At 39.0% G+C, this 72,089-nt stretch overlaps 2 protein-coding genes and 1 long non-coding RNA gene across 3 annotated transcripts; 2 read left to right on the plus strand and 1 right to left on the minus strand.

The window, feature by feature from the left end:
• The first annotated feature begins 12,263 nt into the window (after positions 1-12,263).
• LOC142182706 (uncharacterized) lies at positions 12,264-16,038 on the plus strand. The gene is made up of 4 exons (XR_012711679.1): positions 12,264-12,733; positions 14,526-14,590; positions 14,839-14,982; positions 15,069-16,038. It is a non-coding gene; the product is annotated as an uncharacterized LOC142182706 (long non-coding RNA).
• Positions 16,039-18,590: 2,552 nt separating this feature from the next.
• On the plus strand, positions 18,591-27,181 carry LOC107809106 (gamma-tocopherol methyltransferase, chloroplastic). Its single transcript, XM_075257275.1, has 7 exons — positions 18,591-19,237; positions 24,376-24,545; positions 25,031-25,135; positions 25,227-25,430; positions 25,553-25,655; positions 25,743-25,845; positions 26,781-27,181. Coding segments are annotated over exons 1-7 (1,113 nt in total). The 5' UTR covers positions 18,591-18,810; the 3' UTR covers positions 26,782-27,181.
• An 8,718-nt stretch (positions 27,182-35,899) lies between these two features.
• On the minus strand, positions 35,900-40,962 carry LOC107826678 (protein DETOXIFICATION 18-like). Its single transcript, XM_075257278.1, has 7 exons — positions 40,627-40,962; positions 39,319-39,866; positions 38,437-38,523; positions 38,284-38,340; positions 37,378-37,616; positions 36,941-37,059; positions 35,900-36,370 (listed from the first exon to the last, which is right to left on the minus strand). The coding sequence occupies exons 1-7, from the start codon at positions 40,804-40,806 to the stop codon at positions 36,239-36,241; spliced, it is 1,362 nt and encodes a 453-aa protein (XP_075113379.1). The 5' UTR covers positions 40,807-40,962; the 3' UTR covers positions 35,900-36,238.
• Positions 40,963-72,089: the final 31,127 nt, after the last annotated feature.

A 72,089-nucleotide genomic window follows, 5' to 3' on the forward strand; every position in this document is an offset into this window, starting at 1 on the left:
GTTGAATAGAAGGTAAAAGTCTATGATTAGAAAACGAATGTCTATTATAAACAGTAGACTTATCATCAAATTGAATACAAATCCTACCATCTGGATTTTGAGTAACATGCGAATATTCAGTATTTGACAAGTTATTAGTAATCTGACTTGGGGATATAACTAAATTTAAAGTCCAAGTCGTTGGGAAATTAATTTCTTCGGGTTGTAATCCGCACAGCCATCAAGATCTAGCTGCTTTAGTACCTTTAAAGGTGGGCGGTAGTCCGCACGACCAGTAAAGATTCGAAATATATGAGAATTTTATTATAGCTTTAATGACTGTATGGAAGGATCTATCCTTTTACCCAAGCAAAGGGCCTGTCTTGGTCCGATACATACTCTTATTGAGCCCATGTGTCTAGCGGTTCTAACTGTGAAAGAGATAGCCCTTTTGACAACTTCAGCGGGCTTTAGTGTCACAATTGGCTAGACGGAGCCACTAAGGCAAAACCAATAAGAGTAGTACCAGAGTCGACTGTACCACCATCTTGGAACCAAGCCAAGAAACTATATTAAAATTCTTTTATATTGTCATCTAGATCTAGCTGTTTTAGTACCTTTAAAGGTGGGCGGTAGTCCGCACGACCAGTAAAGATTCAAAATATACAAGAATTTTATATAGCTTTAATGGTTGTATGGAAGAATCTATCCTTTTACCCAAGCAAGGGGCTTGTCTTGGTCCGATACATACTCTTATTGAGCCCATGTGTCTAGCGGTTCTAACTGTGAAAGAGATAGCCCTTTTCACAACTTCAGCGGGCTTTAGTGTCACAGCTGGCTAGACGGAGCCACTAAGGCAAGGCCAATAAGAGTAGTACCAAAGTCGACTGTACCACCATCTTGGAACCAAACTAAGAAACTATATTAAAATTCTTTTATATTTTGAAAGAGTATGGATTCTTCATGGTTAATATGTAAGAGAAGTTAGTTCTTCAACATAGATATGAATCCGTTTAGCCGGACATAGTCACGGCAGGGGACAGATACTATAAAATAAAATAAAATAAACAAATACCTTTAAGGCAGGGACGCAAGGCTTGAAGATGATGAACTGAAGATCTTTATTTACTTCAAGAGAGTAATTAAAATTGAGAGAGATTTATAGTAGAGAAAGGTTTACAGAGAGAGAGAGAGAGAGAGAAGAGTTTAGAGAGAGGGGGGGGGGAATTTTTCTGATGCCTCTCCAAATGAGAGAGGGCCTCTACTTATAGGAAGGAAAAAAAACATAAGGAATCTATGTACAGTACAATGGGTCCCTTATGTGGGTCCCTCATACAGTGTATCTACTATGTATACAATGTATCTACTATGTGTTCAGTGTATCTACTGTTGTTCTAGGTAGCCTTCTAGATGCTCACAGTCCCATTTCGTTCAAATCTTTCATTTGTTGGAGGAAATCTTCCACCCCATATATATATATATATGTGATGACCCAAAAGGTCATCACTTGTTTTAAAATAAAATTCTGTGTTTTGAGGCCTTAAAACCTCTTTTAGCATCACCTCGATTTGTGTGCATAGTCCGAGCATGTAGCCGGAAAGCCTAGATATGAAAATCTGTGAAAAATGATAAATTTTGACTGTAAAATGAGCTAATTTGACTTCGATCAATAGTTTGGCAAAATGGAACCGGAACCGTGATTTGACAGTCCCAAAGGTTCTATAGTAAAATATGGGACTTGGGCGTATGCCCGGAATCGAATTCCGATATCCCAAGCCCGAGAAATGAATTTTTAAAGAAAATTATTTTCTGAATTTTTTTAAGAAAATTTGAAATGAAATCTAATTAGAACATGATGGTATTGGGCCCGTATTTTGGTTCCGTCACCCGGTACAGGTCTTATATATGATTTAAGATATTTCTATAAAATTTGGTGAAAAACGGACGTCGTTTGACGTGATTCGGACCTAAATTGCTAAAGTTGATGTTTTATGAAGTTTGAGAAAAATTCTTTGATTTGGAGGTTTAATTCGATGTTATTGAGGCTATTTTGGCGAGTTGATCGCACGGATAAGTTCGTATGATATTGTTGAGTTAGTACCTATGTTTGGTTAGGAGCTTCGAGGGCTCGGTTGTGTTTCGGATGTGTTTCGGGAAGTTTTAGACTTATGAAATATTGCAGAAAATCTGTTGCAGGTGCTCAGACCTGTTATTATCGCGATCGCGTAGTAACTCTCCGATCACGTAAGGTAAATGGGGACAGGGGTTGATTTGTTCATCGCGAATGCGAGGCCACAATCGCGAACGCAGAGCTCTGGGGGATTGCTCATCGCGAACGCTATCCGTGTGACGCGAACATGAAGTGTTAATTGGAGGGGGTTGGGATTTTGGTCGTTCTTCTACGCGAACGCGTACGTGTGTCCGCGAATGCGAAGGTTAGGGGGTTCAACCCTTCGCGAACACGTGGAAGACCTCGTGATTGCGTAAGTCCACTTACTGGCAGCCCTTCACGATCGCAGCAGTGTTCTCGCGAATGCGAAGAACACTGTCGCCCAACACTTAAAACAGTAGCTAATACGAGATTTGTTCAAAATTTCTTAACTTCTTCATCTCAACTCCAAATTGGGCGATTTTTGAAAGAGGATTTCACCAGAAATTCATAGGTATATAATCTTAGACTCATTTTCTTCATTTTCTATCAACACCCATTAGATTTCTAGTCTTAAATCATGTGATTAAGGATAGAAAATTAGGGATTTGGGTAGAGTTAGAGCTTTTTGATTAATTGTGATAAAGACCTCGTTTTGGGGTCGGATTTGAAAATAAATTATATATTCGAGCTCGTGGGTGAATGGGTGATCGAGTTTTGGTCCGAACCTCGTGTTTTGACCAAGCGGACCCGGGGTCGATTTTTGAATTTTTGGGAAGAATGAGTAGAAAGCTATAATTGAGCATTGGAATTGGATTGTTTAGCATTTATTAATGTTGTTAAGTCAATTATGTATAGATTCGATTGGGTTGGAACCGAATTTGAAAGGAAAAGCGGTGTTTGGGGCTTGAGTTGGCTGTGGAAGATCGAGGTAAGTGTTTGGTCTAACATTAGCTTGAGGGATTAGGAATTGTGTCTTATTTGCTACATGCTAATTGTGGAGTACGACGTATAGGCATGGTGACGAGTATCTATACGTTGGTGTCAGGCATACCCGTGAGTCTTGTATTGTAACTGTTATGATTCCGTTATGGTTTATTGTGCTTCATATGTTATTATCACCACTGTTCCCTTGCCGGGATGTTTGTTTGATATTAATGACCCTTGCCGGGATATTTGTTTTGATAGTATTTGTTCCCTTGTCGGGACGTTTGTTTGATACTATTGTTCCTTTTCCAGGATGTTGTTGGAGTATCATTGTTCCCTTGACGGGAAGTTGCTATATTGCTCTTATTCCCTTGCCGGGATTTCTTGTGATTATTGTTGGCTTGTAACTAGGAGCGGGTGGTACGCCTACCACAAGACTTAATGAAATAGGAGCGGGTGGTACGCCTACCACATGATATAATAAAATGGGAGCGGGTGGTATGCCTACCACAAGATATGATGAAATGGGAGCGGGTGGTACGCCTACCACAAGATATAATGAAATGGGAGCGGGTGGTACGCCTACCACAAGATATGATGAAATGGGAGCGGGTGGTACGCCTACCACTAGATATAATGAAATGTGAGTGGGTGGTACGCCTACCACAAGATTTAACGAAATGGGAGCGGGTGGTATGCCTACCACATGGGATAATTAAATAGGAGCGGGTGGTACGCCTATCACAAGATATGATGAAATGTGATCAGGTTGCATGCCTGCAACAAGATGTGAACCGGAAGTGAAATCTGCCTTTGTTTTCCTTATCCTTGTTAGAAGTTAAATTTTGGTTTCCTTACAATTCTCTTGAGATTCTGCTTTTTCTGTTATTTCCCAGAGCATGTTTCCCCCTTCTCAGATTTAATTGTTTATTCCAGTTTACGTTTTCGCTGTATATATGTAACTGCACAGGTTTACCTGGAGTCAGGTCCTAGCCTCGTCACTACCTCGCCGGGGTTATGCCAGACACTTACCAGCACATGAGGTCGGTTGTGCTGATACTATACTCTGCACTCTATGCAGATACCGGAGCAACACTTGGTCAGTAGCAGTAGGGGAGCCAACCTTCAGTCCACCGAGACTCCAAGGTAGCCCTGCAGGCGTCCGCAGGCCCGACGTCTATTCTATCAGTTTATGATGTTCTGTTATCATTTGTACTCGAGACAGACTATGTTCTTTCTTTTAGATACTTATTTGCAGTAATCATAGATAGTCCGTGAATGTTGTGACACTGGTTTCTGGGTAGAGGCATATGTTGATATCCGTATTATTTTGGTATATTTTGTCTAAGTCTTCCGCTTAGAAAGACGTCTGTATTTATCCCCCAGAGGCTACAAAGTTAGGAAAAACTTCACATTCATTCGCTCCTATCGTGCGGTTTGGTTCCTCAATGCTGATTGAATCTCTACTATGTTCCTTCGCAGATGGCGAGAACACGCACTTCCTCATCCATCGCTCAGCAGCCCGAGCCCCCAGCAGTAGCTCCTACGAGGGGAAGAGGGCGAGGCCGAGGTAGGGGCAGAGCTCAGCCCCGAGCACCAGCCCCAGCGGCGGAGCCTCAGGTTGACTTTGATGATGAGGTTCCAGCCCCAGCAGCTCCGGTGGGATCAGCTCACGTACCAGAGGGGTTTATTGCTACCCCAGTTCTTCAGGACGTTCTGGTCTGATTAGTGGGCCTCATGGAGAGTGTCACCCAGGCAGACTTGCTTCCTGTAGCACTAGCCGTCTCTCAGGCTTGAGGAGGGGCCCAGACTCCTGCTATTCGCACTCCGGAGCAGGTAGATCCTCAGATTCAGACTCCAATGGTTCAGCCAGCTAGAGCAGTACAACCGGGTGTGGTAGTTCAGACCAGTGATGGAGCAGTTATGTCTACCGATGCTTTCTGGAGGCTGGATAGGTTCACCAAGATCTTCACTACTACTTTCAGCGGTGCATCTATTGAGTATCCCCAAGATTATCTAGACAGCTGCCACGAGGTTCTCAGGAACATGGGTATTGTTGAGACCAATGGGGTTGATTTTGCTACATTTTGCTTGTCTGGATCCGCCATGACTTGGTGGAGGGATTTCTGCTTGGCCAGACCAGCCGGATCGCCATCTTTGACTTGGGAGCAATTCACATAGCTATTTCTGGAGAAGTTTCTCCCTATTACTCAGAGAGAGGCCTATCGGAGGCAGTTTGAGCGCCTTTAGTAGGGTTCCATAACTGCTACCCAGTATGAGACCAGGTTCAATGACTTAGCTCGCCATGCTCTTGTCATACTTCCTACCGAGAGAGAGAGGGTGAAGAGGTTTATTGATGGCCTTATTTAGCCGATTCATCTTCAGATGGCTAGGGAGACTGGGAGTGAGATATTTTTCCAGGAGATGGCCAATGTGGTCAGGAGAGTGGAGATGGTTCTGTCACAAGGAGGTGGTCATGGGTTGGACAAGAGGCCCCGTCATTTAGGCACATTCAGTGGTACCTCGTCTGGAGGTAGAGATTCATATGGTAGAGGCCACCCTCCTAGGCCCTTTCAATCATCTCTTTAGGTTTCTCACGGTGCTTCAGATAGCTGTGGTCCTTAGATGCAGTATTATGATCACTAGTCCTACAGTGCACCACCAGCACCTATCAGTGCACCACCGCTTCAGAGTTTCCAAGGTTGTTAGCCCTAGCAGCCGAGGGCTTATTTTACTTGTGGTGACATGAGGCATATTGCTAGGTATTGACCTCGCGCACCAGGTAGATCTCGGCATCAGAGTTCCTGTGCTATGGTTCAGGCACCAGGTGCCCCACAGGCTGCCAGCCAGCTAGAGGTAAGGGTAGAGGTGCTATAGGTGGAGGTAGAGGTTCTAGAGGTGGAGCTCAGACCGCTAGAGGTGGAGGCCAGCCAGCTGTAGTCCATCCTAGAGATGTAGTTAAGGGTGGTAGGGCCCAGCTCTGGTGTTATGCTTTCCCGGCCAGGCTCGAGGCTGAGGCTTCAGATGCAGTTATTACAGGTACTATTCTGGTTTGTGATAGAGATGCTTCAGTGTTATTTGATCCGAGGTCTACGTATTCGTATGTGTCAACTTATTTTGCACCGTATCTGGTCATGCCTAGTCATTCATTGAGTATTCCTATTTATGTGTCTACACCGGTGAGTGATTCTATTATGGTTGATCGAGTCTATCGTTCTTGTGTTGTGGTGATTGGGGGTCTTGAGACTCGTGTAGATTTGTTGCTTCTAGACATGGTTAACTTCGATGTTATATTGGGTATGGACTGGTTATCACCTTACCACGCTATCTTAGACTGTCATGCCAAGACTGTGACCTTAGCTTTACCGGGCATGCCTCGTTTAGAGTGGAGAGGGACTCCTGGTCATTCTAACCGCAGTGTTATCTCTTATGTGAAGGCTCGGCGCATGGTCGAGAAGGTGTGTTTGGCCTATTTGGCTTATGTTTGTGATTCCAATGCTGAGGTCCCGTCTATTGATTCTGTGCTTGTTGTTCGTGAGTTCCCTGAGGTATTCCTTTCAGACCTGCCGGGTATGCCACCCGACATGGATATTGACTTTTGCATTGATTTGGCTCTGGGCACTCAGCCTATTTCTATCCCGCCGTATCGTATGGCCTCGCCTGAGTTGAAAGAGTTGAAGGATCAGTTGCAAGACTTGCTTGAGAAGGGTTTCATTAGACCTAGTGTTTCGCCTTGGGGTGCGCCGATGTTGTTTGTTAAGAAAAAGGATGGTTTGATGAGAATGTGTATTGATTACCGGCAGTTGAACAAAGTTACAATCAAGAATAAATATCCATTGCCGAGGATTGATGATTTGTTTTATCAGCTTCAGGGTGCCAAGGTATTTTCGAAGATTGATTTGAGATCTGGCTACCATCAGTTGAGGATTAGGGCATCCGATGTCCCTAAGACAGCTTTCCGCACTCGGTACGTGCAATATGGATTTTTGGTTATGTCATTTGGGTTGACCAATGCCCCAGCAACTTTTATGGATTTGATGAACTGAGTGTTTAAGGCCTTATATGTATTCGTTCGTGATAGTCTTCATTGATGATATTTTGATATATTCCCGCAGCCGGGAAAAGCACGAGCAACATTTTAGAGTGGTTCTTCAGACTTTGAGGGATAGTCAGTTGTATGCTAAATTTTTGAAGTGTGAGTTCTGGTTGAGTTCAGTTGCATTCCTAGGTCATGTTGTATCAGCAGAGGGTATTCAGGTTGATCCGAAGAAGATTGAGGCAGTCAAGAACTAGCCTATACCAGTATCAGCTATAAAGATTCAGAGTTTCTTGGGATTGGCAGGCTACTATCGTCGGTTCGTGGAGGGTTTTCATCCATTGCAGTTTCGATGACCAGGTTGACCCAGAAGGGTGCCTAGTTCAAATGGTCGGACGAGTGTGAGGCAAGCTTTGAGAAGCTCAAGACAGCTCTGACTATGGCACCGGTGTTGGTTTTGCCCACAGGATCACAGACTTATACAGTTTATTGTGATGCATCTCGTATTGGGCTTGGTGCAGTGTTGATGCAGGATAGCAAGGTCATTGCCTATGCTTCGCGGTAGTTGAAGATTCATGAGAAGAACTATCATGTTCATGATTTGGAGTTGGCAGCCATTGTTCACGCATTAAAGATTTGGAGGCATTATTTGTATGGCGTTGCATGTGAGGTGTTCACGGATCATAAGAGTCTTCAGTATTTGTTCAAGCAAAAGGAGTTGAATTTGAGGCAGAGGAGGTGGTTGGATTTGTTGAAGGATTATGATATCACTATCTTATATCATTTGGCCAATGTGGTGGCCAATACTTTGAGTAGGAAGTCAGCCAGTATGGGTAGTCTTGCTTATATTCCGGTCGGTGAGAGACGGCTTGCTTTAGATGTTCAGGCTTTGGCCAATCGGTTTGTGAGGTTGGATATTTTTGATCCTAGTCATATATTAGCTTGCATGGTCGCTCGTTCTTCTTTATTGGAGTGTATCCGTGATCGACAGTATGATGATCCCCATTTGTGTGTCCTTAGAGATACAGTGCAGCGCGGAGGTGCCAAGCAGGTTACCTTAGATGATGATGGAGTTTTGAGATTGCAGGATCGAGTTTGTGTCCTAATATGGATGAGCTTCAGGAGTTGATCTTAGAGGAAGCCCATAGCTCCCGATACTCTATTCATTCGGGAGTCGCGAAGATGTATCAAAATTTGCGACAACATTATTGGTGGAGTAAAATGAAGAAGGATATCGTTGTATATGTGTCTCGGTGTTTAAATTGTCAACAGGTTAAGTACGAGCATCAAAGGCCTGGTTGTTTATTTTAGAGGATTGAGATTCTCGAGTGGAAGTGGGAGCGGATCACTATAGATTTCGTTATTGGACTCCCGCAGACTCGGGGGAAGTTCGACGCAATATGGGTCATTGTTGATAGGCTGACCAAGTCAGTGCATTTCATTCCTGTGGCAATCTCCTATTCATCCGAGAGGTTAGCTGAGATCTATATCCGGGAGATTGTTTGTCTTCATGGTGTGCCTGTATCTATCATTTCAGACCGAGGTACACAATTTACCTCGCATTTTTAGAGAGCATTTTAGTGAGAGTTGGGCACGCGGGTTGAGTTGAGCACAACATTTCATCCTCAGACGGACGGGCAGTTCGAGCAGACTATTCAGATTTTGGAGGATATGCTCCGAGCTTGCGTCATTGACTTTGGAGGCTCGTGGGATTAGTTTTTGCCCTTAGCAGAGTTTGCCTACAACAACAGCTACCAGTCGAGTATCCAGATGGCTCCTTATGGGGCTTTATATGGTAGGCGGTGTCGATCTCCGGTTGGATGGTTTGAGCCGGGAAAGGCTCGGTTGTTGGGTACGGATCTGGTTCAGGAGGCCTTGGACAAGGTCAGGATTATTCAGGATAGGCTTCATACAGCTCAATCCAGGCAAAAGAGTTATGCAGACCGCAAGGTTCGAGATGAGGCTTTTATGGTTGGTGAGCGGGTATTGCTCCGAGTGTCGCCTATGAAAGGCATGATGAGATTTGGGAAGAAGGGCAAGCTTAGCCCTAGGTTCATTGGTCCGTTTGAGATTCTTGATCGAGTTGGAGAGGTGGCTTATAGACTTGCATTGCCACCGAGCTTATCAGCCGTGCATCCAGTGTTTCATGTGTCCATGCTTCGAAAATATCACGGCGATCCATCTCATGTGTTAGATTTCAGCACTGTCCAGTTGGGCAAGGACTTGTCTTATGAGGAGGAGCCGGTAGCTATTCTGGACCGGCAGGTTCGTCAGTTGAGATCGAAGAGTTTTCCTTATGTTCGTGTTCAGTGGAGGGGTCAGCCTCCTGAGGCATCGACCTGGGAGTCTGAATCTGATATGCGGAGCCGTTATCCTTATCTTTTCCCTAACTCATGTACTTCCTTCTTCTGTTCGTTCGAGGACGAACGATTGTTTTAGAGGTGGAGAATGTGATGATCCAAAAGGTTATCACTTGTTTTAAAACGAAATTCTGTGTTCTGAGGCCTTAAAAACCTCTTTTAGCGTCACTTCGATTTGTGTGCATAGTCCGGGCGTGTAGACGGAAAGCCTAAATATGAAAATCTGTGAAAAATGATAAATTTTGACTATAAAATGAGCTAATTTGACTTCGGTCAATATTTTGGGTAAACGGACACAGACCCGTGATTTGACGATCCTAGAGGGTCTGTAGGAAAATATGGGACTTGGGTGTATGTCCGAATTCGAATTCCGAGGTCCCAAGCCCAAGAAATGAATTTTTAAAAACAATTATTTTCTGAAATTGTTTAAGGAAATTTGAAATGAAATCTTATTATAACATGATGGTATCGGGCCAGTATTTTGGTTCCGGTGCCTGGTACAAGTCTTATATATGATTTAAGATATTTCTGTAAAATTTGGTGAAAATTGGACGTCGTTTGACGTGATTTGGACCTAAATTGCTAAAGTTGATGTTTCATGAAGTTTGAGAAAAATTCTTTGATTTGGAGGTTTAATTCATTGTTATTGAGGTTATTTTGGCGAGTTGATCGCACGGATAAGTTCGTATGATGTTTTTGAGTTAGTACCTATGTTTGGTTAGGAGCTTCGAGGGCTCGGTTGTGTTTCGGATGTGTTTCGGGAAGTTTTAGACTTATGAAAAATTGCAGAAAATCTTATGCATGTGCTCAGGCCTGTTATTCATCGCGATCGCGTAGTAACTCTCGCGATCGCGTAAGGTAAATGGGGACAGGGGTGGATTTGTTCATCGCGAACGCGAGGCCACAATCGCAAACGCGGAGCTCTGGGGGATTGCTAATATCGAACGAACGCGTGGAAGACCTCGCTATCGCGTAAATCCACTTACTGGCAGCCCTTCGCGATCGCGACAGTGTTCTCGCGAACGCGATGAACACTATCGCCCAACACTTAAAACAGTAGCTAATATGGGATTTGTTCAAAAATTCATAACTTCTTCATCTCAACTCCAAATTGGGCGATTTTTGAAAGTGGATTTCACCACAAATTCATAGGCATGTAATCTTAGACTCATTTTCTTTATTTTCCATCAACACCCATTAGATTTCTAGGCTTAAATCATGTGATTAAGGGTAGAAAATTAGGGATTTGGGTAGAGGTAGGGTTTTTTGATTAATTGTGATTTAGACCTCGTTTTGGGGTCGGATTTGAAAAAAAATTATATATTCGGGCTCGTGGGTGAATGGATGATCGGATTTTGGTCCGAACCTCGTGTTTTGACCAAGCGGGCTCAGGGTTGATTTTTGGATTTTTGGGAAGAATGAGTAGAAAGCTATAATTAAGCATTGGAATTGGATTGTTTAGCATTTATTGATGTTGTTAAGTCGATTATGTATAGATTCGATTGGGTTGGAGCCGAATTTGAAAGGAAAAGCGGTGTTTGAGGCTTGAGTTGGCCGTGGAAGATCGAGATAAGTGTTTGGTCTAACCTTAGCTTGAGGGATTAGGAGTTGTGTCTTATTTGCTACATGCTAATTGTGGAGTATGACGTATAGGCATGGTGACGAGTATCTATACGTTGGTGTCAAGCATGCCCGTGAGTCTTGTATTATAACTGTTATGACTCCGTTGTGGTTTACTACACTTCATATGTTATTATCACCACTGTTCCCTTGTTAGGATGCTTGTTTGATATTAATGACCCCTTGCCGGGATGTTTGTCTTGATAATATTTGTTCCCTTGCCGGGACGTTTGTTTGATACTATTATTTCCTTGCCGGGATGTTGTTGGAGTATCATTGTTCCCTTGCCGGGAAGTTGCTATATTGCTCTTGTTCCCTTGCCGGGATTTCTTGTGATTATTGTTGGCTTATAACTGGGTGCGGGTGGTACGCTTACCACGAGATATAATGAAATGGGAGCGGGTGGTACGCCTACCACAAGATATGATGAAATGGGAGCGGGTGGTACGCCTACCACAAGATATGATGAAATGGGAGCGGGTGGTACGCCTACCACAAGATTTAATAAAATGGGAGCGGGTGGTACGCCTACCACAAGAGATAATGAAATGGGAGCAGGTGGTACGCCTACCACAAGATATGATGAAATGGGATCGGGTTGCACGCCTGCAACAAGATGTGAACCGAAACTAAAATCTGCCTTTGTTTTCCTTATCCTTGTTAGAAGTTTGTAGACATGTGATTTTTGACCCTCCCTAAGATTTTTCATATTTTAGCACGTAAATATTTAATTTATGCCTAATATAGCTATTTCAACTATTTATGACTTCTTTACTTTATTTTCGTCATAAAAATGGAAAATTACAAAAAAAATACTTTAGTATGTATCTTTCATAATTCTTTAAGAAATATATAATAAATAAATAATAAATAGTACCTTATTTTTATCTTTATATAATTTTGAAAATACAAAAAATATATAATAGTTTCATGTTAGCTTTTGCATTGTGTAGTATTTTTATCTTACTTTAAAATGAGTCAATTAAGGTGTTGGATCCCAATTTTAAGAGTTTTTGGAGCCCAATTATTGGCCCAATTCGGATTAGTCCATTAAGCCTAGGGACCCTTCTAGACTCTTCTTTGGAACAAAAACAAATAAAAAAAGACCTTGGCAAAATACACAAAATGAAAACCTAGACTCTAGACCTATATAATAAGGGTAAGCCTAAATAAAAAAAAGAGGAAGAAACGCCTAAAAAATCTGCAGAAGAAGCGACTGACTTTCAGAAAGGAAACGACCCCCCCGTGTCCGTCTTCTCCGAACGACCCCCGTTAGTCATCTTCTTCAGCAGCATAAACCAACTACACAACCCCCACCTCCCTGTCTTCGTCATCTTCAGACTGAAGTAATACCATTGAAGACCCGAGAACAGACCCCCCCTCATCTTCTCCACCTTTCAAATCCCTCACACTTAAAAGCGAAACCAGCCATGAAAATAGCTTCAAAACCAGTTGTGTAAGCTCACCATTTTCGCCATCAAAGCAACGCGAAACAACCCAAAACTACTCCAAAATCATGAGCTACCGTCATGGAGTTCGCTGGGTCCGTTTTCTGGTTTAGTTTGAATTTTTCGGCGAGTTTCGATTGCGATTTGGAGTCGGGAAAAACAAAACAGTATTTCGAGGTCGTGTTTGTCATTTTGAGTTCGTCGAGGTTCGAAGGTTCCTGTTCTTCGTCCTTTGTTTCATTTCGTATGTTTCCTATAATTATGGTTCAATGTGAAGATTTGTGTGAATTCTTCTTGCTTGTGATATGTTGAGGAGGAATCTCTACTCTTAATTAAAACTATTTTGATCGTTTGAGCTAATTCACCAACTCGTTTGATGCAAAAATTGAGATAGAACTGTTATATTCATTTGTTGGTGCCCATGTTTAAAACAGGTATTAATTCTTAAAAAGAGTGTTCGACCATTTGTACTTATAGCTTTGTCCCTTTTTCTTATGAACTTGAAGGATCGAAATTGGTGCTAACTTTCAGTAGGCTTGTTTGTGGCGTTTGAATTGTCTAAAAGGATGCCGTTGAGGGGTGTTGTCATTTGGTTCACAATGTTCTCTGGTTATTGTAAAGTGGGTAATTTTGTCAGACGCCTCTTCCTCTTTTGATCCACTGGTTTGCATTTGTTCTTTGAATTTTAACACAAAAGCACATAAGGCTTATGTTATATAAAGGTTCCTCTGTTTGGCGTAAGCACTCAGGAGATGAACTTATCATACTGGCCTCGTAGTTAATTTATCATTTTTTGGATCTCCTAGTCTATTAGAGTTGATGTGAAGCTAGTTTGGACTATCATTGGAGTTGACTTCTCTTTGCTCTTCTAAATCTTAAAGGCTGGAATTTAGTCCTTAATTGAATGAATCGTGTGTCCTTTCAAAGATAATTGAAGTTTTTGCAATAAGCCATCTCACTAACATAAAGAGCTCTTGTCGTCGAATTTGGATGCTTGGCTTGGTTCTATGGTAAAAATGGGTTGAGGTGTGGCATATTAGCCAAATGAATAGTTTATGGCCCTCACGAGCTAGTTAGAAACCTTTTGGTTAGAATAAATCGAGGGGTGTCGTGCCAACCAAAATGACAATTGTATGGCCCTCGTTTAATTAATCTTGTTTATCCTTAGAATGCGAGGCGTGCCATTTAGTTGAATCTCCATGACCCTCGCAAAGTTGTAAGTGCGTAGTTGCTTTAGGCGCGCTATTTAAAATTTACTTTCCTAAACTCGGGTGTGCATTTAGTGACACAAATTCAAATCTCAACAACGTTAGATAAAATGTGTCGTGGACCGCGGGTGCATTTATGTGACGTGGTTCAAGATGTATTTTAGATGACGTTGAATCTTTCCTAAAAAATAATCAAATAAAAGAGGTTATAAAGTTAAAATTGCGCATGGGATAAAACATGTATTAAAATCAAGTAAGGCCAATTATAACAGTTGAGCGACCGTGCTAGAACCACGGAACCCGGGAATGCCTAACACCTTCTCCCGGGTTAACAGAATTCCCTACCTGGATTTCTGGTTCGCGGACTATAATACAGAGTCAATCTTTTCCTCGATTGGGGATTTGAACCGGTGACTTGGGACACCATAAAATTATCCCAAGTGGCGACTCTGAATTTTAATTGAAATAAATCCCGTTTCGATTGTCACTTTAATTGGAAAAAACTCTCTTATACTCCCTTCTCGGAGGGTGTAGTAAAAAAGGAGGTGTGACACCCAATATGGTCTCTCTCTGACTATTCTTTGGTATTTTGTTTTATCTTCTACCCCCGGAGCATGTTTCCCCTTTCCCAGCTTTGATTACTTATTACCTGTTTACATTTACGCCATATAGTATATAACTGCACAGGTTTATCTGGAGTCTGATCCTAGCCTCGTCACTACCTCGCCGGGGTTAGGCCAGGCACTTACCAACATATGGGGTCGGTTGTGCTGATACTACACTCTGCACTCTGTGCAGATATCGGAGAAGAACTTGGTCAGCAGTAGTAGGGGAGCCAGCCTTCAGTCCACCGAGACTCCAAGGTAGCCCTGCAGGCGTCCGTAGGCCTGGCGTCTCTTATATCAGTTTTTGATGTTCTGTTATCATTTGTACTCGAGACAAACTATGTTATTTCTTTCAGACACTTATTTGTAGTAATCATAGATAGTCCGTGAATGTTGTGACACCACTGGGTAGAGGCATATGTTGATTTTCGTATTATTTTGGTTTATTTTGTCTAAGTCTTCTGCTTAAATCTCATATTCTGTTGTATTTAAATGTTTATTATCAGGACTCCCGAGGGTAAAAAATCCGGGTCGTGACAAGTTGGTATAAGAGCTTTAGGTTACATAAGTCTTATAATTCATGGACAAGCTCAGTAGAGTCTGAGGGATCGGTACGGAGACGTCTATATTTATCCCCCAGATGCTACAAAGTTAGGAAAAACTTCACATTCATTCTTTTCTGTCGTGCGGTTTGGTTCCTCAATGCTGATTGAATCTCTACTATATTCCTTCGCAGATGGCGAGAACACGCAATTCCTCATCCATCGCTCAGCAGCCCGAGCCCCCAGTAGCAGCTCCCATGAAGGGCAGAGGGCGAGGCCGTACTAGAGGCCGAGGTAGGGGCATAGCTCAACCCAGAGCAGCAGCCCCAGTGACAGAGCCTCAGGTTGACTTTGATGATGAGGTTCCAGCCCCAGCAGCTCCGGTGGGCCCAACTCAAGTCCCAGAGGGGTTTATTGCTACCCTAGTTCTTCAGGACGCTCTGGTCCGATTAGTGAGCCTCATGGAGAGTGTCACCCGAGCAGGCTTGCTTCCTGTAGCATCGACCGTCTCTCAGTCTGGAGGAGAGGCCCAGACTCCTACTACTCGCACTCCGGAGCAGGTAGCTCCTCAGATTCAGACTCCAACGGTTCAGCCAGTTGGAGCAGTACAGCTGGGTGTGGTAGCTCAGACCGATGATGGAGCAGTTATGTCTACCGATGCTTTCTGGAGGCTGGATAGGTTCACCAAGCTCTTCACTACTACTTTCAGCGGTGCATCTACTGAGGATCCCCAGGATTATCTAGACAACTGCCACGAGGTTCTCAGGAACACGGGTATTGTTGAGACTAGTGGGGTTGATTTTGCTACATTTCGCTATTCTAGATCCGCCAAGACTTGGTGGAGGGATTTCTGCTTGGCCAGACCAGCCGGATCGCCATCATTGACTTGGGAGCAGTTCACACAGCTATTTCTGGAGAATTTTCTCCCCATTACGTAGAGAGAGGCCTATCAGAGGCAGTTTGAGTGCCTTCAGCAGGGTTCCATGACTGTTACCCAGTATGAGACCAGGTTCATCGATTTAGCTCGCCATGCTCTTTTCATACTTCCTACCGAGAGAGAGAGAGAGGGTGAGGAGGTTTATTATAAAACTCTTTCACATTTAAAATCTATAAGTATAGTTCTTTGAAACACTGTAGCTAGATTTGAATAAAATAAAATTCTTTTAAAATAAATGTAATATATAGGGTACACGTCTATGTTTATATAAATAACAAAAAAGAGTTTACAAAACCAAATAAAAGTTTACTTACATGTATAATAAAGTAAACATACATGCCGAAGAAAGAAATATCACAAAATCAGTCAATATTAAAAAAAAAGTTGTTTCTTTTTTCTTCTAGAAGAATATTTGTTTGAAGAGTCAATTTGAATAAATGGATATCAAACAAATAATAAAACTTTGGTTATATAATTGCTATCATTAATTTCAATTTAGCACATTCAAGAAATTGAAGGGTATAAGCTGAAACCCCTTCATTTAGCTGTAGTCAAGCAAATATTGCAAGGATATAATATTTTTTTCGTTGAAAAATATTAGTTTTGAATCATTATATTATGTGAAAGGTTTTTTTTTCAAACTCAACAAGAGATAAATTGGTTTCTAATTGATAGTTTCTATAGCGACTTTTAGGTGTAACAAAGAGTATATATAAAGAAAAAATTGGTATGACGTCAAATATTTTTCTTCAAAATGTAAACAAATTATTTCGAAAAAACTCTTTACTTTTTTTAATTCAAAGATAATAAAAAGATAAGATATTTTTGAACATTAGTAGAGAGTTTTAAAATTATTATAATAGAAGTTATATCATGGATAAACTCAAACCCAAAATTTTATGAAATATTTACATAATATCCGGTCATATTTATTGTTTACTTTTTATAGATAATATAAATAGATGATATACCGATAACACACAATTATACACATATTATATTTGGATTATATATAAATTACACGTCATTTAATTTTTTAATTTAAATGGTCGGGTGAGTACCTATTTAGGCTGATTAGATAAAGCCAAAAGAAAAATAAGAAATAATTTCAACCAAAGACTAAAAATATAATTAAAGTTCATATGTAGAATATATTTACTAAAAATCATCCTTTTATAGTGAAATAAATTAATTTTTTATAACAAAAGAAATAATGACATAAAAAATAAGATAAAAGAAAATAAATATTGAAAAAAATGTTAGAAAGATCTAAAAACGAGAAATAAAAGATGACAACAAATTTTTTCTTATGTTTCATCTTTTTTGAGTATAAAAAATTTGAAAGTTAATCTCATCGATTTCAAATATTTTTTTCTCAAGTCAAATAAATAGATTATAAGAAAAGGATATCTTAGAATATTTTTTTAATTTACATTATGTGTCGTTTTTAAAAAATCACTATTACTAACAAACTGATATGACATTCGAATTTGAATTAGAATGCAATTTGAGTAGTTTGCATTGAGATTAAGCCAATTATGGTGTCGAAAAATAAACTACTTGACAATTTTATGATAATATATGCAATATTTTATAATAATAATCAACTAATTTAACATTTAATAATTCAAAGAACAAATTTTTTGTATATATAGGGTATTAAAAATTTAAATTCTGGGGCTAGAGATATCGATAAACTTAAAGTTGAGTCATACTGAAATAAATTCAGCCAAAGAATCATTTAAATTTTTAGATAGCCGATTAAAGTGAATTTATATTAAGGATAATATCTTCACTTGCATCATTAGAAAGATAATCATTATTATAATATATATAAAGTTTTAGAAATTGAAATTTCAAAATAGAAAATTTTTTTGAAAGATAAAATCATACCAAATAAGAGTTCAAGTCGTAGTATAAGAGTCACGTCATAATCAAAGAATCGTTTATATCGTGTCAACCTTTGTGCTTTGCTATAAATTAAATATGAGTTATTATTTCACTATGTGGCTATTTTTAGCCAATGACACTTATGAGAATAGTATAAAAATAAAATTATCACTACGAGAATTGAGAAAATGTTAGTCTTTTTTCATGTAGTGTTTCTTAATTAATATCTGACGATTATCTATAATTATTTAGAAGGTCTAAATGTTAAGGCTATTTACATATAATTCAAATAACTGATATATTTAACATGGTTAATGTCAAATATCAAAATGGAGTAAAAACAATTCACTAGCTCAAGAATTTTTTATATTTTTAGATAGCCAACTAAAATGAGTTTTGAATTAAGAATAATATTTTTAATTACATTATTATAAAAATAATTATTATTGAAAAATAATATTTTAGAAACTAAAATTTTAAGAAAGAAATATTTTTTAAGAGATATCAACACACTAAATAAGAGTTCAAGTAGTAGTAAAAGAGTTAAGTATTATCCAAAAAGTCATTCATTGTCTCAACATTTGATTATTTTGCAATAAATATGAGTTATTATTTGCTTCCTGAATATTTTTAGGATCCAATGATACTTGCAAGAATGGTATCAAAAAGGAAAAATAGAAAAAATGGTTAATTTTTTTTCATGTAGTTAATATCCAATGATTATCTATATTTACTGAGAAAGTGTAAATTTTAAAATTATTTACTTACAATCCTTATAACTTAAATATTTGACATAATTAATGTCCGCGCATCCGCACAGGTACTAATACTAGTCATGATAACAAATGGATTTCTTATTAAATTAAGAAAACCAAGAAAAATACCAAACGTTCCAACTTCCACGTTGAGGATATTTTGGCACGTGACTGTTGTCAGTTTCCAAATCACAAAAAACAATCGTCTCCCATTTCCATTGGGTAGCCATTTCTTCTCGAAACTCCAATCTTCTTGTTGTAAATAAAAAATAATCGTAATTCTTTGCCAATTGCCATTGTTTTTCTCCTTCATTCATTCAATCATCGAGTCACTGCTGTACTTTTTATATATATATGTACAGTAAGATGGGCAGCACGTGCTATTCTGCTTATTCCATCCAATCACTTAACCCCACGTGTCCCTCTTCCCTTATCTTCACTCTCCATAAACCCCAGTTGCAACAGACTCACAATATCAAAGAAACAACAAGAAGAAGAAGTGTTAGAAGTTGTAATAGTAATACTAGAACAAGAAGAAGAATGACAGGTGTTGCTGCAATGAATGCTGTGTCAACACCAGAAGTTGATGTACAGAATCAACAGGAGTTGAAAAAAGGAATAGCAGAATTATATGATGAGTCATCAGGGATTTGGGAAGATATATGGGGTGACCATATGCATCATGGATTTTATGAACCTCAATCATCTGTTTCACTTTCTGATCATCGTGCTGCTCAGATCCGTATGATTGAAGAGGCTCTACGTTTTGCTTCTGTTTCTGGTAAATGGGCTTCTTTTTCTTTGATAGTTTTGCGCAGCACGCCTTCGACTTGAATTGAACTATATATATTTAGTTGTGAAGTTTTGAAGAATATAATATTATTGTTAATCTGAATATAGTTGTTGTTTTGTACTTAAATCTTGAAATGTGTCTCTAGTTTTAGACCCTTTTACTGTTATTGATTTAAAAGGTTGGATTTTTTGGAAGAAAGGAAAGGCCTTTGACTTTGTGTCCAAGAAATTGGGAAACAGAAGTTTTGAAGACAAAAGGGGTGAAGGATACTGTTAGTTACCTTAAAAAGAGGGTGAATGGGAAATGGAGAGAAATGAAAATTTTGAGTAAAATTTTAAGTTTCCCTTTCTTTTTAATGAGACATTGTCCCTCATTGGTAGAGGAAAAGGAGTTTGGTGAGTTTATATACAAATGCACTTTATGTAGCTCTTAAAGAGTTAGGAAGAAGTCAAGCCTCGCGCCGTCGTCGCTCGGCTTCGGCTTCGGATTTGGTCAAATGGTCGATTAATTGATTAATTTTTTGGACCAAATTTATTTGTTAATAGTAGATATTAACGTAATATTATCCGTGTTTGTAACGGATATGTTCCAATCCGTGTATTGTACCACCAGTTGCAATAGCAGCCGCATAGTGCTCCTCCCACCATGGCTAAGTGCTTGCTCCATAACAAGCTAGTGCATGCTCCATCATGGAAGGGGGCGGGTCTCACAACTGACTGCTATAAATATGAGCAGCAGCAGTTGGAGAATGACACACAAAAAAAAAATAGAATTGAGAGCTATTGATCTTCTCTTCACCGAAAACTCAACGTTGGCTATAATTTGCATTCCTTCTTCTCAGAATTTCCATTCGACTTTTGAGTTCTCCTCCCTTGTTCTGCATTGTTTTAAACTACAAACAAAGCAACCGTAAGTGTGATTTGCTGCCGAACTTTGTGTTCGCTGAAACACTGGGGTTTGAAGTACCGCTACACCAGTGTGTAATTCGTTCTATCCTGGGAGGAAATAATCCATAACCTTGGGTACTAGGAGGGGATTAAATTCCTTAAGGAAACACTGTGGATTCAGTGAGCTCGAATTAATTTCTGTTTCATTTATATCATTTATATTTACGTTTATAAGCTAACGTTCTAATTTCCAGAATCATTATTTACAAATATAGGTTTACCAACAGATACTATATGTATTTAGATTATGGGGAAGAGGCTTAACTTTTTTTCTTGTTTCAGTTCTGAATATATTGATAGTAACAGCTAAATGTGATGTCCTGTTATAACCTACAAACATTGACTGTGTTGTTTGTTAAGGAAATACCTATTTGGATTTTGTTTTATGTCTCTAGGGGCCAGATATTCGATTTTGGGTTGTGCAATATTGAGTAAGTTTACTTGTCACTTTTGAAAAGATGAGCTCTACATTTTTGCTATTTGTGCTATCTTACATGACGCAAGAATCTGACAATTGCTGTATGTCACGACCCTAACCCCGAATCCGGTCGTGATGGCGCCTCTCGTAAAGACAAGGCCAGCCAATTTAACACAATTCACCATTTTAAGCAGTTAAATAATATAAAGATACTTTAAACATGATTTAATAGCAATATTTAGCGGAAATAAAGATAACAAAATGGAAACCCAACCCGACACAGCCCTAACCGGGGTGTCACAAGTCATGAGTAACTAAGGATCCTAATACAAGTCTACTAAATACGATATCTGGTACAACTGTTTGAAGAACATAGAAATAATGAGATAAGAGAGACACGGGGGCTGCGGACGCCAACAGCTACCTCGTAGTCTCCGAAACACCGCCTGGACTGGAAGGATCAGCACTCAGGAGGGGGACCTATTACGCCTGAATCTGCACGCACGGTGCAGGGAGTAATGTGAGTACTCCGACCTAGTGAGTAATAAATATAAATAATGACTGGAAGTAAGAAAACACGTAAAACACAAGGCATTCTATACCGAAGCAGTAAAATCACTTAAAATCAGTAAATCAGTGAAGAATCAAGTAAAATCCCTTTTTCAGCAGGTAAAACAAGTAATTAACAGGTAAATAACAAGAAAAAGTTCGCCCCTCGGGCACAGTATCAACAAAACCGCCCCTCGGGCAACATCTCAGAACAGTACCAGCCCCTCGGGCTCAATCTCAGAACAGTGCTAGCCCCTCTGGCTCAATCTCAGAACAGTGCCAGCCCCTCGGACTAAATCGCACATCACAATGGGTACCCGCGCTCACTGGGGGTGTACAGACTCTGGGAGGGCCACCTTACGGCCCAAGCGCAATATCAAGCCATCTCGTGGCATCAAATCTAGGCCCTCGGCCTCATGTCAATCAAGCCACCTCGTGGCGTATATATGTATCTCGGGCCCTCAGCCTCATATTAGTATCAATGTATCCTCACATCTGGCTCTCGGCCGTACTCAGTCCGAAAATCATCACAATCTGCTCGGGCATTAGTAGAACAATATTTCTCGGCCCAAAACATCATTTAAAATATCATTTAAGTCTCAAAATTGAGTAAAAATGGCTGAGTAGTAAAACAGTGGAAAATAGCATGACTGAGTTCAAGTAATAAGTCAAAACAGTGAGGAAATAGTGATAAAAATCCCCGAAGGGTTCGAATAGTTGGCACGAAACCCAAATATGGCAATCAACCCAAATCATGATGATAGCAAATAAGTTTCAGTCAAATACGCAGTAAAATCATCAATCGGGACGGACCAAGTCACAATCCCCAATAGTGCACGACCCCACGCTCGTCATCAAGTGTGTGTCTCACCTCAATATAGCACTACGATGTGCAATCTGAGGTTTCAAACCCTCAAAGCATCATTTACAATCATTACTCACCTCGAACCGGCTAAATCTCTAGCTCGCGACGCCTTTGCCTCTCGAATCGGCCTCCACGCGCGTCGAATCTATCCAAAATCAGAACGAATGCGTCACAATATGCTAAGGGAACAAAGCCCAAGCGAAAACAATCGAAAATTACGAAAAATTCTGAAATTAGCAAAACCCGAGCCTCGGGTCCACTTCTCGAAACTCAGAAATTTTTACATCATTAAATTCCATATCACCTCACGAGTTCATACATATCAAAAGTTCTCAAATCCGATCTCAAATGGTCCTTCAAATCCTAATTCAAAAGTCCAAAATCCCAAGCCCTAGTTCTTCCATTTTTAGCTTAAGTTCCATGCTTTTCTAGGTAGATTTCACAATAGAATCGAGTTTTAGGTCCGAAATTCTTACCTCCAAACGTTTCCCCTTGAATCCCTCTTTAATCTCCTTCAAAAAGCTCTCAAAATGCTCAACTATGGAGGAAATGTGTCCCAAAATCGCGGATGAAATGACTTAAAACATTCTGCCCAGGTCTGTCTCCCCCTTCTTCGCGATCGCGGTCAACACCTCGCGATTGCGATGCACAAATTTGCATTGACCAGACTTTCCTCTACGTGAAGCGATACACCAGTCGCGAACGCGATGCTTTCTCCTCCTACACCTTCGCGAACGCGACACCCCTTATGCGAACGCGATAAACAAAAGACCTTGGACCTATCTGACTCAAATCCTTCTTCGCGATCGCGTACACCCACTCGCGAACGCGATGCATTGAACCCCAGCTCATCTCGCGATCGCGAAGGCTAAATCCTGACCTTCCTCACTTCCTTCTTCGCGAACGCGAGGCTCCTCACACGAACGCGAAGAGATAATCTCTGCAACACCTGATCAGATTTTTCTGCAACTACCCAACTCCAAAAATGACCCGAATGACCATCCGAAACTCACCCGAGGCCCCCGGGACCTCAACATAAGGCACCAACACATCCTAAAGCCTTATTCAAAATTGCTCCAGTCATCAAAACACCTCAAACAACATCAAATCACTCAAAACACATCGAATTCAAGCCTAAGTTTCTAAAAATCTTCCGAAATACGCTTTTGATCAAAAACCCAACCAAACCACGTCCGAATGACCTGAAATTTTGCACACACATCCCAAATGACACAACGAAGCTACTGCAACTCTCGGAATTCCATTCTGACCCTTATATCAAAATCTCGCCTATCAACCGGAAATCGCCAAAATATCAATTTCGCCAATTCAAGCCTAATTCTACCCCGGACCTCCAAAACCCATTTCGATCACACTCCTAAGTCATAAATCACCTCCCGAAGCTAACCGAACCATCGGAACTCGCATCCGAGTCCTCTAACACAATAGTCAACATCCGGTTGACTTTTCCAACTTAAACCTTCTTAAAAGAGACTAAGTGTCTCATACTTCACCAAACTCATTCCGGACTCGATCCGACCAACCTGATACCACAAAACACAGATAACGAAGCATAAAGAAGCAGAAATGGGGGAAACGGAACGGTAACTCATGAGACGACTGGCCGAGTCGTCACGCTGTATGACCTGTATACAAGGGTTTGTTTAATAGCTCATTCTTATGTCAGCTGGATCCAATTTTGTTATTGTACGATGAGGAAATGGAGAGTGCTTATTGTATTTTTTTTATCCCATATATTGAACCTTCCGGAGAATGTGATCATTTTTAATCATATGAAAGGAAGTTGTCTCGATATACCTACAATCTCTTGCAATCAATGCAGATTTAGAGAAAGGGTATACAGAAATACTTGATTTATATAGGCAATACTGATTTGTTTGGAATTTATCTTATTCATGTTAATCTACGTGTACTTTAGATCCTATACTTTTTAGGAGTCCTTAAGCCCTAGTAGAGATTCTTATGGTTGTAGGAAATATAGAGAACTTCTAGTAAATATTATTTTATTTTTATTCTGTAAAATGTCGGAAGCAAGATAAATTTATATGGGGGACATGGTTAGTGAAGATTTACATAGCCGACCCAACTTATTTAAGATTGAGGTATAGTAGTTGTTGTTGTTGTTGTTGCTGCATGGTAGGACATCATTTAATAAGTGATGTCTCCCTGCAATCTGCTCTCCTCTTATTTCCTACTCCAGAATCCTGAGGTATCTACATGAGTGATGAGACTATAATATTAAGCTTCCTTTTTTGTAGTTATGAATTCTGGAAATAGATCCCACTTTTCTTCTTGTATACCTTAATTTCCTAACATGAATTTTCAGATGATCCGGCAAAGAAACCAAGGTCCATAGTTGATGTTGGATGTGGGATAGGAGGCAGTTCTAGGTACCTTGCAAAGAAATATGGCGCTACAGCTCAAGGCATCACGTTGAGTCCTGTACAAGCCGAGAGGGCTCAAGCTCTTGCTGCTGCTCAAGGATTAGGCGATAAGGTATCTGCCTTTTGAGCTAGATTTTGCTTTAAAACACTACGTATGAGGAGCTTTCTTACTTTCTTATAAGAAGTTTAAATCACTTCAACTTTTCATGAACAAGTTAAAAAGAAATGCTATTTGACTGAGTCATAGAGCTGAGGATAGTTTATATTGTTTAATGACCGACTTCTTAAAGTTACTTACATTGTGCAAAACTTGTGCTTGTTTATGTTTAGTGAATTATTATACTAACATATTTAGGCTGTATGATCATTTCTTCAATTAGCTGTTATACACTTAACTTTGCATTAGTTATTCAGAATCCTTATACCTTCATATAACTGGACTGATTCCTAAAGGAAGCTAATAAAGAGGAAAGTAAATCGGTATCCCCTCAATATCATTTTGATGTCAAATGTACCTTCCTCCTGTGCCCAATCCTACACCTCAAAATGTATTGATATTTGCACTCTCTTTTTACTAACTGAAATGCAAATGAGCAGGCTTCTTTTCAAGTTGCAGACGCCTTGAATCAGCCATTTCCAGATGGGCAATTTGACTTGGTTTGGTCCATGGAGAGTGGAGAACACATGCCGGACAAACAAAAGGTTCATCATATCTGAACATGAACATGTGAACTTTTCACTGGCTAATTGTTGCTATAGAGTTTCTTCTAAACTCCTTTTCCTTCATTGTTAGTTTGTTGGCGAATTAGCTCGAGTGGCTGCACCAGGAGGCACAATCATACTTGTGACATGGTGCCACAGGGATCTTTCCCCTTCAGAGGAATCTCTGCTTCCAGAGGAGAAAGAGTTGTTAAATAAGATATGTAAATCCTTCTATCTTCCTGCATGGTGTTCCACTGCTGATTATGTGAAGTTACTTCAATCTAACTCTCTTCGGGTAAATTAATTCTACTAGCTGCTATCCTCTTGATATACTTTTTATTTTCTATTTCATAAGTTTATATCATGATCCGGTCCAAGTATTCTCAAGACATTATTATCTTGTGGCTACTATGGCAGGATATCAAGGCAGCAGATTGGTCTGAGAATGTCGCTCCATTTTGGCCAGCAGTTATAAAATCTGCACTGACATGGAAGGGCTTCACATCAATCCTACGCAGTGGTGAGCTGTGTTGTGCCAAAATAGATGTACTTCTGCAACATTTTGGTACCCCTTTTTCTGTATTGACTCATTACATCACCTCATCAGGATGGAAGACAATCAAAGCTGCACTTGCAATGCCACTGATGATTGAAGGATACAAGAAGGGTCTGATCAAATTTGCCATCATCACATGTCGTAAACCTGAATAGTAAGTGAGATCCCAAATACTCTGAATTCATAGCATCCTTTTTATTTTTATTTTATATAAGGCTCGAATTCATAGCAAATAATCTGAATTCCTATCTTGCGGTTTTCAGTTAGCTAGCACAAATTTATTTTCAGTTGGAAAGAGATCTGTGCTCTGGCCAATGACAACAATTATGATAACAAAAAAGATCCATTTGACGTGTTAGATATCAATGCCTGATTACCTAAGTATTGCCACCAACCTTCTTGTGATCTAAATTGATGCATTATATTCAGAAAGACCTATTCAAGGAAAATATTTATCATGTACAGAAGATGTCAATTGGTGATAACTTATTACTTCTCCTTCCTCTCTTAATATTCAAAAGTACAAATGACGGAAGGTAGAGCCAGGTGACTATTTCTTCTGAACGATCAAAAAGCTGATTTTGATTAGTACATGTATTCGTTGAATCATCTCCCGCCACTTGCTTCTTTTCATCAAGAAGATGTTTTCTTCTTTGAGATATCGGAGTCATGTTGGATGCTAACTTCATTTAGAGTGTCATGATCAAGTAATAAGTTCATTGAGATATCTAGAAACAAAAAGGCTTTCTCAAACAAATAAAGCAATTCCATTTTCAGGTAGGATGTTGATTCAAGGGATCAATCAAGATTGTTTCTTTATCCTCTTTGACTTTGGCTTCAATTGTCCACTTATTACCCAAGTGGACTCTGACCTTTATAGTAGAGAGGATTATGATTAGGATTAACATATATAAGTGTCCTCATACTGTGTAATTGAAACAGATATATGTTGCTTCTCCCCTGATACCCTTTACTCCTCTATCAACATTCGGTGTTTCCTTTTTTAATATTTGTTGCTTGCCTAAATCAGTCTTTGTACTGTGGGTTCTTCTCAAGTCATAATTCTGATTAGTGATTTTTTTACTGCAGATTCTTTGCTGTTAATGAACTTTGATGGATCTTGGAAGAATAATTAAACTATCTGTTAGGCACAGGAAGTGCAACATTTGAGTGAACTACATATTGCAAGATGAAGAAATTACTTTGACTTAGGCTTCAAGATGGACTATATAGCCTAAGCAACTGGAGTAACCAAAGACATTTTCAGGGGACTACACTAGCTCTAATAATCCAGTAACAGATTGGGAGTATGATTACAGTATTTAGTTGGATGACACCTTATCTCTCTAGGACCTATTATATTGTGAAAGTTCAAGACATGTTGAGGATCTAGGTATTCGCGTACCAAAATGTTCCTAACCTGGAATTAGTATTTTGAATAATCCCAAGAATTATTTAATAAAGGAAATTAAAGAAAAAACCAAATAAAATTCTTTAAAAGAAAGAAATTGGCATATGTATCCTTAACCTGCCAAGAGTCATAAGCTGCATTTATCCTAAAAAGTGGAGTCTTGACATATGGAACAACGTTTTGAGGAAAAAAGCACTGCATCGACATTAAGGAAAACTAATGTTAATAGAGGGCAATAAATATATAGCTGTATACGGTCGAAATCAAGCTTGCCTAATTTTGTATGATTGATCAAAATCTTGGTAGATCAAGGCTCGACCTTGGTTATATCGGACCATGGTACGGAGATAGATTGGTAAGCTCTTGGATCAATGCCCGGTCAAGATCGAAACTAGCCGTGATCGAGAACGAAGCAAAAAAGAGATCGAGCAAGATTAAAGGAAGTGTACTAAGTCGAATAATAGAAAGTCGAGATATTTGTGATCGGGAAAGGATCGTGGCAGAAATCCCGGCACGTATAAAGTCAGGACCGATTATTTAGACTATCATGAGATTTGCTTCTGTAATTAGAATTATACTGTAACACCCCGGAAAATTTTTGAAGTACTTAAGTGCTATTAAGAAAGTTGACGTGCGCTAATTATATTATTTTGTCTGCGAACGAGGACTATTAATATGATGGATATCAATTGGATATGATAATAAGTGTACGAGGCATATTATAAGTGATTTGAGGTCTAAGGAGTGGCCTAAGTCCAAGCCAAGTTGAAAATTTCCATTTTAGACGAAAGTTTTAAATGAGCACGCACAAGACCAAACTTTGGACAAGAATATCTGAATAAATATAAGGATTTATATGATGAACAACATATCAAATGAAAGATTTTTGAATCTAGTTTCTAACGCTTCAAACCGTTCGTCATTTGAACACTCCTACAAGAAGTTATGACCAAATTACCAAATGCTGCCGAAAACTGTACTACCGCGCCGCCCCATGCGGCGCCCGGCGCGCCGCGCTTGTAGGGAATCCCAGAATGATCCGAAATTTCATTTCCAAACACATTTTGCACAGCCGCCCCATGCCCCGCGGCGTCCCACGCGCCGCAGATGTACGAAAATGGGTTTTTAAGACCCGAACTCCATTTCATTTAACTCGTTTGGGGTTTGTTTTTTTGGGATATTCTGGTACTTTTAGAGAGAGGGAAGAGAAATTCTAGAGAGAGGACGAAACTCAAGTGCTTTGTTCATCAAAAATCTTGTCCAATCCTTGAAATCCAACAAGAAATCCCTCAAGTTCTTCATCAAAGAGGTAAGGTTCTATACCCTAGTCTTGAATTTCGTTTTTGGGTGATTGTTGAGTAAGAATTCATGTGAAAACTAGAGATAAGTCACTTGTGGTCATTGTTAGCCAATAATATGGGATTATCATCGAATATCCTGACTAGATTACTTGTTTTTGGGGTGAAATCCGAATGTTTGGGCCTAGGGATTTGAAATTTTGATTGGAGGATTTGGAGGTCAAATTGATGTCGGAATTTGGTGAAATTTGTATGGTTGGACTCGTGGTTGGATGGGTGTTCATATTTCGTAACTTTTGTCGAGTTCCGAGGCATAGGCCCCGCTGATGATTTTTGGGTGTAATTTTGGATTTTGTTGGAAAGATGTAGAATTTTATATGGAATTAATTCATATAATTGTATTGACTGAATCAAATTATTGTGGATAGATTTGAGAGGCAAAAGCATCGCGAGCTAGAGATTTCGCCGGTTCGAGGTAAGTAATAATTGTAAATACTGTCCCGAGGGTTTGAAACCCCGAATTTTGCACAACGTAGTGCTATACTGAGATGAGACACACGCTGCGTGATGAGCTTGGGGTTCATTGCTACTGGGGATTGTGACTTGGTGTATCCCAATTGATATTTTCCCTACATTTTTTTACTGAGACTTATGTATTGTCATCATGTCTTGGGCTAGTTGCCATGTTTGGGGCCTTGTGCCGACCTGTAGAACCCTTATGGGATTTTTGACTGGTTTTCCTCACATATTTATTAAAAATCATATCCTCAATCATGTTTCTAATTGTTTTATTACAAATGATATGAACCGGGTTATGAAATGATAATCATAAATGAAAGAAATATGTGGGCTGAGATCGCTACCTTATGTTATTGTGCCCGAGAGGCTGTGATTATAATGACTGAGAGGGGTTGAGGACCCAATAGTGAGGATATTATATATGATATTGGATCGGGCTGCACGCCGCAGCAAATATGTAAATATATATATATATGGATCGGGCTGCACAACTTGATATTGCGCTTGGGCCGTAAGGGTCCCCTCCCGGAGTCTGCACACCCCCAGTGAGCGCCGTCGACGAAATATATGGATCGGGTTGCACACCGCAGCGATGAATGGATCGGGCTGCACACCGCAGTGGTTATTATATGGTACCTATTGAGCGTGAATACTGAGTGTGAGTATTGATTGGTAAGAGTTGAGTCACGAGGGACAGAGAGGCTAGCCCGAGGGGCGATATATATATATATATATATATACATACATGCATATGAGTGATGCTTTGCCTGAGAGGCCTGTTTATGAACTTATTGATTTCACTCCTCTTTAAAGTGAGTTTCTATCGAATATGTTGATTTAGTGACTGTTTTCACTCATTTTTATATTGAGCCTCTGTCGAAATGTTGAACAAATGTTTTAAAACAACTTTTATTTAAACTGGGGTTTATGAGACGTTCAGAATTTTATCACTGATTTGGCATTGATTATTTCCACTGAAAATTTCAAGTTATGAGGTGTTTATGATTGCGATGTTGCCCGAGGGACCGATTATAGTTTTCATCTTTTTATTACAAATGATATTGAACCCCCACTGAAATTGCTGGGAGGTATTTTAAATGATTTTTTTACCAAAAAGCTGAATTTAAAATGAGACGATTGACTCGTATTATGATTTGAAAACCTGTTGTTCTTATTGAGCCTAATGTAAAAATGTGTATTCATTATTTTCTACTGCTCAGTCTTTATTTACTCTTATTACTTACTGGGTTGGAGTACTCACATTACTCCCTCCACCTCGTATGCAGGTATTTCGGAACCCGGTAGCGGGTGTTGATTGCTCAGAGGCAAAGTTATCAGAGTTTAGCGAGGTGGCTGCATGACGTTCGCAACACTGCTTTCTTCCTCTCATTTTCATTATTGTATTTAGTACACTTTTGACTAGTTTTGTTGTATTCAGACCTTGGTAGATGCTCATGACTAGTGACACCCCGATGTTGGGCTTGTATGTTATTTCCGCACTATTCATTGAGACTCATGTTATGAGATATTGTTTTATTAAAGTCTTACAAATAACTCTTAATGATTTAAGGGTTAATATGGGTGTTGTATTGGCTGGCTTTGTCTTCACGAGAGGCTCCATCACGACCAGGCCGGTTGGGGTCGTGACATATACCATAAACAAGATTCTTCTATTATATAAAGAGGGTCCTAATCATTTTATAAATATACACTCCCGCATAATCAAGCAATATATTACATTTTTTCTCTTGCAAGTTCTGGTGTTCAGTTCATACTTTTATATAGCACACGCAGTTGGTTCGAGTGTGATTTAGCTCGAGGGCCACAATTGTTCATCACATTGGTTTGTTTATTTTATTGTTAATCTCTAACGTTAATTCTCATATTTATCAGTTTGTGTCAAGTTAAATCACATATCCTTAAAACCACTTATAAGTTTAATTGTTATTCAATTTCAAGAGTACACAATTTGGCGCCCACCGTGGGGCTAAGAATACTAGTGATTGCCTGGTACAATTTTCATAACACACATTATTTTATGCTTGTTCTTTGAAATGTTTTTGATTCCATGATCAACATGTCAAACTCTCAAGTAGTACCCATACACAGAGACAATGACCTTGGTCTTCATGACGAGAACGACAACATAGACGCCCCGAGAAAACGGAGTACCTCCGATCAACCCCGATGGAATCCCGGCCATGGACCTAATCAACGCTAGCTCCCATATTGCCATTAATAGGAATTCGACCGTCGATCCTGAAAATAGCGTCCGCGGAGATGCTCGAATAGCCGATCATAACACACATGGCTGTGAAGAAAGTGGGATTAGCCTTCGAATGATATTTGAAATATTGCAGACCCAACAAGCCGCAATAGCACAACTCTAAAATCAGAACCGTTCACCAAGCAAGATCGAGCTTGATCCATCACAAGAAATTGTTCATAGAGCCGAATCGATGCTAAAGAGATCGAATGGAGGAGAATCGGAGATCGATCCTGCTATCATAAAAATGATCGAAGAACTGACAAAGCGAATCGAGACAGGGGAAAAAGAGATCGAGGAAAACGATAAGAAGAAGGAAACGTATAACTCCAGGGTCGACCAAATCCCTGGGGCACCACCGGTATTGAAAGGACTTGATTCTAAAAAGTTTGTCGAAAAACCATTTTCCCTGAGTGCGGCTCCGAAGCCAATCCCTAACAAGTTTCGTGTGCCCGAGATTTCGAAGTATAACGGGACGACAGATCCAAATGAACACGTTACCTCATATACGTGCGCCATCAAGGGAAATGACTTGGAAGATGACGAGATTAAATCCGTTTTGCTGAAAAAATTCAGGGAGCCTCTTTCGAAGGGTGCTATGATATGGTACCATAATTTACCACATAATTCTATTGATTCATTTGCTATGCTTGCAGATTCTTTTGTAAAGGCACGCACCAGAGCCATTAAGGTCTCTACCAGAAAGTGGACCTCTTTAAAGTAAGACAGAAAGATGATGAGATGCTCAGGGAATTCGTATCTCAATTTCAAATGGAACAAATGGATTTGCCACTGGTCACCGATGATTGGGCTATTCACACTTTTACTCAAGGTCTCAACGCTCGGAGTTCCATAGCTTCACAGCAGTTGAAGCAAAATTTGATCGAATATCCAGCTGTCACTTGGGCCGATGTACATAATCAATATCAGTCGACGATCAGGGTCGAGGATGATCAATTGGAGGCTCCAACCGGTTTGGTTTATCCTAACAAGCCTATGGACAAAGTTAAAAGGGACTTCGACCGGGAACCATGATCGAACAGAGACCTATATCAGCCATACGGTGGAGATAGAAGAAATAACGGGCTTGTACTCAACCCCGTTCAGAATGATAGAAGGAATGATCGGGGAAAGAGCTCCCGAAGACTCATGAGCAAGAGTGGTTTTGATAGGGATGTCAGGTCCAAAGAAGCACCTTGATTGTCAGAATATAATTTCAACGTAGATGCTTCCGCTATAGTATCAGCCATTGGACGTATCAAAGATACCAGGTGGCCTCGACCTTTAAAAACCGATCAGGCCTAGAGAAATCTAAACTAAATATGCAAGTATCATGGCACTCACGGCCATAAAACAGAAGATTGTAGACAACTAAGGGAGGAAGTAGCCCGATTGTTCAACGAGGGGCACTTTTAGGAATTCTTAAGTGACCGGGCCAAGAACCACTTCAAAAACAGGGATTCGAATAGACAGAACGAGCAGGAAGTGCCACAACACGTGATTCACATGATCGTTGGAGGGGTCGATATTCCTAATGGACCGGTATTTAAACGCACCAAGGTGACGATCACAAGGGAAAAATGAACACGGGACTACTTACCAGAAGAGACTTTGTCTTTCAATGACGAGGATGCAGAAGGGATCGAACAATCTCATAACGACGCACTGGTAATATCTGTCCTTATGAATAAAATTCAAGTTAAACGTATTTTAATTGATCCAGGTAGCTCAGCCAATATTATTCGATCGAGGGTCGTAGAATAACTCGACCTGCAAGATCAAATTGTGCCTGCACCCCGAATACTTAACGGCTTCAACATGGCAAGCGAAACCACCAAAGGTGAGATTATTTTGCCAGTGAACGTGGCCGGGACCATCCAGGAAACAAAGTTCCATGTAATTGAGGGTGACATGCGGTACAATGCCATGCTCGGAAGGCCTTGAATCCATAACATGAGGGCAGTACCCTCAACCCTTCACCCAGTTCTAAAGTTCCCGACATCTAAATGAGTCAAAATAGTGTACGGGGAGCAGCCTGTCGTCAAGGAGATGTTTGCAATCGATGAAGTCATACTGGTGTCGCACTTTCTTCAGCAAAGGGATCAGATTCAAGGGGAAAACATGAGGCTAAATAGCAACCATAGACACCAGTCTCGACCTAACCGGAGGTGAGGGGGACCGACAAAGACGAAGACTATAGGATACCTCGATCTTTTATAGTTCCCGATGACTCCGACGCCACAAAATCAAGGGTCGAAGAGCTAGAACAAGCCACACTGGCCGAACATCAGCCTGAACGAAAGGTATACCTGGGCAGGGGCTAACCCCCGAGCTCAGGAAAAAACTTATTCATTTCCTCACAACTAACATGAATTGCTTTGCTTGGTCCCACCTCGATATGATAGGGATCCTACTGGAAATAACCACTCATAAGCTGAGTCTGAATCCTAAACATGCCGAATCAAGGATGAGGTAACCAGTCCGAGATTAAACATGCCTTTATCAAGGATGAGGTAACCAAACTTCTCAAAATAGGATCCATTTGGGAAGTAAAGTATCCCGAATGGCTAGCAAATGTAGTGGTAGTCCCTAATAAGGGAAAAAAAACTTAGAATGTGTGTAGATTATAAAGACCTGAATAAGGCATGCCCCAAGGATTCTTTTCCTTTGCCTAACATCGACCGTATGATCGATGCAACGGTCGACCATAAAGACTCTCAATTTTCTTGATGCCAATTCCGGGTACAACCAAATACAAATAAACCCAGAAGATTAGGAAAAGACTTCGTTCATCACGAAGTATAGCACCTACTGTTATAATGTAATGCCATTCAGACTAAAAAATACTGGTGCAACCTATCAACGCCTAGTAAATCGAATGTTCGAAGAAAAAATAGAGAAATCTATGGAAGTTTATATTAATGACATGCTAGTTCAAGGCAATAAAAGTTTACTATTGCTGATGTTAACGACATTATTTACTTGTTCTGTTCCTTATTCGCGACTAGGCTTGAACCGAGGGTCCGATCGAGGACGAGCTCACTATTCAATCTAAGATTAGTCCCGGTCATAATATTGTGAGTGGTTTGATCGTTTATTTCATCTTTAATTCATTTATTTATTATTCTTAATTATTCGTGTTGAATTAAATCACGTATCCTTTAAACCGCGTACAAATTTAATTGTTATTCAATTTTGGGTAAACAATTTGGCTTTGCAAAATAAATGTACCTCAAGCCTAAGTAACAAAAGGTGACTTCAAGTATTTCTTACACGTTTTCATTTCAAAATCTATATAGTTTTAATATTAGATCTACCAACCGGAAAGAGAAAGACAAAGAGGTAGTTGTTTAATAATAGTCATTCATGTGATCCTTATATTTTTTCACATTCGTTAATTATAGCGTGCCAATGGCTTTCTTACTCTTTCATAATAATAAAAAGCAAAAGCATGGCCCCACATAAAAATCTGTTGATAAATAAAATCTAATTTGTTGTCTATTACTTAAAAATTAAATCTTGCTCTATGGTCTAGTTTGATTTTGTAGTTAAAATAATCTTATACCATGGCGTATCTGGAATATTAATAATTAGTGAAATAATCGAAAATGACAGATTTTGAGGACTTGGGAGGCAGGAAAAGGAAGAGGGAGAGGAGAATTTTTTGAACTAGCGCTCAAGTAGGGTAAAAATTTATTCACTCGGGTATTTATATGAAATTAATAAATGCATATCATATGTTGCACATACAATTGTAACACTTAACCATTGTTAAATAATATGTATTACCTCGTTAAATAACCTAATTATTGTATATTAACATGATTTGGTCTAAACACTCATTCAGAATCACGTGAAGAGGCAAAGATTGGATCATAACATGATGTATACGAAGAGGTAAAAATTATCTATAACTAGTGAATTTGTCTGTGCTTCGCGCGGTCAAACAATTTCATGTAAAATACACAAAAAATTATCCAAGGGGTTGACAGCCGATGATTCTAATCTTCTTATACTATTGGAAACTTTTGCTTTAAAGAAGAGAATAATGGAAATCAAATAAATTGGTTTAATAAAACACAAATATATAATGGATGCATTTGCAGCTGTAATATGAAGATAGACAAAATAATCGAGAGCTCATCAAAGGCAAACTAGACATCTAACATACAACATATTTGTCAAAGGCAAACCAGAATTTCTAGTGTAGTACATATTTTATGTAGTCAAGGCCTCAAGGGTAAAGCGATATAGTTTTCTCGAGCAAAGTAATGTGTATTTTTGTCTTCAAGCAAATGTGGTACTAATATTTCTATTCATGAGGGTCTACTAAGGTATAACGCATTCAACTCGTGCATTATATATCAATTGGTCATCAGTTGATTTTTTCCCCTATTTTTGTGCTCTGAGTCCAAAAAAATAATATTTTGGTTCCGGACTCCAAAAAGTAGAGGCTTTTTTTCACTTTTAGCCTGCGCGAAAACTATTTATATTCGTATAATTTTATATATATATATTTTCCAGCTATTATTTTAAGATTAGCTATACAATATCATTTCCCCCAAAAGTAGTTGCATCCTCGGTGAAGAATGAATACTAAAGGAAAGACCAAATCTCACAGTTTTGCAATCAGATTTTCGTATAGAAGTTAGAAATTCAGTGATTTTTAAGTTAACACTCTTTCTATCTCATTTTATAGAATATCGACGACAAATTCATGATTTTAACTTGATAAATTTAGTTTTTATATTTTTAACACCGAAACGATATACACTCAACCAATAATGGCCAACAAGCCCGGCGGTGGCCATAAGCAAGACAATAACAACAATAACAAAAAACTCAGTATATTTCTAATAGGTGGAATCTGCGGAAGGTAATCTGTACGCAGACCTTACCCTTACCTAATGCATGTAGAAAGACTGTTTCCAATAGACCCTCGGCTCAGAGATGGCCATACGCAAATTATTCTCGAATTGATTTCTCAAATAATCACTCAACTTATGAAAATTGTGTAAAAAAATAAACTCTAAGTATTCTCATGAACTCAAGCTTAAGCTAGAAGTTCATTTTCTCTACTGCTCTTTGTTGAGGCCTCTATTTTTCCCCATCTGGTAAACAATGTCAGTAGCAATAAGCCAGAAGCTTGGCAAGCTAAACCACATATCAAGCCCATCCATAAACCCTGCATCATATTTAAAAAAAGAAAAAGAGAGAGGGTATTATCGCTTTAGCCCGCGCCAGAAATTATTTACATTCGGTAGTCGAAAAAGTATATAAAATTTATATAATTTTTGTATATAACATACAGAATGCATATATATACAATATATATATATATATATATATATATATATATATATATATATATATATATATATATATATATATATATGTTTTTATTGTTCGACTATACAATGTCATTTTTCAAAAAAAAAAAAAAACACTTTAATTAGTTAACTACACCTCAATTATATTCTAGATTAATTGCGATTTAATATATTAATATCTAAAAAGAATATATTAAATCCACCGGATGAAGCCTACGTTCAATTGCGTTCAACCCATCATTGACTTTTGACACGTAGCATAACCATAAATGTTAAAAAAATCACTAAAATTTTCGACGAATATTAGATTTTTAACTCATAATTTTAAAATATAAAATAAGTTTAGTATTTAAAAAAGAACTTAAATCCAAGATCCGTCTATCTGAATACGAGAGAAAACCGAGCATGTCATGCACTTAAATTACCTGAGCTTGTAGGTTGAACTTGAAAGCAAGGAGACCTGCAATTGGCATGCCTATGACATAGAATGTTGCTAAGTTGATGCACATAGCCAAATGTTGCCACCCACATCCCCTAGCCACTCCTGATCAATTCAATTACACTTTTAGTAAGGTTATTTTGAAGAAGAATTAACGCAAATAGCCGTCCACCCAACTATTTAAATTAAAAATAGCCAGTAGAGGTATAATATATGCATAAGTTATGTATTATATGTGTATAATTATGTATAAACTATACATATGGCTAGAAAAAATAAATAATGAATATAGACGATTATTTTTGTAAAGATCGAATATAGACGACTACTTTTGTAAAGATCCCTATTTTGAATGCAAAACTAATTTATATGATATATCTCGCGGAATATATGTCATGAATATTATGTAAACAAAAATCTGACCTGATAAAACTCCTTGAAAGAAATCGAATACGAAGGATATTAACAGGAGAGGCGTCATGAAGGCGAATTTATTAATTATCTCCGGGCTATCGCTAAAGAGGCCGGCCCATACATTATGACCAAAAAATAGAGCCAAATCAACTATAAGAGCAAGAATAATAGATAGCTTGAGTGTAACAGCCATAGCATGTTTAGCTTTGTCAGGATTTCCAGCTCCTAATTCATTTGCCACCCTAGTGCTGCATATATATAATACAATACACATTAATTTGGTATCAGCTACAAATTGTGGATAATTAAAGAAAAAAGGTGGATTAGAACGAGGAGCGGAGCTAGAATTTTGAGTTTATGAATTTTGGATTCTAGAAAAGATAGCTTACTGGATTATGATAAATTATTTATGCATATTAAGTAAAAAAAATTAACACAAATAAAGACTTTGCGCCAAATGCTATTAGGTTCTGCCGAACCCGTAAACAGAACCGTAGCTCCTCTCCTAATCAGAAATATGTCAAAATTATATTTTCGTGGTGGTAATTGAAAAATAGCCACAGTTTCAAAGTAATCGAAATTTAGTCAATTTTCATGTAAAGATAAATCTGAACGAAAATACTATTCAAAATCCGAAAAATATTTCAGCATAATATACTGGTCCAGCATAATAAGTTGAAAGTTCACACACAGGTGCTCTACTCTCAAGTATATTATGCTGGAACTTTCTGGAGTTGGAGTTCGTGCATAATATCCTGTAAGTTTATACACAGGTGCACCGATCTCTAGTATATTATACTGAAACTTTCCGTCTTGCAGCAAAATAGTAGTTATTTTTTAATAACTTTGTAAACGCTGGCTATTTTTCAATTACCGGTCTAAAAACTAGCTATCCCGTGCTATTTTCACCCTTACCTTGCAGCTGCGCTCAGACCATAAGACATCATGTAGGCAATAGCTTCGGTATTTACACTGCAAATTCACAACTCAAAAGAATTGGTGTCAGCTAGACTAAGATTTACCCTTCAAAAATGTGAAAATGCGATGATTTAAAGCATAGAGGCTTACCTCATTGCAATTACCGAAGTAGACGTTGCCGAGTCTCGCATCAAACCAGCCAATAACACAAGAAGCTCAAAAGCCCAGTACTCCAAACTGTGTACAGATTAAATTAGGAAAAGATTTACTCTTTATTTACGCAACAGTGACAAAGAATTTCACCCTATCATTATAGTTTTACCATCCGTGGGAGAAATTAAAAAATAGTCAGATTTACAACTAGTCGTTCAAAAATAGTCCAGTTTCAAAAGTAATCGAAATTTAGCCATTTTTCATGTAAAGATAAATCTGAGTGAAAACACTGTTCAAAACCCGGAAAATACGCTAGTATATTATGCTGGAGTTCCAGCATAAGTATACTTGAACTCCAGCATATTATACTGGAGTTCCAGGATAAGTATGTTGGAACTCCATCATATTTACACTAGAACTCCAACATAATATACTGGAGTTCCAGCAAGTATATCGGTCCAACATAATATACTGGAATTCATACACAGGTGCACCGAACTCCAGTATATTATGCTGGATCAGTCCCTGTTGCAGCAAAATAGTGGCTATTTTTTATTGACTTGGTAAACGCTGGCTATTTTTGAATGACTAGTCCGAAAACTGGCTATACCGTGCTATTTTTACGTAAAAAAGGTAGACATGACACCAGGTAGCCACGCTAAAGGGCTTCTATTTAAGAACTAGTCAATGCATTCTGAATTTCATTTTTTCCAGACAAAAATATCCTGAATTGTCCTTTAAGTTAAGATCAAAATAGCTATCCTGAGAATGACTATCTGTGCACTTGGCCCCTCATTGAGAATTATGTTACAACTTAAATGACAATGTTTTTTTTTTGTTTTTTACAAGAATAACCAAATTAACAAATATGATACTCACCAGACCATAGCAGCAGAGGGCAAAGCCAACTTCAAGTTTGTAAGGATATGATGAAATGGCTCAAATGAGAAACCGTCCTGCCAGATATGGCTGAATTTTTCGGAGAAAAGTACGTATAGACCCAACGAAAGAACTGAAATCCAGATCGAAATGGAAGCTGCTAACGATGCTCCCTTGAAACCAAGACCCGTCCAATGAACCAAAGTGTAGGCAATGCCGATATGGATAAGTAAAGATCCAACTGAGCACGCGACAAGAGGTATGATAATCGACTGAGCCTGAAGAAATCTCATAATGTTTTGCAAGAAACCATATGCAAACAATCCAGGTATGAGAAATTTCAAGAACACCCCTGCTTGTTTTGCTATGTCAGGATCTTGATGAAGTAAAATCAGTATCATATCAGAATACCACCAGATAACGGCAATCACTATTGAAAATATGAATGATATGATACATGATGTTTGCAGATGTATCCCTAGCATCCTGTACATTTTTGCGCCATATCCTTGGCCGCATAGTGTCTCAAGAGCACCGCTTAGGCCAACCTAGATTATTGTACATTAATAAGATTAAAACTTGTTTCATTCAAATTGGAAGAAAAGTGCAAAATGAAAAAGTTGAATATCAAACTTGGACTTTCTTTGATCATCTCTTTTAAAATCAAATGCCAAAGAAAATACCATAGAATTACAGGCGAATTCATCATTTGGACTATCAAACTCATAGCAGCTACAACGTAACCACATACAGTGAAGCTAAGAGTGGTCAGTTGAAAATATAACAAATATTCCTAAGTTCTTTACGGGTAACTTTGGAAAAAAAAAATTAATTCGTTATTGGTATATGAAAAAGTCAAATATTATGGACCACAAAAAAAACCAAAAAATCAATTACAGTGAACCGGAGGGAGTATTTAATATTTTGTCACGTTCATTGAAAAATTATTTAAAACATTAACCAAATATAATTAAATTATCATCATCATCATCATTAAATATATTATTATTATTATTATTATTATTTTTTTTTATAATTCTAAAGTGCTAAATATTTTGGACTTTTTTTTTTTTTTGCTAATATAACATGTTCGTCACTAATTTGATTTTTGATGTTGTTGTTGTTGCTGCTGATGCTTTTGAGATATTGCGTATTAAGAGAAAAAAATTTGGTCCTCTTAGGCAGCTGAGAGTTCTAAATTGTAGGAAAACTTTAGCGAAATTCATGACTTCGTTACTATTGGTCACCAGGATCAATAACAATATATAGGTATGAACGTATTATTTAGGAAGAATATTAGATGCATACCATGAAAGCTAGACCAGAGACGACAGCCCAAGAATTACCAAGATTTGAGGCAGCAAGTTCAAGTTTACCAAGATGTCCAGCAAACATGACAGATACAAGGTTAATGAAGTAGAAACTACTCGTCACGACGATCATCGGCAACGAAAACAATATCTGATTCTTTGCTTCTTCCATATCCATTACCTTATTCCACCACCTGTTTGTTGCCGCTGCCGCCGCCGCCCGTCCTTCGCCGGATAATGCTGGCGGCAACAGGAGACTTTTAAGATTACTTGGTGAACTATCCCTACCTGTGCTTTCACTCTCTCTCACTCTACTATGATCTCTTGTTACTTCCCTGTTGGGCACGAAATATAAGGAAAAACTTATTATCTACCAACCGCTAACTTATTATCCCTTCTGTCCCAAATAATATAGTTCATTACTTAAATGATTACTCAACTATTTGAAATTATCTAGTAAAATTATTATTCTTTCTTGGTAATAGAAAAATTATTTAAAAAAGGTCATTCAACTAGATTTCTCAAACTTTTGATTGTCAAATACTTATTTTATCCTATAAATTATCAACTTTTATTTACTTTTTTTTTTTATCTTTTTTATATTATTATTTTTTCTCTTTTTAATCTACATTATGGACTTATCTATAAAAAAAATAAATTTTATTTATAAAATAAAAAATAAAAAATTAATTTTCTAGCATATATACTTTCATAATGTCAAAATAATAATATAATTAAGCATAATATTCAAGAATATATAATGTATATTAAAAAATCTTTATTTGAAATAATTATTTTTTATATTAAGTGCATGAAATATATATTATAAAAAATTTATTTTCTTTCATTATCAATTATGTAAATAAATTTTGAGTTTTTGTTGTTAATATCAAAATTATTATTACAAATAAATTATTTCTTTTACTATGCTCAAATTATTTCTAGTTGAGTGACCTTCTATGTGCTATAGATATAATTAAGTGACTTTGCTGTTACAAACGAAAGAAATATGACTTTAGTAGATAATTTTGGATACTTTAGTGATCATTTGAATAATGGACTCCAATTAATATGTCAATGTTTGGATTTCAAGCGTCAAATTTGTTAGAGTTTGATATAATATTTTTAAATCTATTTAGAATATAATTTACAAATTTGGAAATTATGTAAAAAAAATACTATATGTCTCAATAATTAATACTTCAAAAAACTTAAAAGACATATGAAAACAATCCAGTCACAAAAAGTTTAGATTTGACTCTCGAACCCCGAACAATTCCGACGGAGGGATTAATACTTAGTAATTTGTGTGATAGTAAAACTTTTAAAATTTGTAGTGTTAAACATATCATAATATTTGTATAACTATGTGTGTTAAAAATGAGATGAGAACTTTAAATTAAGTAGTTGGCTAATTTAGAACGATATCATTTTCTTTTAAATGAACTAATAAGAATATAATGTTATTGGTTCTTAATCAAGAGGAAACAATTATTTTTGGTAAAACTACACTATATAACCGTCCCCAAAATTACTAGCCGGCAAAATGTATATTTATGTATAATATACATATTTTATACATAATGAATGTATATTTTTTATATATATATTTAACTAGCCGATATAATTATTATCGACTGACAGGCTAAATGTATAACTTGCCCAATATTTTTCTTGTTTGCTTCTAAGTTTACCAATATTAATAAAATTCTCTATGGGGCATGTTGTTGAGTCGTTAAAGACGTGCATTTAAAATGTCAGACTTCTGTTACGTGAAAAAGAGAGTTAGGTGTACGAGAAGGCCAATTCATTGAATAATTGATGAAATGACAGAAAGGGAATTCTGCTAAAGCCATGTGAAGAAATATACACTTTTATCATTAGAAAAAAGTTATCAAGGCAAAAGTTAATTTCTAAAAAGCTTTTAAAGATTTTTCCCAAAAAAATATTTCTAGAAAGCTATTCAAACACTTTTCGAGTTCGCTGCCTATTATACACTCAATTACACTTGGTCGATTGCCAATTGAATATCTTTGGGGATCTTTACGTAAATAGCCAATTAAATATATTGTTTATCATTTCTAGTTGATATGCATAGATTTTACACAGATATACACATATTGAGTCAAGGGTCTATATGAAATAACTTCTCTATATCACACAAGGTAGGATAAAACTACACGCAGAGCAAGGGTATATGAAACTACACGGATATACACATATTGAGTCAAGGGTAGAATTTCCCTACTTGTGAAATCACGCCGAGTTTGTTGTTGTTGTTATTGTTGTTGTTGTATTACACATATGTCATATATGAACTATGCATATATTATACATTCACTTTTTTTAAATTTAAGCGATTAAACAAACAGCTATTAGATTAATTTATTGGCCGGGGCTGGGGGCCGGCTTACATCTTACTACATAGACTTGATTAAAATCCAATAAATGTTAGGTTGATTCATCTAATTTGGCTTTGCAAATTAAATAAATGTACCTCGTTTATTTCAAGCCTAAGTAACAAAAGGTGACTTGAAGTATTTCTTGCACGTTTTTCCTTTTCAAAAAGTATAGTTTTAATATTACATCTACCAACCGCAAACACAAAGACAAAGAGGTAGTTGTGTAATAATAGTAATTCATGGGATCCTCATATTTTTTTTTTTCATATTCGTTAATTATAGCGTGCCAATGGATTTGTTACTCTTTACATAATAAAAATTAGCAAAAGCATGTCCCCACATAAAAATTTGTTGATAAATAAAATCTAATTTGTTGACTATTACTTAAAAATTAAATCTTGCTATGTGGTCTAGTTTGATTTGGTAGTTCAAATAATCTTATACCATGATGAATCTAGAACAGTAATAATTAGTAAAATAATTGAAAACGACAGATTTTGAGGACTTGGGAGTAAGACAAGAAAAGTAAGAGGGAGAGGAGAGGAGAAATTTTTGAACTAGCGCTTAAGTAGGGTAAAAATTTATTCACTCGGGTGTTTATATGAAATTAATAAATGCATATCATATGTTGCACATACACTTCTAACATTTAATCATTGTTAAATAATATGTATTACCTTATTAAATAACCTAATTATATTATATTAACATGATTTGGTCTAAACACTCGATCATAGTCACTTGAAGTGGCACAGATTAGATCATAGCATGTGGAGCATGCTTTGACGGCCTAGAATTTATAGTTGACACGCACAAAATAAAAAGAAGGGCTCTTCGAATGGCTCTGTACGAAAGAGGTGAAAACTATCTATAATTTTATGTGAGTCTTTCATTTTTTTTGGGGAGAAATTCAAAAATAGCCAGATTTACAACTGGTCGTTCACAAATAGCCAGTTTCAAAAGTAATCAAAATTTAGCCACTTTTCATGTAAAGATAAATCTGAGCGAAAACACTGTTCAAAACTTGAAAAATACGCCAGTATATTATACCGGAGTTCCAAGATAAGTATGCTTGAACTCCAGCATATTATACTGGAGTTCCAAGATAAGTATGCTGGAACTCCAGGGTAAGTACACTAAAACTCCAGCGTAATATACTGGAGTTCCAGCAAGTATAATTGTCCAGTATAATATACTGGAGTTTGGAGCACCGGTGCTCCAGTTTTCAGTATATTATACTGGAGTCAGCAAAGTATACCGGTCCAGTATAATATGCTGGAGTTCATACACAGGTGCACCGAACTCCAGTATATTATGCTGGACCGGTCTCTGTTGCAGCAAAATAGTGGCTATTTTTCATTGACTTTGTAAACGTTGACTATTTTTGAATAACCAGTTCGAAAATTGGCACTACCGTGCTATTTTTACTCTTTTTTACTGAGTGAAAGACATTAAATTAAGACAGGAAACTAAAGAGTTTCAGTACACAAAGGGATTAATCGTGGTGATTCCGTCCTATAATAGTCTTTCCGAAAATAAAATAAAGCATATAAAGGAGGGTACGTAGTTGTCGAAAACAACATTAGTTCCAACTAATCTATGTTAGGTCCAGGTACTCCCAATGTTAGCTAGAGCACGTGTCACCATGTTTGCCTCACCGTACACGTGGCATAAGGAAAGACGATCCATTGCTTGTAGAACGAACCTGCAATCATTCAACAAAGGTAAATAAGATGCATTTGTTATAAATATATTATATTATAAATGTTCATTTAGTACTCCGTTGTAAATAAGCTTCCTGAATAAGCTTATTCAGATGTGACTCCACCGTAAATATGTTTATCTATTTAAGTACTCTATTAGAAATAAACTTCTTGAAGAAGCTTATCACTTCGATACCAGGTTATGGATAAACATTACCCCCGATAAAAGATTATTCATACCGGATATAATAAGCTTATCCTTTCAGTACTTACTTATTAAAGATCCAGTCATACTGTGGAATAATTTGAAAGATAGATATGACCACCTGAAAATGGTCGTTCTTCCACAGGCACGATATGATTGGACTCATTTAAGGCTACAAGATTTTAAATCTATCAGTGAGTATAATTCTGCTATGTTAAGAATTATTTCCCAATTGAAGTTATATGGTGATAATATTACTGATCATGATATGTTGGAGAAAGCTTTCACCACTTTTTATGTCTCGAATATTCTCCTGCAACAGTAATATCGAGAGATGAGATTTAAAAAGTATTCTGAACTTATCTCACATCTTCTTATAGCCGAGCAACATAATGGGTTATTAATGAAAAATCATGAAAGTCGACCTACTGGTTCTTGTCCATTCTCTGAAGTGAATGAGACGAACTTCCACCAGGCTAAACGTGGAAAAGGTCGTGGTTATGGTCGCGGTCGGGAAAGAAACTCTAATCATGGTAATAATATGCACCAAAGAACACTCCTCACCACCAGCAGTGGAAAAGGAAGGAACCAAAGCATGAAGCGGTGCAAACACCAAATGCAGAAAATGCATGCTATAGATGTGGAGAAAAATGGCACTGGTCACGTACCTGTCGTACGCCAAAGCACCTGGTTGAGCTTTATCAAGCCTCCCTAAAGAAGACAGAGAAAAATGCTGAAGCAAATTTTATTTCTGAAGATAATTTAGACTTCATGCATTTGGATGTAACTGATTACCTTGCACTCCCAGAAGGAGTGCACCAAAGAACACTCCTCACCACCAGCAGTGGAAAAGGAAGGAACCAAAGCATGAAGCGGTGCAAACACCAAATACAGAAAATGCATGCTATAGATGTGGAGAAAAAGGGCACTGGTCACGTTCCTGTCGTACGCCAAAGCACCTGGTTGAGCTTTATCAAGCCTCCCTAAAGAAGACAGAGAAAAATGTTGAAGCAAATTTTATTTCTGAAGATAATTTAGACTTCATGCATTTGGATGTAACTGATTACCTTGCACTCCTAAAAGGAGAAACAAGTCATGTAATCGGTGGTGAATATGTAGAAATGTAAATATTTTAATTTTTGTTATTTGTAATAGATAATATGGTTATGTAATTGTTGTACATAAAGTAAAATTATGATTTGATAATGATGTTTACTATAATATATCTTGTTTATGTCATTTGAAGAATATGGATAACATTATTAGATCAACTTAAACTCTAACAGAGTTTGCAAGAAATATACAACCACAAGAAGTGGTTATATTTCGTATATCTCATTGTAATTATATTTTGTTAACTACCAGAAGTGGTATATGCCTATGATCACCAGAAGTGATAATTTAGGCTTTCTATGGTTACAATTGAAGATAAGCTACATAAATATTCTCTATATTAAATGCACGCCTCGATTTGCTCCTGAAGTAGTAAATATTTTAAAAGAGGTAGAGGCATCACAATTTGATGTGATTAATGCGCATTCAGATAATTATGTTCGATTTCCTCAATATTTCGTATTTTAAATTTGCTCCTGAAGAAGTAACACAATTGAAATTGCCTCCTGAAGTGGAAAAATATTATGAAGAGGAGTTTTCGTGTGCTTAAACAATTGTTTTACATCGTTTATTTGATTGTGATTTTCTCTCATGACCAGCAGTGTCTGAGCAATATTTGATAGTACAAAATGTATCAACAACTCCTGAAGAGCTAAATGTTTGCTTAAAGAATACATGACACCAGTAGTGCCAGATAAATATTAGATTGTGGATAATAAATGAAGGCTCTCGAAGAGCTTATATACAAATATGTCATTCATATTATATGATTATGGTCAAAACATATGTTGTAGTAAACTTGAAGTTTACTAATACAAATGACTATCATATTGAGACTACAAATGATTGGGAGATTGATAATCTTCATGTTTCCACAATCATAGGGGGTAAAATAATATGTATGTGAGAAGTTACCCGCCTTATTCTTTAATTTGTACTATATCATGTATCACAGTAAACCAGAAGTTTACTAAAGCAAAAGTTTATGCCATAGTAAACTAGAAGTTTACTAAGAGATAGCACATGACATGATAAACTTGAAGTTTTCATTTGCCATTTTTAAATGAGCTATTTGAGAATTCAGATAAGCATATACTAAAGAACTAGAAGATTCTTCAGGAATTCTCATGTGTTGCTTGTTCTCATAATGAATTGATTATACCAGCCAAAGTTGGGACTAAGACCCCTGATTCTGAAATATATAAAAGGTGAATATAGGCTCGTTCACCTATCATGTGAACCACTTATAGGTGCATATATGAGATGGTTACATGTGTAATTATTGTCAACCTGCAGTTTGGCATTTGGAATTGCTTTTCTCGATTAAGAGCGTAATTTTCAGATTATGAAATCAAGACAGTTCATCTTGATAATGCTAGTTTATATCCAAGCTGGTTTAGCATTGAATACATCATATTAATGGCTAAACCATTGCTTATGAGAACAAAGCTTCATGTGTTGGTCTAAGATTTTCTAAATTGCATATAGCAGCACTTGTATGCATCAGATCAACAATATATGATAAGTCCTCCCTTCACAATTAGTTTAGGATCAGAAACCAAATATTTTTACTATCTTTTGTTGCATGATATATGATTAATTTCTCTACCATAATACACAAAGATATGTTTCCCAAAGATGATTGGGGATATATGTTAGTTTTTCTAACATTTGGGGGATGGAATAAACAGTTGAAAAATATGCTATATGAATCGAATTGTCATGATCCTCACTTAGAAGATAATTCAAGTCGAATGCCAGAAGCATTTGCTGACCCAAAATTAAATATCATATTTCAGCTGCAAATGCTCCTATTAAAATTAAAGTCCCTCAAGGATAGAGTTTACTGTACGCATGAAGCATGGTAGACCAATCGGTTCCAAAGGTAACAATCCTTGAAAAATAGTAGGAGCAAATGATCAAAATGAGGAGGAAATAAGCTCTAGAAGAGCCCACGACATAACATTTCATGAAACTCCCGAAAAAGTTCAGGTACTTGAAAATAAAGAAAGTGATGAGATCTCCACAAGTTATGTCGCTTCGGAACTGACACAAAATGATCGTCGGCGATATATTTAATATAATATAGTGCACAATATTGTAAAAGATTGTGAGGATCGGACTAGCAGTCCAGACACTTGAAGATATCATACCATTTAGATACAAGTCTTAACCTATATGACTTATTTGGCTAAATCTATATGAAGATCCTTGAAGGATTGAAAATGCCCGAAGCATATAATTCAAAGTCTTGAGAAATGTACTCGATCAAATTATAAAGATCTTTTTACGATTTAAAGCAATCTGTGCGCGTGTGGTATAATCGCCTCAGTAAATATTTGCTGAAAGAAAGTTACATAAATTATGTTATTTGTCATAAATCTTATTGGAACTCCGGAAGAGCTCCAAGAGTGTCTTAAAAATACTTTTATATGGACAAAGTGTACCCATTAAGTACACCAATGAATATTCAATCACTTGAAGTGAATAAGGATCCGTTCCAACCTCTAGAAGAGGATGAGGAGCTCCTTGGTCCTGAAATACTCTATCTCGGTGTAGATGGTGTACTTATTTATCTTGCTAATGCTAACAAAAGTGGTGCAGATTGTATTGGTAATGCAGATGCACGTTATTTATCCGATACCCATAAAGCTCGATTTCAAACCGGCAAGCAGGGAGTGCATATGATTGAGATCAGTGATTCATTCGAGAAACATGTGGGTTGGAATGTGATAAAAGACCCACAATATTATACGGAGACAATGTTTCATGCATAGCACTATTAAAGGGAGGATTTATAAAAGGAGATAGAACGAAGAACATTTCACCAGAATTATTCTATATACATGTTCTTTAGGAAAATTGTGACATTGATATACATCAAATTAGTTCAAGTGACAATCCATCAAATTGTCTTTACCAACATCAATTTTTGAGAATATGGTATACAAGATTGGAATGCGGAGACTCAAATATTTGAAATAAGGTTTTCTTCAGGGGGAGTAAAATGCGCGCTGTACTATTTTTCCCTTACTAATATTTTTCCCACATAGTTTTCCTTATAAAGTTTTTAATGAGGCAGCCAGCAATGCGTATTACTAAATATGTGTACCCTTTTTCCTTCACTAGGATTTTTTCCCACGTGGTTTTTCCTAGTAAGGTTTTAATGAGGCACATTATCTTTTAATGAACATCCAATGGGGGAGTGTTATAAATATATTATATTATATTATGGATGTTCATTTAGTAATCCGTTATAAATAAGCTTCCTGAAGAAGCTTATCCATATGGGACTCCACCGTAAATATGTTTATCTATTTAAGTACTCTATTGGAAGAAGCTTATCACTTCGATACCCGATTATGGATAAACATTATCCCCGGTAGAAGATTATTCATACTAGGTATAATAAGCTTATCCTTTCAGTACCCAGTTATGGATAAACATTACCCCCGGTAGAAGATTATCCATACCGTGTATAATAAGCTTATCCTTTCAGTACCCAGTTATGGATAAATATTATCCCCGGTAGAAGATTATCCATACTGGGTATAATAAGCTTATCTTTTCAGTACCCAGTTATGGATAAACATTACCCCCGGTAGAAGATTATCCATATCGGGTATAATAAGCTTATCCTTTCAATACTCCGTTATGGATAAACATTGCTCTCAGTAGAAGATTATCCATATCTGGTATAGTAGTAGCTTACACAACAACTTCCTTTCTTCTATAAATAGAAGAGATTTCAGTTCATTATGTACATCAGTTTGAATTCGAATAATATATCAGTTTCTCTCTATACTTGTCTTTACTTTATAACAACATTTATGAAATTGAAGAAATTTTTAGGTTAATCAATACTTGAAAATTTGTACCTTCCTCTGTATTCACAATTGTTGAGGAGTTAATGCATGATCTAAGCTCATATTATTGTCACGACCTCGATTCGCCCTCCGTGAACCATCGTGACGGCACCTAGTCTCTACGACTAAGTAAGCCTAAACTTGCGGAAGATAACCAAACCTTGCAGAAGATAACCAAAACTTGCGGAAGTAAAACAATTTAAAAATAGAAATAAGGCAATAACAGTGTTAAATGTGTCGCTCGGCATACACCATATTTATATAGATCTCAAAACCAATATCTAAATCCAAGACCCGGAAACCCACGAATCAAAAGCTAAGAAAAGGAACTACTGCATAGCTCTAACTCCGGAATTTGTCTAATAAGAATAGGAAGTACAGAAGGGCTAAATACTAAAAGCAAGAATAGAAAGGGACTTCTCGGTCTGCGGACGCGACAAATGTACATCGAAGTCTCCAGAGCAGTCGCCTCCTTTAAGGATAGTAGGCCTGATCAGTGGTACCTTGGATCTGCACATGAAAAACATGCGCAGAAGGGGCATGAGTACACCATAGCGGTACTCAGTAAGTGCCAAGCCTAACCTCGGTTGGGTAGTGACGAGGAAGGTCAAGGCCCTACTGAGGTTAAACAAATATAAAGGTCAACAGTATAGGACAGAACAATATAAATAAGTACGACAATAAAATAACACAGGATATACAGAACAACAACAATTATACAAAACACGGTAAAATGGAAAGGAAATACAGCTCAACGCAATAGTAACAATCGGGGATCTCCTAGGATACCGTCCTGTAGTCCCATCTTTACATATCCAGTGAATCTCCCGGGATACCGTCCTGTAGTCTATCATATATATGTCCGAAGGATCTCCGGGGATCCCTCCCGTAGTCCAACTCATAGTGCGCGGGGATCTATCGGAATCCCGTTCCGTAGTCCCAAATATAAATACCCAGTACTGGGGGAATCTACCGGGTGCATTTCCGTAGTTCCATATAACTGTGCAAGGGGATCTACTGGGAATCTAACCCATAGTCCCAAAATAAATGTGTAGGGGGATCTACCGGGAATCTAAACCGTAGTCCCAAAGTAAACAGACAAAGGGGAGCTACCAGAATCCCACATCCGTAGTCCAAAAATAAATACACAACAACAGCAGGAAGATATACAGAAATGGCAAAATTTCATATTAAGGCAATAAGTGATTCTAGTCTAGCATGCTAGACAGAATTCAAGTAAGGCAGGTTGAATCAAATAAAGCAAATTAAGTCACTTAGACATGCTTTCCTAAGCTAACAACAGGCTTAATAGTGCAAGAAAAAGAAACAGGAAAGGAAACATACTAGTAATTACTTAAGAAAATCGATTTCCAACAATTAGCACAAGTACACACTCGTTACCTCACGTACAAGGCATCTCAATTACCAAATATACCAATCCTAAGGGGAAGGTCCCCCCCCACAAGGTTAGACAACCACTTACCTCGAGCCGACTCAAAATCAACCCAACACCACGTCTTTGCCACAAGTACTCGACTAGAAATGGCCCAAATCTATTCAATTCAATTGCATAATATAAATAACACTTCAAGTAACCGATTCTACAGTTAAATTCTAAGCTAATACGCAAAATTATGTAAAATGACCGAAACGCCCCTCGGGACCACATCTCGGAATTGGGTGAAATTTACATTTTCAGAAATCTCGTACTCTCACGAGTCTATACATAATAAGAACACTAAAATCGGAGTCCAAATGGCCCCTCAAATCCTCTTTTAAAGACCTCTTAAACTCAAGCCCTAATTACCTATTTTTCCCAAATTCTCACCTCTAATTAGGTCTTTAATCACATAAAAACGAGTTATGAAGTCAAGGATGTTACCTCCAAGTGATTCCCCTTTGTTTTCCTCAAAAATCTCTCTTAAAAGCTTCAAATCCGGATGAAAATGGTGAAAGGATCCCTCAAATTCGCGAAGGCAACTATTTATATGTTCTACCCAGCGATTTCCGTATTTGCGACCCTGGAACCGCATCTGCAAAACAAGTGTCGAATCTGCGACTTTCACTTAAGGACCCAGCTTTCGCATATGCAGAATTCTAACTGCAGGAGCGGTTCCGCTTCTACGGACATTTCACTGCATCTGCGGTTCCTGAGGAAAATCCCAAATTTCGCTTCTGCGGTCCTCTACGCTGTTTCTGCGGTTCCGCATCTGTAGTCCCCAAACCGCAGATGCGAAAATACCAGAAGAAAAGCTGCTGCAACAACTTCACTCCAAAAATTTCCTCCGTCAACTATCCGAATTCATCCCGAGACCCCCGGGATCTCAACTAAAGACATCAACATATCCTAGAACCTTATTCAAACATTTCAAACAACATCAAAACACCCAAAACACATCGGATTCAAGCCTACATTTCTAAAATCTTCCGAATTCTGCTTTCGATAAAAAACCCAACCAAAACACGTCCGAATGACCTGAAATTTTGCACACACATCTCAAATGACATAACGAAACTACTGCAATTTTAGGAATTCCATTCCGACCCTCCTATCAAAATCTCACTATCGAACCGGAAACTTTCAAAATTCAACTTTCGGCATTTCAAGCCTAAATTAGCTACGGACCTCCAAAGCACAATCCGAACATGCTCCAAACGCCAAAATCACCCAACAGAGCTAACAGAACCATCAGATTTCCATTCCGAGGTTGTCTTCACACTATTCTAACTACAGTCAACTTTCCAACACTTAATCTCTCATTTTGGGACTAAGTGTCCCAAAACTCCCCGAAACTTAAAATCGAACATCCCGACAAATCACATTAGTAGAAATAAATTTTGGGAAAGCGGTTAATAGGGGATCAGGACGTTAATTCTTAAGACGACCCGGCCGGGTCGTCACAATTACAACATAATTTATAACATCTTGTCAAAAATTAACCCTTGATTAATAAGTGGCATTCTCATGGATAACCTATTGGAAAAATTGGATGATTATGGAGAATAAAAGGTTTAACTTGAGGCATGTCAAAGATAGTGTTCTTAAGGATATTTCTCCCATACAATGATAAATAAAATTAGGCGTATCCCCTTGGATTCAACAAGCTCTTCTAGTATAACTATTTGGGTTATCACTTTCTTTTAAATAGAGTTGTGTTTTCGAGGCCTTAAAATATCTCTTTTAGCATCACCTCGATTTGCGTGCACTGTCCGGGCACATAACCGAAAAGCTTATATGTGAAAATTTGTGAAAAATGATAAATTTTGACTATAAAATGAGTTAATTTGACTTCGGTCAACATTTTGGGAAAACGGACCCAGACCAATTATGTGACGGTCCTGGAGGGTCTGTAGAAAAATATGGGACTTGGGCGTATGCCCGGAATCGAATTCCGAGGTCCCAAACCTGAGAAATGAATTTTTTTAAAAAATCATTTTCTGAAATGGTTTAAAAGAATTTGAAATGAATTTTGATTAGAACATGTTGGTATCGGGCTCGTATTTTGGTTCCGGCGCCTGGTACAAGTTTTATATGTGATTTAAGATAACTCTGTGAAGTTTGGTAAGAAACGGATGTCATTTGACATGATTCGGACCTAAATAACAAAATTTGATGTTTTAAAAGGTTTGAAATAATTCATTGATTTTGAGGTTTAATTCGATGTTAATGATGTTAATTTGATGATTTGATCGCACGGATAAGTTCATATGGTGTTTTCGATTTAGTACATATGTTTGGTTTGGAGCCCCGAGGGCTCGGATGAGTTTCGAATGTGTGTCGAAAGGTTTTAAACTCTTAAAAAATTGCAGGTTTTCAGCTATTGGTATTCTAATATTTACTTCTTCGCGTTCGCGGGAGGACCTTTGCGAACGCGATGTGTTAATTATGCTGAAGGAAATTCCTTCTACGCGAATGCGTAGCCCAGGTCACGAACGCGAGGCGTTGGGGGGTCTTCCCTTCGCGAAGGCGGGCCTGGTAACGCGAACGCGAAGGTTAATTGAGCATGGGCAGGGGGTGGGGCATTAAACCAACGCGAACACGACCACATGGACGCAAACGCGAAGGCTCGAGGGGCAATTTCTCCGCAAACGCGAGCCGTATTCCGCGAATGTGAAGGCCTAGTAGGCCTAACCCATCGCGAACGCGATGAGTAATTTTGCCCAATTATTTTAAGTTCCAAAAACAGAACACATTACGTGATTTTCATTATTTTTCACAAACTTAATCTTCTTCACACCTCTTGGGCGATTTTTGAAGAACTTCTTCACCATAACCACTTGGGTAAGTAATCTTTAACTTGTTTTCTTCCATTTTTATCAACACCCACTAGATTACTAGGCCTAAAACAAGTGATTAAGGGTAGAAAATTTGGGATTTGGGTAGAGTTAGGGCTTTTTGATTATTTGGAAATTTGACCTCATTTTGGGGTCGGATTTGAAAAAAAATTATATATTCGGGCTCATGGATGAATAGGTGATCGGGTTTTGGTCCGAACCTCGTGTTTTGAACAAGCGGGCCCGGGGTCAAATTTTGACTTTTTGGGAAGAATGATTAGAAAGCTATAATTAAGCATTGGAATTGGATTGTTTAGCATTTATTGATGTTATAAAGTCGATTATGTATAGATACGATTGATTTGGAGCCAAATTCGAAAGGGAAAGTGGTGTTTGAGGCTTGCATTGGCCATGAAAGTTCGAGATAAGTGTTTTGTCTAACTTTAACTTGAGAGATTAGGAGTTGTGTCCTATTTGCTATTTTCTTCTTGTTGAGTACAACGTATAGGCATGGTGACGAGTATCTATATGTTGGTGTCATGCATGATCGTGGGTCTTATATTGTGATTTTCATGATTTCGCTGTATTATTCATGCCTTGGTGAAGATTTCTATTTGTTGTGTAAAGTGTGGAAGAATTGTGACCTTTGAACATTGAAGAGCGTTGGCTCTAGTTGTATAACGAATTGTGAAAGTATAAGTGATAATTGAAACTCTAGAGCATTAGCTCGAGTTGTGAAGTGAAATGTGAAGTAAAAGTGAGAAAGAGAAGAGATCATTATGTTGCTCCCTTGCCGGGCTATTGTTGAGTTGTGGTTCCCTTGCATTGTGTTCTTAATTGATATTACGGATGCTTCGGTTGATGATTCTTTGTGTTGGGTAAGGATTATGGTTATAGCTGTGGTAGTTAGATGTTGGAACAAGTTTGGTTATAGCTGAGGTAGTTAGGTGTTGTAACAAGTTTGGTTATAGCTAAGGTAGTTAGGTGTTGTAACAAGTTGGGTTATAGCTATGATAGTTAGATGTTGGAACAAGTTTGGTTATAGCTGAGGTAGTTAGGTGTTGTAACAAGTTTGATTGTAGCTGAGGTAGTTAGGTATTATAACAAGTTTGGTTATAGTTGTTTCTCCCTTGCCGGGATGTATTACTTATGCTGTCGAATCCCTTGTCGGGATAGTGTAGACCTTATTGATCCCCTGTCGGGACTCTTGTTATGATTGTTGATAATATTATATGTGGATCGGGTGACACGCCGCTATAACATTATATGTGGATCGGGTTGCACACCGCAACAATATTACATGTGGATCGGGTTGCACACCGCAACAATGATAAATGATATGGATCGGGTTGCACGCTGCAACAGTGTCATTATATATTAGGATCGGGTTGAGTGCCGCAACAATTATTGGTACAAGTGTGTTTATTTTGGATATTAGTTTCTTTTGTTCGCTATGAATTCTAAGCTGCCCTTAGACTGTGACTCTGGATTTACTGTTATTACTGGTATATCCCTGCATCATGTTTCCCCCTCCCATCTTTACTTGCTTATTCTTGCTTTACTTTTTGATGTATATTATATAACTGCACAAGTTTATTTGGTAGTATGGTCCTAGCCTCGTCACTACTTCACCAAGGTTAGGCTAGGAACTTACCAGCACATGGGGTCGGTTGTGCTGATACTATACTCTGCACTCTTTTGTGTAGACCCTAGTGTTGTAGATTTCGGACCGCAGCAAGATTGCTGATTCTTGTTCATCAGGCAACCCAAGGTAGCCCTGCATGTATTTATAGGCCTTGGCGTCTCCTTCTATCTACTTTCATGTTTCTTACATGTATTTCCCAAGACAGTGTTGTATTTAATTCTGTCAGACCTTTATATGTAGCATTCTTAGACCGTCAATGAAACTGTGACACCAGTTCTGGGTAGTCGAGACTCAAACAGTTGCAATAGATATTCATGTTCAGATGGCTTATTGTTTTCTTCCGCTTATGTTATATTCTGTTGTTTAAATATTATTTCTTCGTAATTCTTTAAGAGAATGAAATTGGTAAAAAGGTAGATAGTTCAATAATTGGCTTGCCTAGCTCACATCAGTAGGCGCCATCACGACTCCTAAGGGTGAGAAATCTGGGTCGTGACAAGTTGATATCAGAGCTCTTAGTTACATGGGTCACACAGTTCAAAGACAAGCTTAGTAGAGTCTGAGAGATCGGCATGGAGACGCATGTATTTATCCCCAGAGGCAACAAGTTTAGGAAAAACTTCGTATCTATTATTTCCTGTCATGCAATTTTGATCTCTCAATGCTAAATGGAAACCTCTACTCTTGTCCTTTCGCGAATGGCGAGGTCATGTACCACTTCTTCAGCCAAGCAGCAGCACATACTAGTGATAGATCAGCTACGTCTTCGGAGGCTTTGTGGAGGTTGGATAAGTTTTACCAAGCTCTTCATTACTTTCAGCGGTGCAACTTCTGAGGATCCCCAAGATTATCTAGGCAGCTATCATGAGGTCCTCATGAACATGGGGATCGTGGACACCAATGGGGTCAAATTTTGCTACTTTTCGCTTGTCTGGATCCGCCAAGATCTGTTGGAGGGATTATTGATTGGTTATACCAGTTAGGTCATCAGCTTTGATTTGAGAACAATTCACTCAGCTATTTATGGAGGAGTTTCTCTACTTCACTCAGAGAGATGTCTATCAGATGCAGTTTGAGCATCTCCAGTAGGGTTCTATGACTGTTACTCAGTACGATATCAAACTTATTGACTTGGCCCGTCATGCTTTTATCATACTCTGTGAGAGAGAGTGAGGAGGTTCATTGAGGGACTCGTCCAGCCCGCTCAGTTAGCTAGAGGTGGAGGTAGAGGTATTAGAGATGGAGGTAGATATGCTAGATGTGGAGGTAAATGTATTAGAGGTGGAGGTGCAGGTACTGTTCTGGTTTGTGGTAGAGAAGCGTCGGTTTTATTTTGCGCCATATCTGGTCATGCCTAGTGATTTTTTGAGTGCCCCTGTTTATGTTTCTACACCGGTGGGTGATTCTATTGTGGTAGATTGAGTCCATCGCTCTTTGTGTAGTTGTGATTGGGGATCTTGAGACTCGAGTAGATTTGTTGCTTTTGGACATGGTCGATTTTGATGTTATATTGGGGATGGACCGGTTATCACCTTATCACACTGTCTTGGACTATCATGCCAAGACTGTTTAGCTTTACCGGGTTTACCTCGTTTAGAGTGGAGAGGGACTCCTGGTCATTCTACCCGTAGTGTTATCTCTTATGTGAAGGCTCGACGTATGGTCGAGAAGGGGGCGTTTGGCCTATTTGGCATATGTTCATGATTCTAGTGCTGAGGTTCCTTCTATCGATTCTGTGCCCATTGTTCGTGAGTTTCCTGAGGTATTCCCTTCAGGCTTGTCGGGTATGCCACCCGATAGGGTTATTAACTTTTGCATTGATCTGGCTCTGGGAACTCAGCCCATTTCTATCCTGCCGTATCATATGGCCTCGCCGGAGTTGAAAGAGTTGAAGGAGTAGTTGCAAGACTTTCTTGAGAAGGGTTTCATTAGACTCAGTGTGTCGCCTTGGGGTGCGTCGGTATTGTTTGTTAAGAAGAAGGATGGATCGATGAGGATGTGTATTGACTACCGGTATTTGAACAAGGTTACAATCAAGAATAATTATCCATTGCCAAGGATTGATGATTTGTTTGATCAGCTACAAAGATTGATTTGAGATCTGGCTACCATCAGTTGAGTATTAGGGCATCCGATGTCCTTAAGATAGTTTTCTGCACTCCATACGGGCATTATGAGTTCTTAGGTATGTCATTCGGGTTGACAAATGCCCCAACAACTTTTATGGATTTGATGAACCGAGTGTTTAGGCCTTATTTGGATTCGTTCGTGATAGTCTTCATTGATGATATTTTGATTTATTCCCGCACCCGGGAGGAGCACGAGCGACATCTCAGAGTGGTTCTTCAGACTCTGAGGGATGGTCAGTTATATGCTAAGTTCTCAAAGTGTGAGTTCTAGTTGAGTTCAGTTGCATTCCTGGGTCATGTTGTATCAGCAGAGGGTATTCAGGTTGATTCGAAGAAGATTGAGGCAGTCAAGAACTAGCCTAGACTAGCATTGGCTACAGAGATTCGAAGTTTCTTGGGATTGGCAGGCTACTATCATCGATTCGTGGAGGGGTTCTCATCTATCGCAGCCCCGATGACTAGGTTGACCTAGAAGGGTGCCCAGTTCAGATAGTCGAACGAGTGTGAGGCGAGCTTTCAAAAGCTCAAGACGGCTCTGACTGCGGCACCAATGTTAGTTTTGCCCACCGGTTTAGGGCCTTATATAGTTTAATGTGATGCGTTTTGTATTAGGCTTGGTGCAGTATTGATGCAGAATAGCAAGGTCATTGCCTATGCTTCGCGGCAGTTGAAGATTCATGAGAAGAACTATCAAGTTCATGTTTTGGAGTCGACAACCATTGTTCATGCGTTGAAGATTTAGAGGTAGAGGAGGTGGTTGAAGTTGTTGAAAGATTATGATATCACCATATTATATCACCCGGGAAAGGCCAATGTGGTGGTCGATGCTTTGAGTAGGAAGTCAGCTAGTATGGGCAGTCTTGCTTATATTCCGGTCGGTGGGAGACCGCTTGCTTTGGATGTTTAGGCCTTGGCCAATCAGTTCGTGAGGTTGGATGTTCTGAGCCCAGTCGTGTGTTAGCTTGCAGAGTCGCTCGTTCTTCATTATTGGAGCGTATCCGAGATCGGCAGTATGATGATCCCCATTTGTGTGTCCTTAGAGACACGGTGCAACACGAAGGTGCCAGCAGATTACCTTAGATGATGATGGAGTTTTGAGATTGCAGGGTCGAGTTTGTGTGTCTAATGTGGATGGACTCCGAGAGTTGATATATTTAGGATTTGCGGCAACATTATTGATGGAGGAGAATAAAGAAGGCTATCGTTGTATATGTGGCTCGGTGTTTGAATTGTCAACAGGTTAAGTACGAGCAATAGAGGCTTAGTGGTTTGTTTCAGAGGATTGAGCTTCCCGAGTGGAAGTGGGAGCGGGTCACTATGGATTTCGTTGTTGGACTCCCCCAGACTCGGAGGAAGTTCGACGCAGTGTGGGTCATTGTTGATAGGCTCACCAAGCCAGCGCATTTCATTCCTATAGCAGTCTCGTATTCATCCGAGAGGTTAGCTGAGATCTATATCCGGGAGATTGTTCGTCTTCATGGTGTGCCTGTGTCTATTATTTCGGATCGAGGTACGCAGTTTATCTCACGCTTCTGGAGGGCAGTTCAGCGAAAGTTAGGCACGCGGGTTGAGTTGAGCACAACATTTCATCCTCAGACGGACGGGCAGTTCGAGCGGACTATTCAGATTTTGGAGGATATGCTCCGAGCTTGTGTCATTGACTTTGGAGGCTCGTGGGATCCGTTTTTGCCTTTAACGGAGTTGCCTACAACAATAGCTACCAGTCAAGTATCTAGATGGATCTTTATGAGTATTTATATTGTAGGCGGTGTCGGTCTCCGTTTGGATGGTTTGAGCCAGGAGAGGCCCAGTTATTAGGTACGGATCTAGTTTAGGATGCCTTGGACAAGGTCAGGATTATCCAGGATAGGCTTCTTACAGCCCAGTCCAAGCAAAAGAGTCATGTCGACCGCAAGGCTCGAGATTTGGCTTTCATGGTGGGTGAGCGGGTATTACTTCGAGTGTCGCCTATGAAGGGTGTGATGAGATTTGGGAAGAAGGGCAAGCTTAGCCCTAGGTTCGTTGGTCCGTTTGAGATTCTTGATCGAGTGGGAGAGGTGGCTTATACACTTGCATTGCCGCCGAGCTTATCAGCCGTGCATCCAGTGTTTCATGTGTCCATGCTTCGGAAGTATCGCGACGATCAATCCCACGTGTTAGATTTCAGCACTGTCCAGTTGGATAAGGACTTGTCTTATAAGGAGGAGCCGGTAGCTATCCTAGACCGGCAGGTTCGTCAGTTGAGATCGAAGAGTTTTCCGTTTGTTCGTATTCAGTGGAGAGGTCAGCCTCCTAAGGCATCGACCTGGGGGTCCGAGTTCGATATGCAGAGCCGTTATCCCATCTTTTCCCTAACTCAGGTACTTCCTTCTTATATCCATTCGAGGAAGAACGATTGTTTTAGAGGTGGAGAATGTGATGACCCAAAAGGTCATATTTTGCTTTTAAATTGAATTCTGTATTTCCAAGGCCTTAAAAAACCTCTTTCAACATCACCTTAATTTGCGTGCGCAGTTTGGGCACATAGTTAGAAAGCTTATATTTGAAAATCTGTGCAAAAAAATAAATAAATTTTGACTATAAAATGAGTTAATTTGACCTTGGTCAATATTTTGGGCAAACGGACCTGGACCCATGATTAGGAAAATATGGGACTTGGGTGTATGCCCGGAATCAAATTCCAAGGTCCCAAGCCCGAGAGATGAATTTTTAAAGAAAATTGTTTTCTAAAATTGTTTAAAGGAATTTGAAATGAATTTTGATTAGAACATGTTGGTATCGGGCCCGTATTTTAGTTCCAGCGCCCGGTACAGGTCTTATATGTGATTTAAGATAACTCTGTGAAGTTTGATAAGAAATGGATGTCATTTGACGTGATTCGGACCTAATTTGCAAAATTTTATGTTTTAAGATGTTTGAAATAATTCATTGATTTTGAGGTTTAATTCGATGTTAATGATGTTAATTTGGCAATTTGATTGCATGGATAAGTTCATATGGCGTTTTCGAGTTAGTACGTATGTTAGGTTTGGAGCCCCAAGGGCTCGGGTAAGTTTTGGATGTGTTTCGGAAGGTTTTAAACTCTTAAAAAGTTACAGGTTTTCAGCTGTTGGAATCCTGATATTTCCTTCTTCGCGTTCGCGGGAGGACCCTTGTGAACACGATGTGTTAATTATGCTGAAGGAAATTCCTTCTATGAGAACGCGTAACTCAGGTCGCGAATGCAAGGCATTGGGGGGGTCTTCCCTTCGCGAACGCGGGCCTGGTAACGCGAAGGCTAATTGAGCCTGGGCAGGGGGTGGGGCATTAAACCTACGCGAACGCGAAGACTCGAGGGGCAATTTCTCCGCGAACGCGAGCCGTATTCCGCGAACGCGAAGGCCTAGCAGGCCTAACCCATCGCGAGCGCGATGAGTAATTTCACCTACTTATTTTAAGTTCCAAAAATAGAACACAACACTGGATTTTCATTATTTTTCACAAACTTCATCTTCTCCACACCTCTTGCGCGATTTTTGAAGAACTTCTTCACCAAAACCTCTTGGGTAAGTAATTTTTAACTTGTTTTCTTCTATTTTTATCAACACCCACTATATTTCTAGGCCTAAAACATGTGATTAAGGGTAGAAAATTAGGGATTTGGGTAGAGTTAGGATTTTTTTGATTATTTGGGAATTTGACCTCGTTTTGGAGTCGGATTTGAAAATAAATTATATATTCGGGCTCGTAGGTGAATGGGTGATCAGGTTTTGGTCCGAACCTCATGTTTTGACCAAGCAGGCCCGGGTCAATTTTTGACCTTTTGGGAAGAATGATTAGAAAGCTATAATTAAGCATTGGAATTGGATTATTTAGCGTTTATTGATGTTATGAAGTCGATTATGTATAGATACGATTGATTTGGAGCCAAAATCGAAAGGGAAAGCGGTGTTTAAGGCTAGAGTTGGTCGTGGAAGTTCGAGGTAAGTGTTTGGTCTAACCTTAGCTTGAGGGATTAGGAGTTGTGTTCTATTTGCTATTTGCTTCTTGTTGAGTACCGCGTATAGGCATGGTGACGAGTATCTATACGTTGGTGTCATGCATGACCGTGGGTCTTATATTGTGATTTTCATGATTTCGCTGTATTATTCATGCCTTGGTGAAGATTTCTATTTGTTGTGTAAAGTGTGGAAGAATTGTGACCTATGAACATTGAAGAGCATTGGCTCTAGTTGTATAACGAATTGTGAAAGTATAAGTGATAATTGAAACTCTAGAGCATTGGCTCGAGTTGTGAAGTAAATGTGAAGTAAAAGTGAGAAAGAGAAGAGATCATTATGTTGACCCCTTGTCGCGCTATTGTTGAGTTGTGGTTCCCTTGCATTGTGTTCTTAATTGATATTACAGATGCTTCGGTTGATGATTCTTTGTGTTGGGTAAGGATTATGGTTATAGCCGTGGTAGTTAGATGTTGGAACAAGTTCGGTTATAGCTGAGGTAGTTAGGTGTTGTAACAAGTTTGGTTATATCTAAGGTAGTTAGGTGTTGTAACAAGTTGGGTTATAGCTATGGTAGTTAGATGTTGGAACAAGATTGGTTATAGCTAAGGTAGTTAGGTGTTGTAACAAGTTTGGTTGTAGCTGAGGTAGTTAGGTGTTGTAACAAGTTTGGTTATAGCTGTTTCTCCCTTGCCGGGATGTATTACTTATGGTGTCGAATCCCTTGCCGGGATAGTTGATAAGTAGGATTTTAACATGTTTTATGCCCATACTTGCCTGCGCTTTGAGTGTAAATTGCTACAAAATAGTCCCAAAAAGCTTACAGATTGCGCTTGATTGCAGGTTTGAGCTATAAAGTAACAAATCGTCAAAGATCGGCTCAAATTTTAGTGAAACCTGCTGAAGTGACAAAGATCAGTAGAGTGAAGACATTCAGAACTTGGTGCGGACCGCACCATCATGTCATGCGGCCGCACCATAAAAGTTTAGAGACTAGGAACTTACAAGCCATGCCCCATGCTGCCGCGGCCCAGTTCATGCGGCCCGCGTCTCACTCATGCGGCCGCACAATGTTGTTATGCGGTCGCGTCCAATAAGTTCAGAGAGTATTATATTCCAGAAGCAAACCACGCGGCTGCGTCCAACTTCATGCGGCCCGCGCTCCCTCCCATGCGGCCGCACTCTATGGTCACGCGGCCTGCATCAGTGAAGTTCAGAGAAGCTGCAAAACCTTTCATGCGGCTGCACAACAACTTTGTGCGGTCCGCGCCAGTTTTCACGCGGCCGCACCCCAACTTTGTGCGGTCCGCATCACCATTTTCAGAGAGCAAGCTTCAGAGGTCAAGAAACCCAGTGCGGCCGTGTGCCATCTTTATGCTGTCCGTACTAACCCCGCAAGGGCATTTTGTCCAGTTTTTCCATCCCACTATAAATAGAACATTTTACCATTTTTAGGTTAAGTTTTGTATAACTGACAGCTGCTGCACTCGTGAGACTTATGTTTTGGCCTATCTTGGGCATTTTTAGCTTAGTTTCATCATAGATTATTGTAGTTTAGCATTAACAATTAATTAATATGGTTGTTTCATCTTCTATTTCTTCATTTTCTGTTTTAATTATGTCTAGCTAAACCCATTAGCTAGGGTTGTGGCTCAACCCTAGTGTGGGTAATTAATGAGTGTTGCTTCTTACTGATAGATTGATATTGGGTGTTTGTTATTTGGGTTAATTTTATGGTTTAATTAAGGATTGATGGTTGCAAACATTGATTCTAGCTTAGTGGGTCTTGACCTTTCTTGAGAAAGAGAGTCTATGACCCCAGAATTGACCCAACAAAGAATTGGGGTGAATCCATGAGAAATGGTAGTCCCAATTAATGGGTTAAACCTCGAGAGAGTAATAACCCTACTTGAACCCTAGTTGCTTGGTCTAATTGGCCTACCCAATTGATCTCGAGAGAGTCAATTGGGCAAAATCGCTCTCTCTACCGAGAGGTGTGAGAGTGAGTACAAATGTGCACGGTTATATTTTTTGATCCCAAATATGTCAATCTATTATTAGTAACCTCTACCCGTTAGTTAACCACCTAGGTGATGCCACGACCCTAGTGCCTTTCTCTATATTAATCACAACTTAGAACATACCCTTTTAGTATAAATTAGCTTAAACTTGTAGTTGATAATAGTAGTGGTTAAACAAAACCCAAAAAATGGTAGAAGTACAAATAGGAGCAAACACGCATTCCTAGTCTAAACAAATACGCAACTCCATTCCAAGCTCCCTGTGGAAATTGACCCCGATACCACTATTCGGGTAAAAGTATTAGCGTCCGCTCCTCCTACCGTTGTGTAAGGTTGAGTTCGCCGCGATCAATAGTGTAAACCTTATTGATCTCTTGTCGGGACTCTTGTTATGATTGTTGATAATATTATATGTGGATCGGGTTGCACGCTGCAACAATATTATATGTGAATCGGGTTGTACGCCGCAATAATATTATATGTGGATCGGGTTGCATGCCGCAACAATATTATATGTGGATCGGGTTGCACACCATAACAATATTATATGTGGATCGGATTGCATGTCGTAATACTATTATATGTGGATCGGGTTGCACGTCGCAACAATATTATATGTGGATTGGGTTGCACTCTGCAACAATGATAAATGATATGGATCGGGTTGCACACCGCAACAGTGTCGTTATATATTGGGATTGGGTTTCACGTCGCAACAATTATTGGTACAAGTTTGTTTATTTTGGATATTAGTTTCTTTTGTTCGCTGTGAATGCTAAGCTGCCCTTAGACTGTTACTCTGGATTTACTGTTATTACTGGTATACCCCCGCAGCATGTTTCCCCCTCCCATCTTTACTTGCTTATTCCTGCTTTACTTTCCGATGTATATTATATAACTGCACAAGTTTATTTGGTAGTCTGGTCCTAGCCTCGTCACTACTTCATCGAGGTTAGGCTAGGCACTTACCAACACACGGGGTCGGTTGTGCTGATACTACACTCTGCACTCTTTTGTGCAGATCCCAGTGTTGTGGATTTTGGACCGCAGTGAGATTTTTTGATTCTTGTTCATCAGGCCACCCGAGATAGCCCTGCCGGCGTCCGTAAGCCTTGGCGTCTCCTTCTACCTACTTTCCTATTTCTTACATGTATTTCAAGAGACAGTGTTGTATTTAATTCTTTCAGACCTTTATATGTAGCATTTTTAGACCATCTGTGAAACCGTGACACCAGTTCTGGGTAGTCGAGACTCAAACGGTTGTAATAGATATACATGTTCAGATAGCTTATTGTTTTCTTCCGCTTATGTTATATTCCATTGTTTAAATGTTATTTCTCTATAATTTTTAAACAGAATAAAATTGGTAAAAAGGTAGATGATTCAGTAATTGGTTTTCCTAGCTCACATCAGTAGGCGCCATCACGACTCCTGGGGGTGGAAAATCCTGGTCGTGACAAGTTGGTATCAGAGCTCTACGTTACAGAGGTCTCACAGTTCACAGACAAGCTTAGTAGAGTCTGAGGGATCGGTACAAAGACTTCTGTTTATCCCCCAGAGGCTATAGGGTTAGGAAAAACTTCACATCTATTCTTTCCTGTCGTGCGATTTTGATCTCTCAAAGCTAAATTGAAACCTCTACTCTTGTCCTTTCGCAAATGGCGAGGTCATGTACCACTTCTTCAGCCGAGCAGCAACCTAGACCGGTGATAGATCAGCTACGTCTTCGGAAGCTTTGTGGAGGTTGGATAAATTTCACCAAGCTCTTCACTACTTTAAACGGTGTATCTTCTGAGGATTCCCAAGATTATCTAGGCAGCTATCATGAGGTCCTTAGGAACATGGGGATCGTGGAGACCAATGGGGTCAAATTTTGCTACTTTTTGCTTGTCTGGATTCGCCAAGATCTGTTGGAGGGATTATTGATTGGTTATACCAGTTAGGTCATCAACGTTGACTTGAGAATAGTTCACGCAACTATTTCTGGAGGAGTTTATCTACTTCACTTAGAGAGAGGTCTATCAGACGTAGTTTGAGCATCTCCAGCAGGGTTCTATGACTGTTACTATGTACGAGATTAGATTCATCGACTTGGCCCGTCATGCTCTTATCATACTTCCTACTGTGAGAGAGAGTGAGGAGGTTCATTGAGGAACTCGTCCAACCCGCTCAGTTAGCTGGAGGTGGAGGTAGAGGTATTAGAGGTGGAGGTAGAGATGCTAGAGGTGGTGGTAAAAGTATTAGAGGTGGAGGTGCAGATACTATTCTGGTTTGTGGTAGAGAAGCTTCGATTTTATATTGCGCCATATCTAGTCATGCCTAGTGGTTCTTTGAGTGCCCCTGTTTATGTGTCTACACCAGTGAGTGATTCTATTGTGGTAGATCAAATCCATCGCTCTTGTGTAGTTGTGATTGGGGGTCTTGAGACTCAAGTAGATTTGTTACTTCTGGACATAATCGATTTCGATGTTATAGTGGGGATGAACTGGTTATCACCTTATCACGCTATCTTGGACTGTCATGCCAAGACTGCGACCTTACCTTTACCGGGTTTGCCTCATTTAGAGTGGAGAGAGACTCCTGGTCATTCTACCCGTAGTGTTATCTCTTATGTGAAGGCTCAACGTATGGTCGAGAAGAGGGTGTTTTGACTATTTGGCATATGTTCGTGATTCTAGTGCTGAGGTTCATTCTATCGATTCTGTGCTCGTTGTTCGTGAGTTTCCTGAGGTATTCCTTTCAGACCTGTCAGGTATGCCACCAGATAGGGATATTGACTTTTGCATTGATCTGCCTAAGGGCACTCAGCTATCCCGCCGTATCGTATGGCCACGCCGGAGTTGAAAGAGTTGAAGGAGCAGTTGCAAGACCTGTTTGAGAAGGGTTTCATTAGACCCAGTGTTTCGCCTTGGGGTGCACCGGTGTTGTTTGCTAAAAATAAGGATGGATCGATGAGGATGTGTATTGACTACCGGTAGTTGAACAAGGTTACAATCAAGAATAAGTATCCACTGCCAAGGATTGATGATTTGTTTGATCAACTTCAGGCTGCTAATTTATTTTCAAAGATTTATTTGAGATCTGGCTACCATTAGTTGAGGATTAGGGCATCCGATGTCCCTAAGACAGCTTTCCGCACTCGATATGGGCATTATAAGTTCTTGGTTATGTCATTTGGGTTGATAAATGCCCCAACAGCTTTTATGGATTTGATGAACCGAGTGTTCATGCCTTATTTGGACTCGTTCGTGATAGTCTTCATAGATTATATTTTGATTTATTCCCGCACCCGGGAGGAGCACGAGCGACATCTCAGAGTGGTTCTTCAGACTCTGAGGGATGGTCAGGTATATGCTAAGTTCTCAAAGTGTGAGTTCTGGTTGAGTTCAGTTTCATTCCTGGGTCATATTGTATCAGAAAAAGGTATTCAGGTTGATCCGAAGAAGATTGAGGCAGTCAAGAACTGGCCTAGACTAGCATCAGCTACAGAGATTTAGAGTTTCTTGGGATTGGAAAGCTACTATCGTCGGTTTGTGGAGGGTTTCTCATCTATCACAGCCCCGATGACTAGGTTGACCTAGAATATTGCCCAGTTCAGATGGCCGGATGAGTGTGAGGCGAGCTTTCAAAAGCTCAAGATGGCTTTGGCTGCGACACCAGTTTTGGTTTTGCCCACCGGTTCAGGGCCTTATACAGTTTAATATGATGCGTCTCGTATTGGGCTTGGTGCAGTATTGATGTAGGATGGCAAGGTCATTGCCTATGCTTCGCGGCAGTTGAAGATTCATGAGAAGAACTATCTGGTTCATGTTTTGAAGTCGGCAGCCATTATTCATGCGTTGAAGATTTGGAGGCAGAGGAGGTGGTTGGATTTGTTGAAAGATTATGATATCACCATCTTATATCACCCGGGAAAGGCCAATGTGGCGGCCTATGCTTTGAGTAGGAAGTCATCCAGTATGGGCAGTCTTGCTTATATTCCGATTTGTAGGATACCGTTTGCTTTGGATGTTCAAGCCTTGGCCAATTAGTTCGTGAGGTTGGATGTTCTGAGCCCAACCATGTGTTAGCTTGCACAGTCGCTCGTTCTTCATTATTGGAGTGTATCCGAGATCGACAGTATGATGATCCCCATTTGTGTGTCCTTAGAGACCCGGCGTAGCACGGAGGTGCCAACAGATTACCTTAGATGATGATGGCGTTTTGAGATTGTAGGGTCGAGTTTGTGTGCCTAATGTGGATGGACTCCGAGAGTTGATATATTCAGGATTTGCGGCATCATTATGGATAGAGGAGAATAAAGAGGGATATCGTTGCATATGTGGCTCAGTGTTTGAATTGTCAACAGGTTAAGAACAAGCATCAGAGGCCTGGTGATTTGTTTCAGAGGATTGAGCTTCCCGAGTGGAAGTGGGAGCGGGTCACTATGGATTTCATTGTTGGACTCCCTTAGACTCGGAGGAAGTTCGACGCAGTGTGGATCATTATTGATAGGTTGACCAAGCCAGCGTATTTCATTCCTATGGTAGTCTCCAATTCATTCGAGAGGTTAGCTAAGATCTATATCCGGGAGATTGTTCGTCTTCATGGTGTGCCTGTGTCTATCATTTCGAATCGAGGTAGGCAGTTTACCTCACGCTTCTGGAGGGCAGTTCAGCGAAAGTTGGGCACGCGGGTTGAGTTGAGCACAACATTTCATCCTCGGATGGACAGGCAATCTGAGCGGACTATTCAAATTTTGGAGTATATGCTCCGAGCTTGTGTCATTGACTTTGGAGGCTCGTGGGATCCGTTTTTGCCTTTAACGGAGTTGCCTACAACAATAGCTACCAGTCAAGTATCTAGATGGATCTTTATGAGTATTTATATTGTAGGCGGTGTCGGTCTCCGTTTGGATGGTTTGAGCCAGGAGAGGCCCAGTTATTAGGTACGGATCTAGTTTAGGATGCCTTGGACAAGGTCAGGATTATCCAGGATAGGCTTCTTACAGCCCAGTCCAAGCAAAAGAGTCATGTCGACCGCAAGGCTCGAGATTTGGCTTTCATGGTGGGTGAGCGGGTATTACTTCGAGTGTCGCCTATGAAGGGTGTGATGAGATTTGGGAAGAAAGGCAAGCTTAGCCCTAGGTTCGTTGGTCCGTTTGAGATTCTTGATCGAGTGGGAGAGGTGGCTTATACACTTGCATTGCCGCCGAGCTTATCAGCCGTGCATCCAGTGTTTCATATGTCCATGCTTCGGAAGTATCGCGACGATCAATCCCACGTGTTAGATTTCAGCACTGTCCAGTTGGATAAGGACTTGTCTTATAAGGAGGAGCCGGTAGCTATCCTAGACCGGCAGGTTCGTCAGTTGAGATCGAAGAGTTTTCCGTTTGTTCGTATTCAGTGGAGAGGTCAGCCTCCTAAGGCATCGACCTGGGGGTCCGAGTTCGATATGCAGAGCCGTTATCCCATCTTTTCCCTAACTCAGGTACTTCCTTCTTATATCCATTCGAGGAAGAACGATTGTTTTAGAGGTGGAGAATGTGATGACCCAAAAGGTCATATTTTGCTTTTAAATTGAATTCTGTATTTCCAAGGCCTTAAAAAACCTCTTTCAACATCACCTTAATTTGCGTGCGCAGTTTGGGCACATAGTTAGAAAGCTTATATTTGAAAATCTGTGCAAAAAAATAAATAAATTTTGACTATAAAATGAGTTAATTTGACTTTGGTCAATATTTTGGGCAAACGGACCTGGACCCATGATTAGGAAAATATGGGACTTGGGTGTATGCCCGGAATCAAATTCCAAGGTCCCAAGCCCGAGAGATGAATTTTTAAAGAAAATTGTTTTCTAAAATTGTTTAAAGGAATTTGAAATGAATTTTGATTAGAACATGTTGGTATCGGGCCTGTATTTTAGTTCCAGCGCCCGGTACAGGTCTTATATGTGATTTAAGATAACTCTGTGAAGTTTGATAAGAAATGGATGTCATTTGACGTGATTCGGACCTAATTTGCAAAATTTTATGTTTTAAGATGTTTGAAATAATTCATTGATTTTGAGGTTTAATTCGATGTTAATGATGTTAATTTGGCAATTTGATTGCATGGATAAGTTCATATGGCGTTTTCGAGTTAGTACGTATGTTAGGTTTGGAGCCCCAAGGGCTCGGGTAAGTTTTGGATGTGTTTCGGAAGGTTTTAAACTCTTAAAAAGTTACAGGTTTTCAGCTGTTGGAATCCTGATATTTCCTTCTTCGCGTTCGCGGGAGGACCCTTGTGAACACGATGTGTTAATTATGCTGAAGGAAATTCCTTCTATGAGAACGCGTAACTCAGGTCGCGAATGCAAGGCATTGGGGGGGTCTTCCCTTCGCGAACGCGGGCCTGGTAACGCGAAGGCTAATTGAGCCTGGGCAGGGGGTGGGGCATTAAACCTACGCGAACGCGAAGACTCGAGGGGCAATTTCTCCGCGAACGCGAGCCGTATTCCGCGAACGCGAAGGCCTAGCAGGCCTAACCCATCGCGAGCGCGATGAGTAATTTCACCTACTTATTTTAAGTTCCAAAAATAGAACACAATACGGGATTTTCATTATTTTTAACAAACTTCATCTTCTCCACACCTCTTGCGCGATTTTTGAAGAACTTCTTCACCAAAACCTCTTGGGTAAGTAATTTTTAACTTGTTTTCTTCTATTTTTATCAACACCCACTATATTTCTAGGCCTAAAACATGTGATTAAGGGTAGAAAATTAGGGATTTGGGTAGAGTTAGGATTTTTTTGATTATTTGGGAATTTGACCTCTTTTTGGAGTCGGATTTGAAAATAAATTATATATTCGGGCTCGTAGGTGAATGGGTGATCAGGTTTTGGTCCGAACCTCATGTTTTGACCAAGCAGGCCCGGGTCAATTTTTGACCTTTTGGGAAGAATGATTAGAAAGCTATAATTAAGCATTGGAATTGGATTATTTAGCGTTTATTGATGTTATGAAGTCGATTATGTATAGATACGATTGATTTGGAGCCAAATTCGAAAGGGAAAGCGGTGTTTAAGGCTTGAGTAGGTCGTGGAAGTTCGAGGTAAGTGTTTGGTCTAACCTTAGCTTGAGGGATTAGGAGTTGTGTTCTATTTGCTATTTGCTTCTTGTTGAGTACCGCGTATAGGCATTGTGACGAGTATCTATACGTTGGTGTCATGCATGACCGTGGGTCTTATATTGTGATTTTCATGATTTCGCTGTATTATTCATGCCTTGGTGAAGATTTCTATTTGTTGTGTAAAGTGTGGAAGAATTGTGACCTATGAACATTGAAGAGCATTGGCTCTAGTTGTATAACGAATTGTGAAAGTATAAGTGATAATTGAAACTCTAGAGCATTGGCTCGAGTTGTGAAGTAAATGTGAAGTAAAAGTGAGAAAGAGAAGAGATCATTATGTTGACCCCTTGTCGCGCTATTGTTGAGTTGTGGTTCCCTTGCATTGTGTTCTTAATTGATATTACAGATGCTTCGGTTGATGATTCTTTGTGTTGGGTAAGGATTATGGTTATAGCCGTGGTAGTTAGATGTTGGAACAAGTTCGGTTATAGCTGAGGTAGTTAGGTGTTGTAACAAGTTTGGTTATATCTAAGGTAGTTAGGTGTTGTAACAAGTTGGGTTATAGCTATGGTAGTTAGATGTTGGAACAAGATTGGTTATAGCTAAGGTAGTTAGGTGTTGTAACAAGTTTGGTTGTAGCTGAGGTAGTTAGGTGTTGTAACAAGTTTGGTTATAGCTGTTTCTCCCTTGCCGGGATGTATTACTTATGGTGTCGAATCCCTTGCCGGGATAGTTGATAAGTAGGATTTTAACATGTTTTATGCCCATACTTGCCTGCGCTTTGAGTGTAAATTGCTACAAAATAGTCCCAAAAAGCTTACAGATTGCGCTTGATTGCAGGTTTGAGCTATAAAGTAACAAATCGTCAAAGATCGGCTCAAATTTTAGTGAAACCTGCTGAAGTGACAAAGATCAGTAGAGTGAAGACATTCAGAACTTGGTGCGGACCGCACCATCATGTCATGCGGCCGCACCATAAAAGTTCAGAGACTAGGAACTTACAAGCCATGCCCCATGCTGCCGCGGCCCAGTTCAT

This window comes from Nicotiana tabacum, chromosome 1 (assembly GCF_000715075.1).
Source record: "Nicotiana tabacum cultivar K326 chromosome 1, ASM71507v2, whole genome shotgun sequence".
Lineage (NCBI taxonomy): Eukaryota > Viridiplantae > Streptophyta > Magnoliopsida > Solanales > Solanaceae > Nicotiana > Nicotiana tabacum.

Bases quoted from the DNA above. Each gene is read 5' to 3' on its own strand.
- LOC107809106 (XM_075257275.1), top strand. From the start codon at position 18,811: ATGTACAGTAAGATGGGCAGCACGTGCTATTCTGCTTATTCCATCCAA. The intron at 19,238-24,375 runs GTAAATGGGCTT...ATGAATTTTCAG, and splicing joins ACGTTTTGCTTCTGTTTCTG to ATGATCCGGCAAAGAAACCA. The intron at 25,136-25,226 runs GTTCATCATATC...CTTCATTGTTAG, and splicing joins ACATGCCGGACAAACAAAAG to TTTGTTGGCGAATTAGCTCG.
- LOC107826678 (XM_075257278.1), bottom strand. From the start codon at position 40,806: ATGGATATGGAAGAAGCAAAGAATCAGATATTGTTTTCGTTGCCGATG. The intron at 39,867-40,626 runs GTATGCATCTAA...ACAATAATCTAG, and splicing joins TCTCTGGTCTAGCTTTCATG to GTTGGCCTAAGCGGTGCTCT. The intron at 36,371-36,940 runs GTAATTTAAGTG...AATATGATGCAG, and splicing joins AGTTCAACCTACAAGCTCAG to GGTTTATGGATGGGCTTGAT.